The following is a 66,568-nucleotide window of genomic DNA, read 5'->3' on the forward strand; positions in this document are numbered from 1 at the left end:
ATGGGCCGGGACCCCCTCTGGGCAACGCCTGTCATGAGGGGAACAGAGGCTTTCTGCTGCGCTGAGGTGTCCAGGGCTGCGCTGGCCTCACGCCCCGAGTGGTCTTGCTCCACAGACCGCGGCCGCCTGGCTGGCATCCAGCGGGGGACAGCGGGATCTGTGTGTCCTGTTGGGTCAACATCGCAGCACAGCCACGGCGGGAAAGCGGGGCGGCCGTTCCCAAACCCTGGCTTGTGTGAATGAGGTTTCTTTTTCCCAAGTCGCCAAAATGTCGGTGCAGGCTGAAAGCGCGCTGCCGGCCAGGGTCACTGCAGTTCCCTCTAAAATAAGAATACCGCGGAACCAGAAGCCGCATACATTCTTTCTTCTCGCTCTCCTTCAACGACGCTGAATGGAATCATTGAGATCAAATCCTCCCCTTCAAAACCACGTTTGGCTCAGGACCGTCTGTGCCAAGTGTCAGCCTGAAATAATCCCTCTGCTGACACTATAAACCCCGTGAAAGCCCACGGACCACAGAGGTGCTGACGCCACCAGAAGTGCGGCAGTGCAAACGAGATGCGAGTTCTCTTTAATTTTATTCTGAAAGTGAAAGAGCTTGGCCGCGCAGCTGCATCTAAAATGAGTCTGCAAACGCTGTGAGCGGTCAAACCGCTTACAGTCCGGACCTTCCCCTCCAACGTAAAACAGAACTCGAGCTTGGAGGTTAAAATTACGAGTGTGAAAGGCCATAGTTTCATTATCGAAAGAATAAAGCTTGACGCCTAACGGGTACGTTCGTAGTTGCGTGCACACCCGTGAGTGTCTGAGCCTCACGGCCCCTCCCGGACGCAGCCGGGTCTGCTTCCCCACGCAGCGCTCAGCGGCCACAGGCAGACGCCACGGGCCCGCCCCCTGCTGTCCCCCCACCTCGGCCCTTGTCCCCGCTCTCAGCCACCTGGGGGGGTTTACCGTTGCTTCAGCTTTCAAATGATGTCTCATCACCTTCCGTTCTACTTGCTAAAATCTGCTTCAAGTCTCAGAAGGACCCCGAGTCCCCACCCGCCAAAGAAGCCCCTGGCACTCTGCGCCTCTCTTCTTTGGCCTTGGGCTGTGATTGTTTCTGTGCTTCTAAAAAAGAAAGACAGCCCCCATTCACCGTGGTTCTCAGGCTCTGCCTCGTCCCCGCCGGCCCCGGGGCTGCAGCCCGTTCTCTTTATGTCCGACTGCTCTGGGCTCTGCACGGGACGTGGCTCCACCGACCTCACTTACACCTCCCTCCTGCTGGACACTCCAGGCCTCACGAGTCCACAGGAAGGACCGTCTCAGCTGTGGGGTTCCCTGGGGTGGAGCCCTAGGAGGGCTGTTCGTGGGTCGCAGGGCGTGGGCATCTCCACTGACTGGGCGTGTGCACACGGGTTCCCCAGGGGCGTCCCGGCCGGTCCCCGCCACGCCAGGGGTCAGGGACTCTTCTCCACACTCTGAGCTGGTCCTGAGCTCCCTGTCCGCCCTGGGGTCCCAGGAGGTGGGGGCTTTGGGGCCGGGGCCTCAGCGGACGCCCCTGCAGCCTCTCCACGTGCAGCCGGCAGGGCCACAGCGCAGCCGCGGCTGCCCCAGGTGTGCCCACGGCGCGGTGCCCTTGGCACAGCCCTCGGTAACGGGTCCCGCGGCTGCAGGCGCCTAAGAAACTCGTTACGTACAACGTGAGGGCCGGACGAAGAAGAAGGGGACAGCAAGGGTGCCCCTTCCTCCTGCAGATTGTGCTGAGAGCTTCACGCCGTACGGCAGACTATGATTCTAAGGAAAGAAATCATTTCTGGGTGGACCTTTGGAAAAATGTTCGGGTGCCTCACATTCTCACTAGAGGACGCGCTGTTTCACGTGTCCCGCGGCCCCCAGGATCCCACCACTGGCGTCACCTGACGAGGCATTCCACCGCCCACCCGGTCGACTGACCGCAGGAGGCCCTCGGGGGCGGGTCTGTCCTCTGCTGTCCAAGCCCTAACCCTGAAGACTTCATGCTTAGACAGCAGGCCCCGCAAATACCTGCTCCTCGTCCTTGGAGTCCGAATCACTGGGCACACGTCCCGGGCGCCGGGAGGCCCACCCCACCTCCCAGCGCGAGGGCTGAGGATGCGCGCGGCCCGAGGATGCGCGTGGCCCGAGGATGCGCGCGGCCCGAGGATGCGCGCGGCCCATCTTCCCACTTCACACGTGTGAAGTGCGACCGCGCCTGCAGAAGCACCCGGGAGAGCAGACGCGGGGGCTGCCGGGCTCCGGGGATTCACCCGCGCGCGCGTCTCGGGGCGGGGGTGGGGGCGGTGTTGTCCCCATCATACCTGCTGGGACGCTGCAGGAATCCTCTGTGGACGTGTGTCCTTGACCCCGCGCAGCGCTGTGAACCTGCAACACCCCTCCCCCCAGACGTGCTGGAAGCAGGAATGAGGAAATGGCCCTAGACCGTCTGGCGGGGGTCACTCGGTGAATCATAATGACGGTTTAGAGCCGCAAGCCCCACCGTGAGCCCTGCACGCGTCCACCTCAGATATGCCGTGTTGCTGCACGCGGCGTGGCCCCAGGTTTCTTCTTCAAGGGGAGACAGCGGCCTTCCTGCCCACCCACGTTTGATTCAGTGGTCCCTCCGGTTGTGCCCGCGGCTCCGGGCCCACCGCCCACCCCACCCCCATCCTCACCCCCCAGCCTCTGCCCAGCTCACTTCCCCAGGGTGGGCCAGGCACGAGGCTGCACGTTTACTCAGTGATTTCCTCTGTAAACCTCCTGACGAGGATCAAAGAGGAAACGCGGTCTAGACCAGCCAGTCGCAGGGACTCCAGTGAGGAAGGCGTGGGACTAGCATCCAGACCTAGAGGCGGCCCCCTTCAGCTCCCGTCACCTTCAACTTCCCACAAAAGCACAGCATCCCCGTGACAGGCAAACGTATGAGCTAACGGTTTCGAATAAAAGTCCACATTTAGAGACAGGAAATCACCTGCAATTTAACATAATAATAATGTGAATAATATTGTAAAAAGACGGCAGGATATCAGCGCGATTTGCTCCTGAGAGGCCACAGCATGGACACAGACCCACGGTCACGAACACAGAGCAGCTCCCAAACCAAACACAGGCCACGATGTTACCCCTCGTGGAAGAAGAAGAAGAAAGCCCACGCGGTTGGCACGGCGCGTGAGAGACAGCGGACTCTCGTGTTTAGCGGAGAGGGCAGCTCACGCTTTTCTTGCCGATACCGGCAGCCACCGTTTATGAAGTCCTTCCCGTGAGATCCGCTTTTCCTTAGGTCGACGTGAAGATGCCGCTTGCAATAACCCTGGAGACCCGTCGTCTCGTTGCCCCCCTTAACTTGTCCAAGGCTCCCCTCATGGCAAAGGCCCCCCCACCCCAGCTTGCGGGTGTCCCAGGAGGCCCGGCGGGCAGCCGCCGCCTCCGTTCCAGTGCCCTTGGCCGGCAAGCATGTTCAGACACCTGTCATGTCACTGTGCACACGTGCTGGGGATGTACATCCAGAGAAGTGTGTGTGTGTGTGTGTGTGTGTGTGTGTGTTACACACTAACAAACCCAAACTGTGAAGATGGAGACTGCAGGGCACATGGTCAGAGCAGGACCCACACAACTGCACGTGAACTTGGAGGAAGTCACTCGTTCGAAGAGAAGGTGGGGGGTTGCCCACTTCAAAACAAGCCACCTCTCCTGTAAGAATCAAGAATTTCTACCAAATGCACCAAGCTGGCCATGCTTCTCCCCCAGTAATCTAATCAGTAGCAAAAATCACATCCAATTTCCCTCAAAACCGCATTGGCCATCAGGAGCCAGCTCTCAGAGAACTGGGACTGATTCCCTAGCCTTCATGAAGCACTCGACGCTTTGTGTTTTCCTGCCCCATCAAAACAAACCCTACTGAGAATTCAGGGATGTGCTCCCTTCCACCCCCAACTCCCACTTCCTTGTGAAAAGAGCACTGACTCTGGCAGAAGAGCACTGATGAGATGGCGGGGGCTTCCGAGCACCAGCTGTGCCAGGTGCCCTTCCACGCCCTTCCACACCCTTCCAGGCACCTCACCTGTGCTCACATGGGGCTTCACCGAGACCCTGCAGACAGGTCCGGCCTCATCCCTACTTTGCAGATGAGGAAGGAAAGTGAGGTGGAGAGAGGCAGTCCCTACCAAGGGCATGGCAGAACCCACGCTCGCCACGCAGCTCTGCCTTCTCTTCGTGTCACAGAATGCAACTCCCATGATTTAACAAGGCTCAGGACTTGCGTCAGCCTGTCCCAGCTGGGATCACCATCGGTTACGAGAGGGTTTCCAAGGTAATCCTTTAATTCTGAGTCCAGAAGAAAGGAGAATTGCTGAGACCACTGTCAGGAAACAACCCTGCCCGTATCAGACAAGCTTGCCTGCTCAGACAAGATTGGCACAGCTGAACAGTACGAAAGTATTTCCTTCACAGCTTGAAAGATACAACTGCAGAGGAATTGGGTTCATTTTGGGTTTTCAATGCATGTTCTAAATGGGGGTCGTTTGGGACGTCCCTGGTGGTCCAGTGCTTAAGACTCCGTGCTTCCAATGCAGGGGGCTCAGGTTCATTCCCTGGTCCAGGAACTAGATCCCACATGCCACGCGGCAAGGGCAAAAAAGAAAAACTTGGAGGTCGTTCTGAAAACACACGATGAAGTGAAATATATGCTGTTTCAATTCCGACTAAACACATTTTCCGAGAACCAAGGGCCGCAAGCCCAGTGATGTGCGCGGTCCTGACTCAGAAGTCCTTCCTCAAACACAGCAGCTACTTTCCAGCCCTTGTTTTAAGAGATACACCCTCTTTATTGAGTCTTTAAAATCAAGTGGCTTATAAAAGCCCTCTGCTCCAGTACGAGTTCCCGGCCTTATCAACTTAAGTGCTGAAAATAGGCACAGGGATCCTGTTATGACCGACACCCCGGGGCCGAGAGGCCAGGTCAGGTGCTCCTCTGCGGCCTCTGAGAGACCAAGGGCTTCCGCTCAGAAGGACACCCCTGTTTGCTGAAGCATGATCCACTCGTACAAAGTGAGCGGCGGGGTGCCGCAGCTGGGGCGCCAGTGCACTGGGGGGAGGTGAAGGGGCAGGTGTGCAGGTGTGCGGGTGTGTGCGCCGGTGCAGGTGTGCCTGCAGGTACAGGCTGTGAGCAGCAGGCCAGGGCTGCCCGTGGCTCCACCGCCCAAGCCACCCGCACCTGCCGCACCCGCTCACCTCCGGGAATGAGCGAGGGACGTGGCAGCGCCCACAAGTGTAAGAGGGCTTGCTGAGCATCCGGCGCCCACCGCTCACACCTCCAAGAGAGGAACACGGGGAGCGAGGGGCAGGCTTGCCCCGACCACCTCCACCTGGCGCCACGTGCCGTGAACCCCGCTGGGCCTGGGCTGGTGGTGTTCTCACCTCCTCACTCACCACGTTCCTCCTGGGCCTCTTTCCAGACTTTTTCAAGTGCCCTCTCTTCCTTGGGGACCTTCCTGACCTGCCAGCAGGAGTTGCTTCTCCCTTCCTCAAGCTTCTGGACTTTCTCAGCCCCTCTTCTCCCACACGCACCTGGGCCCACCTGTGACAATGCAGGTGTTATTCCCCAGCTGGGGGGCAAACTCGCAACCTCACCCTGACCTCCCCCTCCTGGCCAGCGCTTAGGGCCTACCAAGGGTTAGTTAGATCGTGAATGTGAAGATTTATGCCACTACACCCTTCTAGAAGAAAACGCTTGTTCCCCAAATGAGTCTATTCTCTCTCTCTTTTTTTTTTCAGACAGTGATATACAACCACAATGTCTCAGGAGCTCGGAGCAAGGGTGGCACCTTTGAGAAGCATCTCCTAAATCCCTACACTGTTCTAGAGCTTTGAGGCGAATAAAAAGGTTTGGGAGATGTCAGACCACCGAGGGTGGGAGGCCCTCCTGAAGGGAGAGCAGGGTGGGCTTCGGGGAGTGGAGTGGTGTGGGAAGGGGGGAAGGGGCCAGGCTGGAAGGTCCTGTAGAAACTGGGATGAGAAACAACAAGGCGGTTGAAGAGGAAGCAAGAGACAGGCATGTTCAGAGGGCTTAAAGGGGCTTCCTGAATCTATGTCAGTGCACAAAGATCAATATCTAAGTCTATTTCCACACAGAAAGATCAAAAGCACATCTCCTTGGGCTTTAGAAGCTTACTTCTTCTCACAGCCATGAAGGCCGGCAGTAGCCGCCCAAGTCTGGGAGCATCTTCCACAGGGTCTGGGACTCAGGTTCCTTCTCTCTGAATGGTCCGCTAGGATGCCTTCCTCGCCCAACGTTGTTTCATGGCCCAAGATGGATGCCGCAGCTCCAGCCATTACATTCACCTTCCAGCTAGCAGGAAGGCACCCTCTCCTTAGGGCACTTCCCAGAAGGGCCACATATCCTGTGCTTGGGTCCTATCTGCTGCCAGAACGTAGTCACATGACCACAACTAACTGGCAGGTAGGTTGGGAAATGCGGTCTTCATCTTGGGCGGCCACGCGTCCCTCTGATATGTGGGTGTCCCATCATCACGGAGGTGAGGATGGGTGTGGCCTGGCCTCTGCCCCCTCCTCCTTCGGGAACACACCCTCCTTCCGAAAAGTGAGGTCTCTCTTTGCAACTATTAAAAATAATTCGACACAGTATTTCTCAATGCCAACTGGAAAGACTTACTGTAAGCAATTTTTTCATAAAAGATCCCTTCTTTGAGAATATGTTTTCATATTTGTGCTTTTTTTGACATTTTGGAAAGCAAAATTACATGCAAACATTTGTTCTGCAAATCCAATGTGTGAAGAAGCTGTGCCTCTGAGTTTCGAAATCTGTTTAGTTTGCACAGAGGCCCACAGAAGAGAGTGTCACATCAGCTCGTGAGCCACACCGAGGATGGAGGATCGCCTGCTTAATGCCAGAGAAAATGGAACAGGTGACACCGCTAAGGGAGGGGCCGTGTGACAAGACTTCAAATCCCCGGGGCCCTTTACGCCTGCATCTCGCGACGGTGGCTTCAGACCGCCGGCTGTGTCTCAGCGTTAGCCCGCGTGGGTTGTAACTGCGTACCTGAACGTCACATGACACTCGAAAATCACACATAAAATACACGATCACGTCAAGTATCTGGATCCTCACTTGATGTCCGATGTCTGTATCTTAGAGGAAAATGGTTTCGTCTGGAATCCAAGCGTTGTAAAGACAGGACCTCTCTCTGGAAGGCCCCCTGCAGAGACGGGTGACCACAGGGCAACATCCATCCTGACGCGCGAGCTGAAGGAGAGACGTCTGGAAACACGGCCGTGGCCTTCGCTGGTGGCCACGGTCTCTTAAGCCTCCATGTCTCTACCTATAAAATGGCCCTGCTGGGCCTGAGGGAAAGGGGAAGGAAGGAGGGGAGGAAGAGAGAGGCTGGGGAAGGCCCTGCCGGGGGTGGACGAGATGGGGGAAGCCAGCGGCCAAGGGAGTGTGGACGGAGATCCCAGGAGCACCTGGGAGCCCGAAGAGGAAGGTCGAGGAGGACAGTGGTCGGCAGTGAGACGCCCTGGAGGGTCCAGACGCTGACGGGCCAGGACCTGGCAGGGTGGGCAGCGGGAGCGGCCGCGGGAGGGCAAGGAGCCCGCCGCGGCCACAGGTGCAGCCGCTCCAGCCCGCGGACGAGACGCACACCCCGGGCCCACGATCCGGAGAAGCCGCCCCCGCTGTCCAGCCGCCTCCAGCGGGTTCTGGGCCCGCCCCGGTGCCAGAGAGCAGCCTGTGGGCTGAGGGCGCCAAACCAGCACTGAAGGGACAGTGACACTGCTCAGGCCACCAGCTCCCAGCAGCCGGCTCCGGCCGCGGCTCTGGATGGACCCGGACTCCTGCCACACAGACTTCTGTGGGCACGTCCTCGCCTCTGCCAGGTCTGAGGAGGAGGAAGGGTTCTGAAACCCCCCCAATTAGAAGCCGGACCTCCCCGTCCCCAGCGGGGACACAGGAGTGAGCTCTGTCCTGACCCGGGAAACACTGGCGGCCAAGCTTTCTTTAAGGAACCAGGTGATGTAAATTCCTTTGTGTACAAAAGCAATGTTTTCTTTGTGTTTCTATGTTGGATTGTGCACCTTGAAACTAAATTGAATACAGAGAACATGACTCTTCACTGTGTACTAGACAAACCCACATATACGTGTAATAATTCTCAACTGGCTGACATTTATCAACATTATATTTTGACAGGTTGAAGTCCCAAAATAGGTAATATTTTCTTTTTTTTCCTTCAGATTGCATCAGTGTTGAGTTGACTAAGAGCTCACAACAGGGGATACTTCATGGTCTCAGAAACACACTCCCCCACACGATCCCCTTCTGCCTACGGTGGCAGCCGTCCCCTGCACGGGGGAGGGACCCGGGAGGAGGACACAGGCCGCCCCCACGGCTCACTGGGACACTGCAGCCTGGACACCTCCCCACCCCAAACCCTCCAAGGACCAGATGGGCAGCGGATGTCCAGAGCAGCTCTGGCCAGTAAGACACACGTGACTTGGGGATAAAAAACCAGTGAGAACAGAGAGGATCTGCAGCCAGCTGGGTGCCTGGGCATTTTGTGGCCAAATGTGTACAGAAAACTTCCCCAAAGGGGTCAGCAAGGAAACATAACCAGGAGAGGGGGGAGCCTGCAGTGAGATGGGCCCCAGTGTGAGCGGGGCCACCAGACCCACAGAAGCATCGCTGCAGGGCTAGTGCAGCGCGCGGTTTCCTGAGCCACCCTTCGCAGACACGGCCAAGCTGCTTCTGCACGTGGGCGTTTTGGCTGAGCTGCTTGCACCCAGGTGATAACCCCTGGCCCACAGGAAGGGGAGCCCCGAGCCCTGACCGCGATGCGGTGGTGGAGGGGCCGGGGTGACGGCCCCAGGGGCCACGTGGGGCCGACACAGGCTGTATTTTATCCTTGATGTCTATTCGTGAATTTTGCCGAAACTGCCCAAGATTAGCTGGCTGTAGGGGGCTGGACTGTGTTCACCCCAGAATGCTATGTCCAGGTCCTGACCCCTGGTACCTGTGGAAACAGTGAGACCTTATTTGGAAACTGTCTTTGCAGATGTACGTAAAGTAAGACCTCCTGGATTCAGAGTGAGGCTTACATCCAGTGACTGGTGTCCTTCTAAGAGAAAGAAGAGGGCAACTGGAGACCTACAGACATGGCCCCATAGCTACTAAAGAAAGTGAATTTCAGTTAAAAATACTCCCAGAAAGAAACCTGCACACCCAGATGGCTTCATGGGAAATTCTACCAAACATTTAAAGAAGAGATAGCACCAGCTCCACACAAACCCTTCCAGAAATTTCAAGAGAATTGAACAACTCTTTCTAAAGGCTAACATCACTCTGATTCCAAATCCAGATACGATGTTACATGTTACAGGAAAGGAAGCAACAACCACATGACTACAAATGCAAATTTCCTTTTAAAATGTTTGCAACATTTTAAACGAATCCAACAATGTAAACAAAGGGAAGCATATCACACCTAAGTGGGAAAAGACCGGGTGTCCACCACACCACTTCTATTCAAAACGAGGAAGACGTCAACCAGGAAGAAAGAAAGAAAAGGCATCCAAATTAGAAAGGAAGAAGTAAAACTGTCTTTTTTGCAGAGAACATGATTTTCTATCTAGACAATACAGAACCTATGAAAAAGATACAAGAACGTGCAAGTGAATCTAGTTAGTTCACAGCATGAAATCTGTATTAGAAATAAATCATATTCCTACATACTAGCAATGAACAATCAAAAACGGACGTTTTCCAAAAAGGATTTACTGCATAGCGCAGGGAACTATATTCAATATCTTGTAACAATCTATCATGGGAAAGAATCTGAAATATATGTGTGTAACTGAATCACTTTGCTGTGGACCTGAAACTAACACAATATTGTAAGTCAACTATACTTCAATTTAAAAAGGGGGGTGGCATTCTTAAAGTATCGGGTACAGTAGCACCAAAAATTTAAATACTTAGTGATAAATGTGACAAAAGATGTACAAGGTTATACACTGGAAACTACAAACTGCTGCTGAGAGAAATTAAAGAAAGCCTACATAAATTGAGAGAGAAACCATGTTCATGGGTCAAAACACTCACTATTGTTGAGATGTTATTTCTCCCAAAATTGATGTATAAAAGCAACATAATCCTAATCAAAACGGCAGAAGGATTCTCCCAGGGACATTCACAAACTGAATCTAAGATTCACATGGAAATGGAAGGGACCCAGAATAGCTGGAACAACTTGCAAAAAGAAGAACTGAGCTTGAGGATCAACCCTAACTGATGTCAAGACACATTATACGCCTCTAGTAACCAAGATGGCGTAGAACTGGCATCAAATGGATAAGCAGATAAACGGCAGAATAGACGGTCCAGAAATAGAAGCACAAACAGGCGGTCAGTTGACCGCTGACAAAGGTACAAAGGGAATTCCGAGGACAAAGGACAGTCTTTACAATAAATGGTCTGGAACCATGCATGCCGTGGGCAAAAAACAGAACAGCCTTATATATACATATACCTCACATCAAGTAAAAAAAACAGCTCACAATGGATTACACACCTAAATATAAAATATGAAAGTATAAAACTTCCTGAAGACAGGAGAAAGTATCTGTGACCTTGGATTAAGCAAGAATGTTTTAGATATAACCCTAAAAAGCAGGATTCACTTAAAAAATAGTAGATTGAAAAACAACCATGAAAGAACTCAAAATAAATATACATGGGCTCAAGCTGGGGCTTATCCAAAAAAAACAAGGGTGGTTTAAGGCTGGAATATCAACCAATTTAATTCAACATATTAACAGGATTAAGGAGAAAGACTATATGACAGCTCCTTGAAAATGACAGACTCTCAGCAAACTGGGAGTGGAAAGGAACTTCCTCAACTTTATTGAAGTGAAAACCCACAGCTAATGTCGTGAAGGAATGCTTCGCCCTAAGGTGGTTAACAAGGCAGCACCTCTGCTCAGCATCCTGTACGGACGTCCTAATCAGTGAAATGAGAGAAAAGAAGAACAACAGAAGGCACACGTGCTAGGGAGGAGAAAGTAAAGCTACCTTTATTCAGAGGTGGCATGACTGTGAATGCGGAAAATCCTAAGAAACGTACAAACACGCTATCCGAACGAACACACGAATGTAGCAAGGTTGAAGCATACAAAGTAAACCCACAAAACTCAGCTGTACTTCTCGATACCAGCAACATGCTTCTCGAGACTGAAGTTGAAAAACAGTTCCATTTGGGAATTCCCTGGTGGTGCAGTGGTTAGGACTCGGTGCTTTTACTGCCGGGGCCTGGGTTCAATCCTTGGTTGGGGAGCTGAGATCCCACAAGCCACATAGCATGGCCAAAAAAATAAAAACAACACAACAAACAAAAAAACAAAACAGTGCCACTTACAACAGCATCGAAACATAAAATAATTAAGGGCAAAATTAGAAAAACATAGCTAAGACGTAGAAGTGAGAAGCAAAAATTATAAAACATTGAGTGTGGGAAGACATTCAGGAGCCTTTCTGAAACCTTGAAAATGTTAAAGTATGTGGGCCGAGTGATGGGATTCAGAACGTCCTGCTTGAGCAGTGGAGGAGCTGAGGGTGCGGGGCGTGGAGACTAATATCACCCTGTTTGGCCCTGAAGGATGGCTGGTTAGCCAGAGACGGGTAAGATTCCTTAGAGGAGGAACAACCTAAGACAGGCACAGCCGCAGAGGGGCCAACAGGGGTGGGGCCTAGAGCCTTCCTTATATCACCCTGTTTGGCCCTGGAGGATGACTGGTTAGCCAGAGACGGGTAAGATTCCTCAAGGGAGGAACAACCTAAGACAGGCACAGTCGCAGAGGGGCCAACACGGGTGGGGCACAGACCCCTAATATCTGAGAGAGGTCTCCTGCCCCCAGGGCTGTTTTGCTCTCCACGCCCAGCTCAAATCCACACCTGCTCAACTCAGACCCAGGAGGCAAACAAAGATCATTGCCCCAGTCATGTGAGGCCTTTGATTGTTTATGGGTGTAACCTGAGAATGTTAGCGAAGAACTCAATAAAAGCAACGTGGGATGAGTCAGCAGGGCTCTTGATCCGAGAGGTCTTGAGCCCCCCCATCCCACTTTTCTCTTCAGTCTGTGTCTGTGTCTCCTTCAAGCTTGCGCCACCCGTCACTCACCTCGAGTCGCCGAGCTGGTCTCGGCAATTGAGAAAAAGAAAACCTAAATCAATGAGATACAGACCATGCTCAGGAGTAGATAACAATATTGGTAAGATGCTGATTTAACACAACACAATCGTATTAAAAATCCCAGCATCTATTTTTGAGATATCAGCAAATTGATTCTACGACTTATATGGGAAGCAGAAGCATCTGGAAGACTCAAAACAACCTGGACACGGAAGGACAAAGCTGGAGGACTCACACGACCCAACCTGGAGGTTTAACACAAAGGTTCCGCGATGAAGGCGGCGCGGGGGCAGCAGAGGTGTGGGTGGTGGATACATGAAACACTACCCGGGCCCAGACACCGACCCTCACGCTCCTGTCACAAAGCGGCCAAGGTGAGTCAACGGGGCGAGGATGTTCTCGTCAACAAATGGTGCTGGGTAGCCTCTCCTCCGTCCTCACCACAGGGCCTCACAGACGCTAACCTGACGTGGAATCCAGGCCTACAGTGTTAAAGCTGAAACTACATCCTTCTGAAATAAGAAAATCTTAGCGACCCTGGTGTAGAAGTATTTACTTCTAAACACCAAGATCTCAAAAGCATGATCCTTCAAAGAAACATAAAAAAGGGGCTTCATCAAAATGTAAACCCTTGTTTTTGTTTCTGTTTTTAATAAGTTTATTTATTTATTGGCTGCATTGGGTCTTCGGTGCTGCACACGAGGTTTCTCTAGCTGCAGCGAGCGGGGGCTACTCTTCGTTGTGGTGCACGGGCTCCTCATTGTGGTGGCTTCTCTTGTTGCGGAGCACGGGCTCTAGGTGCGTGGGCTTCCGTAGTTGCGGCACATGGGCTCTAGAGCACAGACTCAATAGTTGTGGCGCACACACTTAGCTGCTCCGCGGCATGTGGGATCTTCCTGGAGCAGGGCCCGAACCCGTGTCCCCTGCATTGGCAAGCGGATTCTCAACCACTGTGCCACCAGGGAAGCCTCTAAACCTCTGTCTTTGAAAAACGCTGTTGATACAACCATGCCAGCACTCAGGGACTGAAGTGCACACGATTCACTGTTTCTCGTGAATCTGTGGTTTTCCTGGGACGTTTGGTCTTTGCACATGCTGGGGGGTCCCTCCTTCAGCCGTGTCCACCGGGGGCCATGTCCACCCGGGGCTGGAACCTCCTACAGGGCCTCTCCTCCCCCGTCTAACTTCACACAGTCTTCAAGATCAACACTGTGAGTACTGTTCCTCCACGTGACTCAGGAACAATTAGAAAAGGTAATAAAAAACAGGATTCCTTCATTTTACAGCTGCAAAATTACAACATGTGCAGGAATTCATCTAATAAAATGTGGAATCTTTATGGAGAAAACATTTAAATGCTATCAAAGAATTAAAAGAAGACCAAAATAAGTGAAAGGATAATCATACTGGTGAAAAATAATGCTTAAAATTGCAAAGTATCTGCCTCTTCTGTATGGGTCGTGTTGTTTCCTTCTGTATTTTCTGATACTGTGACACCTTGGGGCCCGGCTGACCCTGAGGGATGGCCCTTAGGGCTGCTCCCCTGAGAGCTCACCCTTCAAACGCCAACCAGACGATCCAAGCCCCCCCCCCAACCCTCCCCCACAGGGCTCTGAGACTCACGGCTGCTGTCACAGCTGGGGGAGTGGCAGTCCTGATACCGCGGAGCCCACGGTAAATACTCACATCAGCCAACTCTAAGGCTGTTCGCCCGGCCCGGCCCGGCCCGATCCCTCCTGCGGGGACCACACGGACGGGTGCTGCTCACGCTTTCTCCTCGCCCTCGGCCTCTTGACCAACCTGGTGCCCCCGAGGCGCGTCACCACTCCTGTCTCTAGGCAACTGTGAGCCAAACTTCCTCCTCCGCGACCGTCTTTCTGTATTTGTGCGTCTTACCGCAAATTAAAACAAATTCCAGGTCGCCTTAGAGCACATCCTTACCAAAACAACCTATACATATCATGCAATTCAAAACAAAACTGCCAGTGGGAATTTTGAGCGACTGCACAAACTGATTCTATAATTTGGATGGAAAAATTAAGTTCTATGAACCGTTAAAGCAATTCTTGCAGCGCCATCCAGAATTCATCCTACTGGTGACTAAGGCTCATTAATCCAAAGCTAAGAGGTTAGAACGGTGTGGTACCAGCACAGGAACAAACCAGCCAAAGGAATAAAACCGAGCATCCAGAAATGGCTTTATGGGGGCTTCCCTGGTGGCACAGTGGTTGAGAATCCGCCTGCCAATGCGGGGGACACGGGTTCAAGCCCTGGTCCAGGAAAATCCCACATGCCTCAGAGCAACTAAGCTGGTGAGCCACAAATACTGAGCCCACGTGCTGCAACCTACTGAAGCCGGCGGGCCTAGAGCCCGTGCTCCGCAACAAGAGAAGCCACTGCACTGAGAAGCCCTCGCACCACAAGAAAGAGTAGCCCCCGCTCGCCACAACTGGAGAAAGCCTGGGCGCAGCCACAAAGACCCAATGCAGCCAAAATAAATTAAATTAAAACTAAAATTTTTTTAAAAATTAAAAATAAACCCCAACTATCCCATCGCCCCAGGAACAGGCGGTACCGCTTGGGCCCCGTGCATCTGGAGCCCGGAAAGTCGTTCTCTCCACACCCACCTTCTCCAAACCGAGCAGGGCAAGAGCACGACCGGCAGCTCCTGGGTCCCAGGGTCCTGGAGACCCCAAGCGACTGGCTTTAGTGCTTAAAGGACCCACCTGATGGTTTTTCCAAAACCAAGAAACTAAGGCCCAAAGTGACTGAAATCCTTCTCCTCTACCGAAAGGAACTGCTTATAACTGCTTGCCCAAGACCAGCTTCTGCCAACCAAGCTTCCAGAGCCTTCCGGGACTTCTGGAACATTCCGCACTAGAAAAACTGAAGCTTCCCAGCCCCTCTTCCAAGCCTGCACCACCCTCCCCACAGCCCCCACCTCAGCCCCCACCCAGCGTTCTCAGCCCCCGAAGCTGACTGGCCCCCACATGGAGAACCTCATCCCAGCGGGCAGCCGCCCTCCTTTCCAGCTGCAGCCGAGGGGGCCCCCCAGACCCACCCAGCCCGTCCTGCCCCTCCCCCTGATCTGGGACCCTCTAGGACTGAGACGGGGCCTCCCCTGCAGGGCTGGCTCTTTGCCTCCTGCCCCCAGCCCTTCCCCAAACAGACCGTCCTGGACCCTCCCCTCCCCCGGCCTCCAGCGCACAGCTTTCCCCTCCACGCCCTGCAGGCTGGTCTCTTCCGCTGGCTACTGCCACAGAGTGGCCACGGCAGTTCTATCCGGGCCGGTCCTCCCGAGGGGGCGACTGCAGAGACCCCCCCCCCCACCCCCGGCCCTGCTCTCCTGCGGCCTTCCGCTCTCCTCGCGGGCTTCTGCTTATCGTGGACGCGTGGGCATCCCTCCCCAGCCTCCCCAGCCCCCCGCACTGTCCCACCAGCTCTCCCAGCCGTCAGAGCAACTGGCAACGGCGTGTCCAGGACACAGGCAGAGGCCCAGGGCCTCCGAGGCAAAGGGAGCGGAGCCCACCGGTGTCCACCAGTAAACATGGGCCGGCATGTCCCCCAGGGCTCCTGTGTGGTCACGGCCCAGTGGAAAAGGCAGGCACGGCCCGAGTGCCGTTCACAGATGTGACACGGAGGTTCTGAGGGGCTGTCACTTGGCCAGGCCGAGCGTGAGGCTGTGAGGAAGCCCGGGCCCGGCCCTGCACTCTCCCTGCCCTATTACCAACGCGTGTAGGATGCCAGAGACCTCAGGCGGGACCGCCGGCCTCCCTTTTGGTCTTCCTTCCCCCAGCTTCCCTCTCTCCATCGAAACACAGAAGGGCCCTCGGCGTGGCGAGGCTTCGCCACGTCATCCGCTGCCCAGGAGAACACAGAAGCCCCAGGAGCCCAGGGCTTTGGAGAAGCTCAGCCAGGCAGCCCCAGAGCCACGCGGGAAGAGCTGGGGCTCCTTCCCCAGGTTTCCGGTGTCCTTCCTCAGCCACCACCCAGTACCTGCTCCTGCTCCATCTCCGGCCTGTCCGGACCACGAGGAGAGTGTGCAGAAATGCAACCGTTCTTGATGCTACGTTTGGCGATGACTTTTTGAAATTTACGGATTTTGAACAGGGAGCTCTTTCGCATTTGCCCTAGTTAGCACTGCGCCACAAATTAGGGATCCCCTGTGTCCCCCCTTCACCCAAGAGTAATTCCAAGAACCAGAGTTCTTAGGGAACGAGAAAGATTCACCACCCCCTTCTCAAACCGCCGGGTCCCAGGCAGCAAACGCCTGGAGCCTGTGGCCTGCGTGGACCCCGGGGCATCCGGGATGCGGCCCGCCCTCGGCCAGGGTTGGCAGGACGCAGGGCAGCGCATCCCAGGAGGGCAGGTGAGGAGGAAGACGAGCCGCGGGAGGGCTCGTCTGGGACGGCGAGCCAGGGGCACCTCTCAGGCGCGCGGCCCGGCCAGCCCCGCTCAGCGGTGTCCCCCGGGACCCGGGCGCCCCGCACCCCCGGCCCGGGCAGCGCGCGCCCGTGTCCGCGGTCCCCGCGGGGCGCCCCGGACGGCGGAAGGGACCCGCCCGCCCCCCTCGCGGCCCAGGCCCGGCGCGTGCGGCCCCCGCCCCCGGCTCTCCGCCCCCAGCGCTTCCGGCGCGCGCACCCGGGAGCCGGCGCCCCGCGCGGAAGGGGGGCGCGGCGGGGCGGGGCGGGGCGGCCTCTCCGGGCCCGCGCGGGGCGGGGCGAGCAGGCGCCCCGCCCCCTCCGCTCCCCGCCCCGCCCCCCGGCGCCCCCCGCTAGCCCCGCCCGCCCCGCCCACGTCATGCAGCCGCCCCTCCCGCGCCTGCGCGGCCGCGCGCCCGGCCCGCTCCAGCCGCCGCGCATCCTCAGCCCGCGCCCCGCGCCCAGCTCCCCGCGCCCGCTCCGCGCCCCGCTCCGCGCCCGGCCCGGCGCCCCGCTCCCCTCGCGGCGGGCGGCGCGGCCATGAGGCTGCGGGGACGCCATCCCCGGGCCGCCCCCGCCTCCAGCGCGGGGGCCGGCGACGCGCGGCGGCTGGCGCCCCCGGGGCGGAACCCCTTCGTGCACGAGCTGCGTCTCAGCGCCCTGCAGAAGGCCCAGGTGGGTGTCCGCCGCGAGCCGCGCCCGCCCCGGGCCCGGGGCCGCGCCGAGGGTCGGGGATGCGCGGCCCGCCGGGGCCGGGAAGGGGCCCTTGGGCGCGGCCCAGCCCCGCGGCCCCCCGGGGCCCCCGGCCGCCACACGCCGCCGCGACCCGCAGCCGGCATCCCGCGCCGTCCTCACCTCGTCCCCGGCTCCCATCACCCCGGCTCCCGCCGCCAGTGCGCCGAGCCTGGCTCCGCATCCCCAGGGCCCCGCGCCCGGCTCCATCCCCCTTTCCCTTCTCCCTGGACGCCGCACCCCGACCTCGGACCCGCACCCCGCTCGGTCCGCGCCGCGCGGTCTCCGGGTCCCGGCGTCCCCTCCCGCCGCGCGCAGGCCCCGCGCGGTGCCGGAGCGGCCCCCCCCGGACGTGACTTTGTCACTTGATGCGCTTCGTGTGTGGGGACCTCGTTGGTCGCTTGAGTCAGTGCCAGCGGCCATGGGGTGCGGCCTTGTGTGGGGTCCCCTGGAGGTAATGGCGGGAGGGTTCCAGCGTGGCCGGTTTCCCGCTGTTTCCGGGGGTGGGTTCCCTTGGGGGTTAGTCTGCGGCCAGATTCTGTCGCCTTCAGCCTGGTCCAGCCCGGGCCACGGCGCGGGGGCGGCCTGCTTCCAGCACGGTTTATCTGGGGGGGTCTGGTCCCGGCTGAGGGGTGGCCGCTGCAGGAAGCAAGGGGCCCCCACCCTTCCCCCTGCCTTCCCGGGGCCCTAGAGCTGGAGGGGTGCTCCTCTGACCCCGGGCTCTGTGTTTGCACTTTTGCAGCGTTGGTCACAGGACGGCCTTTCTTCTGCTCCAAAACTGTCCTTAGAAGCAGGGAAGTTCTGGGTCTTCAGGGGCTGTCCAGCCGATGGGCAGTACCCCTCCAACTGTGACAAAACTTTTTGTGGGGAGGTCGGGGTTTTTTTTAATGTGTAAAGCAATTCATCTGAAATAACATTCAAGTGAAAAGTTCTTGAAATCAGTCTAAAGTTGTCACGTCTCCAGACGCCTGCCTTTTCTCCAAGTGCCACCTGGTGGGTCTGGTGATTGTCAGTGGGACGGGACCCGGGCGGAAGACGGAGGAGGGGAGGACAGGGGCAGCCCCCTTGGTGACACAGAAGGGCAGGGCTGTCCCCAGTGGCTGCTGGGCCTGTCCCTGCCCGCCCGCCGCTCCAGGTGTGGCCCGCCCGCCTGCCTCCGCATCCCCGCTGCCTCGCAAGCTCCCTGGCTCCTTCAGGTGTGGCTCAGCCCGTGGGGCTCGGGGTCCACGGTTGGCTGCCTCTCCGGCCGCGCCGGCTTTCCTCCCACTGCTCTGCTGCTGAGAACCTTCCTGGGGGGCGGGGGCCCCCTGGGAGGAAGCCGACTCCTTCATGTGGTTTCCAAGGCCCCCCAGGCCTGCCACCCTTGGCTCCAGCTGCCGCAGGGCTGACCCCTTCCTGCTCCTCCCTCAGGCCTGGGGGGGGGGGATCTCCCCTCCAGGAGGAAGCCCCTTCCGCTCTGTGTCCTTGTCCCATCGGCAGCCCCTGTTACTGTGGGTGCACAGGGGGCAGGTCTGTCCAGCTCCCCTCAGCACCTGGCCAAGTTTAGAAGGAGGGGGGTGTTCACCTGCCCCCAGGGGGGGACTTTGTGCGCATCCTTTTGCCTGTTTCGGAGGCGGGGTCAGAGACATTTTGGTGTATTTGTATCAAAGTCCTGTTTCTGCTCCGGGGCCTGCAGCAGAGGCCCAGGTGTGAGGGGTGTCGTCCCTCTGTAAGTTCCCAGGCCCCTCTGAAGAAACAGTTTGCTTTTCACCAACAGTGTTCTGCAAAGCTTTTCCCTTTCGTCTACATCTTTATGGTAAAGTTTGCGCAGAGTGGACTGGCCTATCCAAGCGAAGAAAGCCAGCCTCGCAGTGTCTGAGACCCCCGAGGGCCGCTCACCTGGGTTCTGGGTTGAGATACATGAGTGTGCCTGTATTTACCTGTGGGCATTTGCTGCGGGGGAGGGGCTGCTGCGTGTCTGGGGATTAATGACCCGTTGGCCCATCTGTCACTTAACTGCAGATTTAGTGAGGAGCTTAAGCATCTCTTTGGACAGAAAACAACACATGAAGATCTGAAAAGCTGTGAACAGTGGAAGATCCCATGGTGAATTGTTGCTTTTGGAGTCGGCAGTGGTTTTAGGTCCCCGGGTGTTGGGGTACTTCCCTCGGCAGTGGTTTTAGGTCCCCGGGTGTTGGGGTACTTCCCACGGGAAGCCACGGGAGTGAGCACATCCCCTCCAGCTCCGCCGCGTCCCCATTTCTGAAGCCCCCGAACCAGTGTCGCTGAGAGTTTACTTCCTGGAGAGCAGCTTGGTTTGCCGAACACCTTGGGACAGAGCCCTTGGAGGCAGAGGCCCTGCGTGCACCCCTGCCCCCATGCAGTCTGCAGAGGGGGTCACCAGGAGGGGTGACTCCAGGGACAGAGCTGTGCGGCGGCCTGCGTGGGGTCTAATCACCCAGAAGCGGGCCATCTTTTCCTCCGGGTTCTGATAAAAGAGCAGCAGCAGGTGCCCGGCGCTCCATCTGGATGCCGAGATAGGGCAGCCGCTCCAGGCAGAAGCCCACGCCCTGTACATCCCGGCCCCTCACGGCAAGGCTGCCGCTGGCATCCATCGGGGCCCCGCCCGCCACGCCCCCCACGCCCCCCACGCCCCCCACGTCCCCCACGTCTGAGTGCTCTGCGCTGCAGACTCCACAGCGAGCAGCTCTTCATCCAGCCCCTCCCGGGACCCCAGCTCTCTGCCTGGTGGACGGCGGGGATGAATGGGGAGGTGGCCCAGCCGGAAGCCGGTGTTCTAGAGGGGCTGGTGGTAATAGAAGCTGGGAGCATGGGCGTGGAGGCCTTCCAGGAGCGCGTGTGTCCTGTGGGAGGAGCGGGCTGCCTCCCTGGGGGCCTGGGGGGCCAAGGCCCCGGAGTCCCCGGCCGCCTTCGGCTGACCTGGGAGCACAGCCCCGGGAGGCAGCAGGTGCAGCGTGGGGGCCGTGTCCCCGTGTCCAGGTGGGGAGGCCGAGGCCGGGTCCTGTGCTGTCCCCGGACTGCCGGCGGCGTGGGCTGGCTCCGGGCAGGTGTCTGACCCGGCTGCTTTCTCCTCTGGCTCACGGGAGCCTCCTGTAATCCGATTCGCATTTTCTGGAAGGACGCACACGTGAGTTGGTTGTGGCTCGTGCTGAGGAGTGAGGAGGGGGATTCGAGGCTGCGGGACTCGGCGCTTGCTACACTCTCCTGTCCTGAAGGGAGACACACGCGTGCACACGGGCACGCACACGCATGCACACACTTTTTTCTCTCACATCCGCTTTAATTTCTTTGCGCTGAGCAGAGCACAGTCTCTTTGCTCATTTTTAAAAAGCAGGATTCTGTCCCTGAGAGGGGGCCCGGGGACCGTCCGAGGAGGGGCCCTGGGCTCCTGTGCCCGGCGAGGCCAGCGCGGCCTCCACGAGCCCCCGTCGCAGAGCCGGGCCCCCGGGCCGTCACCCGCGTGGCCGGGACAGGGGCCGCCAGGACCAGAGCCGCTGGCCCCCGCGGCAGGTGGGCCGTGGCCGAGTTCTTGTGGGTGCCCTGCGCTGTTAGGGTTGGTGTGTCGTGTCCTGTAAAGCTTTAGGCGCGCCTCGCTGTGAGTTATTCTGAAATGAGCCCAGAGGACAGTGTGTGTTTGGAAAGAACCGTGTGGAAATGCAGCGGCGGGCTTGTCCTTCTAAAGCCCAAGTCGCCGCTCAGCCGCTGGCGCGAGGCTTGCAGTCTTTTGCTCATTTGCACACCCTTGGTGTTTGACCACGCTCCAGCCTGGTGAGCCGGCTGCTTGGGAGTGTCCGCCTGGCCAGGGGACAGGCTGCCCCGGGCTCCTCTCCTCTCCTCCTGACCAGCACTGGGACCCCGGGGCCCGACAACATGCCTGGTGGGCCAGGGACTGCCAGCTGCTGGGGGGTGGGGGGGCCGGGCGGGATGCCCTGGGGGTGTTCCCTGCTGCTGGGGAAGTACAGAATGGGCCCGTGGGTCGCCTTGCAGCTAGAGGGGGTGTCCCACAGCTGGGATGAGAGCCAGGATGTGGTGGGGGGGAACTCCTTTACCACTGGGGATGGGGCAAGGCTGTTCCCTGGGACTGCCCACAGAAGGGGGCCTGAACCCAGCATTTTGGGGGCACCTCCAGCCTTTGGGGGTGGGATTGAGCTGGGATGCCCTGAGGGTGCTCTCTCTATCTGTGGGTGGGCTGGGGTAGGAGGTGCCCAGGCCGGGGTGTTGCCTGCCACTGGGCGCCCAGGACATCCCAGGACAATCTGGGACCACTGCGGGGGCTGCCACGGCAGAGGGCCTGGGACCGCTGGGGGGACTTCCACGGCAGAGGGCCTGGGACCGCCGGGGGGTTTCCACGGCAGAAGGCTTGGGACCGCTGGGGGGGCTTCCACGGCAGAGGGCCTGGGGCCACTGGAGGGGCTGCCACGGCAGACGACCTGGGGCCGCTGGGGGGCTTCCACGGCAGAGGGCCTGGGGCCGCTGGGGGAGCTTCCACGGCAGAGGGCCTGGGACCGGCTTCCTGCAGGTATTTGCCAAGCAGGTGGAAGCAGCAGGAAATGCTGCAGGTCTTGAATTTCGAGATTCTTTTATTCCGACTCTGCAGTAGGGGCCCTAGAGATAAGAGATTTCCTTCTTCCGCACGCCAGGGTGGGTCTGGCTTCTGGGCAGCTCTGAGCTGAGTGAGCAGAGGTAGTGAGGTCTCTGCTGCAGCTGGGAGGGGCTGGGAGGGGCTGGGGAGGGCTGGGGCGGAGCCTCCTAGGCCTGTTCTGGGTGGGGGGCAGTCCCAGCATCCTCCACGCCCGCCTCAGGCACTGCCCCAGGCCCCCCACCCCCTGCTGGCCGCCCGGCAGGCGTGGTAGGACGTGCCCGGCTTCAGACCGTGAAAACGTGAGAAAGGGTGCCGGTGCCGTTGGGAGCCGGTGCAAGAGCCCGAGGGCAGGGACCCCTCCGTCCTGGGACCCGGCGGGGGCTCAGCCACCTGTGACAGACACGCCCGTCAGCAGACGTCCCCTCTGGCCGCTGGCACTCACTTGGGTGGAACCCCCGACCCCGGGTGTTGTGTGGAGGGGCCCGGCCTCCGCTGCCCTCCAGCCTCCCCTCCCGTGTTTCTCACCCGCCACCCCGGGGAGACACTCTAGGACGAGGCTGCTGGGGGTGCAGGCCCTGCCGCCGGGCCTAAGCTTCTGTGCCTTTTTGTGAGCCTTTCGGCCTCCTTTCTGCCTTCAGGGTCCATTTCTGCAGGGGAGGAGCTCAGCGCCCTGGAAGCTCCCTTTCCGCAGACTCGAAACTATGGGGTGTCCTGGCCTCGTTGGGGTTGCTGAGTTTCTGAGCCAGTGCCTGTGTTTGGATCGGAGCCCTGTCTCTGGTGGGATGCCCGGCCCAGAAAGCTCACACCTCCCAGCCTTTCTGCTCCTGCTCACCCATCCTTCTCCCGGTACCTGCTGAGAGCCAGGACCGCTGGGCCACACAGGGCTCCAGCCTGGGGTTTGCTTTACTGTGAATTTCACATCCAGGGGCTGCAGGTCGCAATCCCGGGGACCCCAGGACAGAGCCCTGGCCTCCAGCACAGGGATCCTGAAAGCCCAGAGGAGATGAGATTTTGTACAAAACTTGAGGAGGTATAAGGAGGGCCAGGGAGGGTGCTGGCAAGACCTGGGGGCCAGCCTTGGAGGGGTGCCAGCCGGGGGCCAGAAGCAGGGACAGGGCGTCGGCCGTGGACGCCCCCGCCTGGCCCCCCTGCCCGCCCACTGGCTTGCCTGCTCCTCCAGGCCCAGCCTCCCCTCCTGCACGTGGGAAGCTCCCCCCGGCTCCCCCTGCTCTTCCTTCTGTCGTTGCTTAAATCCCACCAGCTATCATTCTAGGGGCCTCTCTCAACCGCCCTGGAGACCCGGAGTCCAGGTGGCAGGCAGCTCCCGGTGTCCCGAGGGTCCCTTCCCCTGGCCTCCCGGGCAGGCTCCTCCGCCTCCTGCAGCTGACGTGTCCTGAGCCCCGCAGCCTGGCCTGAGCGTTCTGCCCGGCCCCCTCCGGGCCCTCGGCGCTGGGACCTCTGCTGCACTCTCCCCGAGGCCCCGGGCCGCCCCCCCACGCTAATCGCTCACCCTGGCGTTGGTTTCCTGCCTCCTTCACCTGTGGACCATGGTCCCCGCTGCCCCAGACTGCCCACGGGGTCCGGACACCAGGGACCCGCGCGTGCCGGCCCTGTGAAACCGTCAGTGTGAGTGCCGTGGCCAGGCACGGCCCGCGCCGGGCAGGATCAGCTGACGTGAAGGCTGCAAGCTGCCCCCTGGAGCCCTGGGACCCTGGCTGGGCGGAGGCAGGGCCGGTGCGCGGGTCACCTCTCGGCCTGGGTTGCGGGACATCACACTTAGGGTTCCCTTAGACCGAGTGGCTCTCGTCCCTCAAAGGTCTGCACGGGTGTTCCCTGCGGCCTCACAAGATCACCTGTGCTTGGTGTGTTGAAAACGGTCAGTATGGTCGTCTAGGAAAATCGCTCTGTGTTGGGCTGTGGGACAGAGTTGTAAATTCAGTGAATTACTGAAAGACACTCACTTTGCAGAAGCCTCCAAATTGGGCAATACACACTAAGATTTGGGTTGAAAGCTCTTGAATAGGGATCACTGGGATGGTGGGGAAGTTGGGCCTGCTTGAGGGATTCAAAGAAAAAAATAGCTCTTTTAGAAAAGCTATATTTAATTTTAGATTTGAGTGGGAGAGCTAAGAAGAAATAGCTTGCATACACAGTAAGCATGGGCTTTGGAAGGAGAGTTTTGCCAAGTGGAGGTGCAGATGGGTGCCTAAGAGACACACAGGTGGGTGGAGAGCCTCAGAAGAGAGGCGGTGGAGGCCCGAGGTCAAGAAGACATTCACACCTTAGTAAGAAAAAGACAGATGAGTCCAGTGTGAGTTTGGGTCCAGGATTTACACAGATGGGCAAATCCGCTGAAGAAGTCCAGGTATCCAGTTAAGATAAAGTGCTCAGTAAGCGCAGGACGGGACCTGTGCCCCCCGGACCCCACTAGCCATCCACTGTCGACCCCTGGGGTCCTTGGCCACACTTGGTGCTTCAGGAGAGCAGCTGTGTGTGTGACGAGGTGTAGGGAACAGCCATGGTTCAGAATGCCAGCCTTTTCTGTTTCACTTTTGCTTTCAAGTATTGTAACTATTCGAAGTAGTTGTGAAAAGGACTGTTTATCCCTGTCCTTTCGTAAGGCAGCACGTGATTCAGACTGGAAGGCATGTCATATTTAATAGAGGTGTTTTGCTGCTGGGGGCACGTGGAGCGGCTGCGTTCCCAGGTTGGTTTGCTGGGAAGCCCGGCGTCAGGTCCAGAGCAGGTGCCTCTCCTCTCCAGCTGTGAGCTCCAAGGGCCTGTGGCTTCCCTGTGCGGCCACACGCTGCCCAGGGCATCTGCTGTCTCCTTGGCAGTTTGAGCACCTTCTGTCTGCCCTGAATCAGGATTCTCAAAAACAGCTGGCTTTGTAGTTTGTTTTTAATACATATATAACACCAAAAAAGATTGATTTACTAGGTAAGGCTTTCCTGGGTTTGTCCCACGTCCCTTGGAGACCTTTCTGCAGAAGTTGTGAGTCTCGTTTCTAATCTGCCCCTCACAGCACAGCTTGGAGGTGGCCAAGAGCAGCCGCAGAATCCGCTGCCCCTCCCCTTCTGCCCCGAGCCATGCTGGTGTCCAGAGATAAGCTCTGTCCCCACCCGGGCTGCACGCCACCCCTCCCGGGCTGCAGCTGACCTGTCCGGGTGTTTAGAGCAGGGGAGGGGCTGGGGCGCCTGTCCGGCTCCCTGGCTCCTTGCCCCTGGGGGTCGGGCAGGGCCCTTCTCAGTGGCTGAGGGGCGATTTGGGGAAGGACCCCGCTGGGAGGTACTGGCGTGGTGAGAGGAGCGAGACCGGTGTGTCCAGCAGAGGCCGGAGTGAGGACCTGGGGTCGGGGTGACTCGCAGCCATGCAGTGCTCTGGGCCCCGAGGGCCAGGGCAGGGTCCCCCAGAGTGCCGGGGTGTCACTGTAGGCGCCTTGTCCCTGTCAGGCCCACGTCCCAGGGCGTGAGGGTGCTCACGGGACGGAAGGGGTCCCGGGCCTGGGCTCCCCATGCCCCCTCCGCCCCCAGGGCAGTCCCTTCTCGTCCCGGCTGCTCCTCAAGCCTTGGCTTTGCTGTGACCAGCGGCGGACCTTGGGACGCCGCTGTACCTCCTGGCCGGGCCTCACTTTTGCTGCCTGTCTGAGCCCATGCATGGTGGGTGTTTTCTCTCTAGGGGGTGGCCCGCGCCCTGCCTCCCCAGAGAGGTTGTCACTGACCCCTCCTCTGGCTGCAGGCACCCCTCCCCCCCCGCACTGTCTGGGGGTGAACGGATTGGGGAAACGCTGGTTGTCGTGTTCCTGTGGCCACTTCCCTGCACCCTGCAAGCTGGGGAGCGGTCCCCATGGTCCCCTCCGCCTGTGCTGGGCTTCCTGGCTGGGATGCCGGGGGTCTCCCGGCCTCTGGCTGTTCCTTGTGGCTGGTCAGCCCTGCGCCGGTGTCCTGGGGTCCTGTCCATGTGGGTGTGGGGAGACCCACAGGTCAGGACACCTTGTGTCCTCCCCACCTTGGATCTGGGCGCCCTGGATGCCGGCTCCCCAGGCCCCCATGTTGGCTGTGCTTGTGGCACCCCCATGAATCCAGGCGTCAGCTGCTCCCCCAACCCCAAGGCCCACTTTCCGTGTGCTCCCTGGGGTCCGCCATCCTGGAAAACACTTCTTTCCAGGATGCGAAGTCATCTAATTGGCTTGCAGAGGTCGGTCCTGTTTTGTTTCTTACCGTTTTTACTGACTGTCACCTCGGGGTGTGTCCTCCTCCCCTGGCTGGTCCCTGGCGTCTGTCACACAGGTGACCGTCAGCGTACCTGTCCCCCGGTGGCGCCCTGGGTGGCATCCAGCTCCGCTGCTACCGGCAACACGCGCTCGTCAGCAGCCCTGGGGAGCCGGGCCTGGGCCCGCCAGCTGGCCAGGCGCCCACGCTCAGCACAGCACCCCCACCCCCACCCCCCGCGTTCTCACCTGCACCACAGAGGCTCCAGCACCGTCCTCATGGCCTGGGGACCGACCCTGAGCTGTGGGTGCTCCCAGAACCCCAGGAGCACGTGGACTCCGGCAGAAGCAGTGGCCCCGGGCTCTGCTCTCAGCGTCCCCGTGAGCAGGGGTGCAGAGCTTTTGGCCACGTGCCATCAGGGGCCAATGCGTCCGATGGTCCACACCTGGTCTTTCAGTTCACGGATCTCACCCACCTGCCAGGGATGCTTTGTGTGACTTCGGGTAGATCGAGTGCCCAGCGTGTGGGGACAAAGCCTCTTTCTATTTCTATCAGCGTGATTTTCAGAAACTTTCTGAGACCAGAGACGATGCCCGAGGCTGTGGGCTCAGCACAGGGTGTGTGTGGCCGGCAGGCCCTGCGTGTGTTTGCGTTCTCTTTGCTCACAGGAGGGAGAGTCCCCTCCGGCCTCGTGGCGACCGTGTTTCCTTGGGAACCTGGTGGGGTTTCCTCCTGGGCCCGCTGGTCACCGTGCCGTGCCGACGGCCGTGCTGTGTGACGCCCAGTGTCGGGGGTGTCTGCTGTCCCGTGTTCTCCAGGCTGCCGGAACCAGCTCCCCTGTGCTGTCCTGGCCACACCTGGCCCCATGTGTTGTGTCATCGTCTCGCGCGGCCGGCCGGGGTCCCTCAGCGGGCACGTCCTGCGCAGCACGAGCGTTGGGCGCCCTGGGGCCCGTCCTCCCCAGGTGAGAGCATGGGTCTCTCCAGAGGTCTTGTCTCTTAAGCAGCACGTTGGCGCTTCCAAGTTGGTTGTGAAACACAAGGCGCTTGGACCACCTTGCATGTGGGCCACGCCAGCGGCCTTGGTGGCCTTGGCAGGGAGGAGGAGTGATTGCCTGGCGGGTCTGAGCCGGGCGCTGGAACCACAGGTGCCTCCTGGGGAGAATCCCAGACCCGGGGATGCGGTGAATTCACTGAGGACTGCAGAGAGTTTCACATCCAAAACGAGACTTGTCACTGTCACAGTTCTCATCACGGCAAGTTTCAAACAGACAGCAGATGTTTTCGCTTGGGCGGCCGTAACAGAGCACCCCAGAGGGGGCGGCTTGACCGTCAGGGATTTACTTCTCCCAGTTCGCGAGGCCAGAAGCTGAGGTCCGGTGTCGCAGGGCTGGTCCTCCTGAGGCCTGTGGACGCCGTCTTCCCCGTGTCCTCAAGGGTCGTCCCTCTGCGTGCCTGTGTCCTGATCGCCAGTCACGTGGGATTAGTGCCCTCGCTGGTGACCTCCTGTACCTTCACCAGCTCTTGAAAGACCCGATCTCCAAGGACCGTCGCGTTTCAAGGTGCTGGGGGTCAGCACTCCAGCACACGAGTGTGGGGGGAGACACAGTTCAGCCCCTAACGCCAGAGCAGAGAAGATGTAACGAGCCGCCCCCAGCCGTCCCTCACTTGCAGCTCCTCTGGGCCCACGGACGCCCCCGCTCCTTCCACCAGCGACGCGGAAGCAGAGCCCAGACTTCACCCTGTCACCCGTAACGATCCCGTGTGTGTCTGCATCTCAAGGACGAGGACGCCGGGCGGCCACCGAAGGCACCCGCCTGCTCCTTGGTGGGGGGGGGGCTGGCTCCCCGCCCCCCCACGCCCACCCAGCCCCCGCCCCACCACACTCCCCGCACCCCCCACGCCCCCCACACACACTCTGATCAGAGGGTCCCCTCCGAGCTCGTCATTCTGATTTTTTCCTGCAGTGTGTTGGGGGCATTTGTGTTTCCTGGTCTGCCCTTTGCTCACAGCGTCCTGGTCATCCACGTCTTCTGGAAGCTGGCGGCTTGATCTAGACTGGAGATATTCCATTGCTGTTGGGCTGTCGTTCGGCCCCTCACGCCCAGCCCCGAGCACCTGCTGGTCTGCGTCAGGGCAGGACCCCGTGTCGTGCGGGTGGGCCTGGGCGGTGGGCTCTGGACGCCTGTGCCGGCCCCTCGCGGGCGCGTCCACGGACGCACCCCCTCCACCCCTTGGCCGCCCTGAGCGACAGCCTCGCGGGACGGGCAGCACGAAGCCTGGCGCTGGCCCCCGGCCGGTGTCTCAATCAGGAGTCGGGTTCACAGGGTCGTCCAAAGGCAGCTGGCGAGGTTGGGGGGGTGTGTGCGTGTGTAAGCAGACGTGTGGGTGAGTGAGAGCGTGTGCAGATGGAGGGGGGGCGTGGACGTGGGCGTGGGCCTGTGAGGTGCCCCGTGTCCAGTTCCCATCATGCGTGGACGCTTCCTCTCTGTGTTCCGGTCACTCCATCTGCGTGGGGCCCCGGGTCCTTTTGGCGGGAGCTGGTGCCCCGGGCCTGGATGGGTCGCTGCCAGGACCCGTTCCGCTGGGGGCGTGTGGTGAAGAGTGCCGGGCAAGGGTGGCAGTGCCCCTTCAGGTCTGGGTTGAACCGGCTGCCTGATGGCACGGATGTGCTGAGGACATGCGTGTCTGAGTCTGTTCCTGTTACGCTTCACCACTCCCTCTTTTATTTTTTATTTTTTTGGCTGCTCGGCATGCAGGGTCTCCGCTCCCCGACCAGGGATCAAACTCGTGCCCCCTGCAGTGGATGTGCGGGGTCCTAACCCCTGGACTGCCAGGGACGTCCCTTAAACCCCTTTTTAACGGGACCGTTTCTCGTAGACAACTTCTAATAGGTCACAGTAGCTCAGCTGGGGACTCGGAATGTCACCCTTTTAGGGCTGTGACACAGCCCTCATGGGGCCCTCGAGAAGGGTGACCACGCAGTTGACCTGACACTTTTGAGGGTGGCGGGCCCCTGATGGTGGCCCGGGGCCGAGCCGTGGGCAGCGTCTCGGGAAGTCGGTCCCTCCTGCACCCTGCAGGCTCCCGGAGGTGCCCGTCTCCTCCGAGCAGTTTCCACGGCCCCCCGCATGCTTTGTACCTGTGCCCCCCGGCGCCAGGGCGGGTCCGTGGCTCCGGCCGAGTTCCATCTGCACTTGCCCCGTCTGCTGAGGGTCGAGACTGTGTGGTCACCCACACATCCTTTCCCTGCTGCTGCAAAACTCAGACACCAGGACCGTGTCTCCCTGATGCACGTGGTGGGGGGGGCAGGGATGCATTCCCTTGGGGGGCAAATACGGTCACCGGTCATGTCCACGGGGAGTTGGCCGTGAGCCAGCCTGCTAGACGTCAGCCGTTTATCAACCAGCAGCTTGAATGGTGGCACTTGCCCCGACCCCGGGGTCACCTCCCAGCCCTTGTCATCAGCCCCTGTGGGTCGGGACGGACTGGGGTGCCGTTTCCCCAGGGCCCAGGAGCCCCTGTTCGGCCTGGGTTCTCAGACGTGTGGAGCGGGGCACTGGAAACCGGCGCTCTTTCTGGAACCCTGAGATCCATTGTTCTCTCCCGTTACTTCTAGTAGCAGCCGCCCTGGCCACAGAGCGTGACTACACAGTCGGAGCGTGTGTGTGCACACCTGCGAGGGCTCCGCGCAGGTGGCCCCCGGCGCTCCTGTTGGTTGGTTGCTCTGCTGCCTGTTCATTTTGTCTGTGGCACGGGCACTGGCTTCAGGGTCTGTTTGTGGGGACACACAGCAAACTCCCCAGTGACTCAGCTCCTCTGCAACGTGGGGGAGCAGCAGCTGTGGGTCGTAGGACCAGGAGGTGTGCCGGCCCGCAGCACAACCCGAGAGGCGGGCCCGGCGGGAGGGGGCGGGGCGTCTCTGCCCTCTGCCCCTCTGCAACACAGTTACAAGATAACAGCAAGGGTGGGAAAGGATATAATATTTACCCTAAGATTTTACTTTTTCTTTTTTTTTTTTTTGGCGCACGGGCTCAGATGCTCTGCGGCATGTGGGATCTTCCCGGAGCAGGGATCGAACCCGTGTCCCTTAGCATTGGCAGGCGGACTCCCAACCACTGCGCCACCTAGGAAGCCCTTACCCTAAGTTTTTAAATGAAGGAAAGGCTACATGTTAAACTTGTGCTGTTGAAATAAAATACTTAGAGAAACCTGCATTTCCATGTGAGTTGGGGGAAATGAAGTATTTCTGAAAATAATGCTCCAGGCTCTTCTCTCAAGAAGTTAGAAAGAAGTTGCGCATAAACTCAGAGTAGAAGAGAGAGGTTCCTCTAAGATCCAGAATTCATGTGGCTGAATAGGTTGCGGCGGGGACGAGGTACAGACGCACGGGTGGGCCTGTGAACAGGGCCGTGAGGGAGGGGGACGTCTGTCAGCACAGGCCGGAGAGTCTCGGAAGCAGAAACGACAGGAACAGCGACGTGGTAGATCAGGGCAGCGTTGGTGTGGCTTCAGGGCAGCGGCTTTGCGCGGTTATCCTGAAAACGCGTGATGGGACATCGGGTGGGAGGAGAAGCCTGCTGAGGCCCAGAGATTTCCTCGCTGACGGAAGCCAAAATAACTCCCGGAAATAGGGGATCTAGGTCAACAAGGAAAAATCACCGGGACAGCCATCAGAAAGCTCCGTAGGAATTCCTCTGACAAGGTGGGCTGGTGTCTGGCGGGACCCGAGGACGGCGGTGCAGGGGGTTGTGGCCAGGTCACCTTCCAGACGCGTGTTGCCAAACAAACCCAGCAAAGACTTAAGGGAGAAATTGTAGCGGGTGGCTCCCCAGAGCTGAAACTGACTGAGGTTGTGACACCAGAAAAGCTGTGGCTGCCGTGCGTCACGTGGGCAGGGTGGCAGACGAGCACGCAGTTATCCTGCAGGATGCAGGGAAGACGTGTGGTGACGTTCACCCCGTTCATGTTGACCCCAAAACGAGACCCTTAGAAAAGCCGGGGTGGGAGGCACTTTCCTGCCAACATGTTCCTGCTCCGTCTGAACCCCTGGAGCAGGGCCCCCCCCCCATTTAACAGGAAGCGTTGTCGCCAGCAGTGGCCGTGGCAGATCCGGGGCCCGCGGCCCTGTTCCACCTTGTGCTGGAGGTAGAGGTTCTGCCAGGCGACGCTGGCCCCTGAAAGGTGGGCGGGGGGAGGGGGAAGAGGCCAGTCTGAGTCGCCGTCATCCCAGCACGAGGTCTGGAGCCACACTGGCCGTGGGCAGCCCAGGCCACATGTGGCTTAGAGCACCTGGAACGTGGCGCGTGTGAATGAGTCGTGCTGTGAGTGCAGAGCACGCGGACTCCCTGAGGAGGCGAGGAGCGTGTGAACCAGCTCGTCCACGCTCTGTGCTGAGTGTGTGCGGAAGTGGTGGTGTCTCAGGCACGCTGGGGTAAACTGCCCGTGGAGTGAATGCGTCACCTTCGTGTGTTCACACGTGGCCTGCGTTGTGTTCTTGTCAGGCAGCGCCGGCCTTGATGGGGACCCCAGAGAATCAGTGTGCAGGCCTGCAGGAGGCAGAGACCAGAGCGGGCGGGGGCCGGGGGTGGTGAGCAGCTCAGACAGGGCACCGCGGGCCTGGGTCTCTTCCCCCCCCCCCCCCCCCCCGTCTCCTGTGCACCAAACCTAAGTATTTCAAGTGCGTTTTCTTGCGAATAATCAAAACCTGCATCTATTGGTCGTAAGGCTCTGTGAGTTTATAAGTCTTGTCATCCTTCTGCCCCCCATGTGCTCATCAACCTCCTGAGATCAAGTTAATCACAAAACACGCTGGTCCTGAGTGTCCCCCGCCCCCGCCCGTGTGGACCCAGCATGTCACAGTGTCTGCAGAGGTGCTGGACCTCAGTCGCAGCTGCCCGTCCGCCCGGGCCCCTCCCTGCCTCGGCCGCTGAACCCCTGTGTCCATCTGCACCCCCACCGGGGTTTGCGGCTGTCCCCTCCCCGCAGGGCCCCCCCTCCCCACGGAGCCCCAACCCGCCTTCCCCGCCCCCTCCGGACCAGGCCTGTGGCTTTGGATGCCCGCTCCTTGCTGGGCCCCCTCCTGTCCCCGTGTTGCTCGTGCTCCGAGCTCAGCGCCGGCAGCTGTGCCCGTGGCCTTGTGAGAGCATCCTCGCCTGCGGGGACCGCGGGGCAGCTGGGAAGAGGGGCTCGGGGTGGGGCGCCGGGAGGGGGCGGGGCTCGGGCGGGCGCCGGGAGGGGCGGGGCTCGGGCGGGGCGCCGGGAGGGGGCGGGGATCGGGGCGGGGCGCCGCGGGCCAGCGGCCGTGGGAGGGGCGGGGCCGGGCAGCCGCGTCTGCGGGAGGCCGGGGGCGGGGCCGGCCCGGCGCGAGGAGGGGCGAGAGGAGGGGCGCGAGGAGGAGCGCGGGGCCGCCCCGAGTGCCCGCGCCCTGTCCCCGCAGGTCGCCGTCCTGACCCTGACGCTCTTCCCCGCCCGGCTGCTGGTCGCCGCCGCGATGATGCTGCTCGCCTGGCCCCTGGCGCTCGTGGCCTCGCTGGGATCGGCCGAGCGGGAACCGGAGCAGCCCCTGGCCCTGTGGCGGAGGTGAGTCCGCGTCTGCGGGGGCCCCGGGGGGCGGTCCCAGAGCCCCTCTCCGTGGGCCAGCCTGTCCTTCCACCCCGGGCACGGGGCCGGGCCGCCACCCGCCACCCGCCGCCGTCCTGCTCGGAGGCCCCTTCCCAGCTCGGTGAGCCGCGTGGCCGCTGTGTCGTGCCCCGAGCACAGGGTCCCCCGTGCGGCCCCGGCCCCGGCCCTCGAGGCTGCATGTCAGCCTGCTGCCCCCGGGCGGGTCTCTGCTTCCTGTAGACGGACGTGCGAATGCATCTGAGCTGAAGATCCAACAGGGACTTCACAGAATGACGTGAAAAGGCAGCATTTTTGTCTGTTTAAATTGGTGGGAATGTAAGTTGGTGCAGCCACTATGGAAAACGGTTTGGAGGTTCCTTAAAAAACTAAAAATAGAACTATCCTATGACCCACCAGTCCCACTCCTGAGCATATGCCCAGAGAAAACCATGATCCAAAAAGAAACACGTACCATAATGTTCGTTGCAGCACTATGTACAATAGCCAGGACATGGAAGCAACCTAAATGCCTATCAAGAGATGAATGGATAAAGAAAATGTGGCACGTATATACAATGGAATATTACTCAGCCGTAAAAAGAAACAAAATTGAGTCATTTGTAGTGAGGTGGATGGACCTGGAGTCTGTCATACAGAGCGACGTAAGCCAGAAAGAGAGAGACAAATACTGTATGCTAACTCATATATATGGAATCTAGAAAAATGGTACTGATGAACCTAGTGGCAGGATAGGAACTGAGATGCAGACATAGAGAACGGACCTGAGGGCACGGGGGGAGGGGAAGCTGAGACGTAGTGAGAGAGTAGCATCGACGTATACACCCTGCCAGGTGTGAAACGGATGGCTTGGGAGGCTGCTGCAGGGCACAGGGAGACGAGCTTGATGCTTTGTGAAGACCTAAAGGGGTGGGAGAGGGAGGGTGGGAGGGAGGCTCAAGCGGGAGGGGATGTGGGGATGTATGTACACATGTGGCTGGTTCACTTTGGTGTACAGCAGAAACTGACACAGTCCTGTAAAGCAATTACACTCCAGTAAAGATAAAAAAGTATAAATAAATACGTAAATACGTAAGTACCTGAAGCTATTCCTTAGCCCAGACCGTGTGCCGTTCGCGAGGGGATATGTTGAGCTGTGGGAATGATTTTGTTAAGTATCTTCCGTGTCTCTGAAGATGCCACTCCTGTCATAAAACCTGTGTCTGCATCTCTAATCACCCGTGAGGGTCCTTGGACGGTTTATTCAGAACAGAATGTTATGAGTTCAGTGCAGGGGTCGGCAAAAGCGGCCAGAAGCCAAACCCGGCTGCCATCTATTTCTGTGAACGAGGTTGTGCAGGGACAAAGCCCCGCCGTTCGTTTGTACACGGTCCAGGGCTGCTGTCGTGGGCGGGGCGGGGGGTGTTGTGGCTGAGGCCCCAGGCAGGCAAAGCCTAAACTGCCTGCTGCCTGGCTCCGCGAGGTTTACAGACCAGCCCGGGCCCCTCCTTCCTCCCCTAGAGTCTGAGCTGCTGCAGTGTTGGCGCCTTGAGAGGCTGCAGAAGCTGGCATCTGTCCTGGACCTTGGTTCCCTGCTGCCCGTGTGCCGTGGTCAAGACAGCGGTTACGTGCAGGGCAGACACGGCCGGTCAAGGTTCAAGGGTTTGCTGAGCCGCTGATGGGCACAGCGCCTGGGGACCCCCTTGCCCTCTTCATGGTATTTCACGTCCTCAGACTGTCCCCAGTTTCAAGTGAACCACGGTCTCCCCTCCTGCCTAGAAGGCAGAAGGCAGGTGTGGCCGTCTCCACGTTGTGTCCTCAGCACGGAGCCTGGCCTGGGGGGCAGGGACGTCTCCCCCAAAGAGTGGACGGATGAGTCAGTGAGGGAGCAAGTGAGAGAGCTGGGTTTTCGAATCTCTTTGGAGATCATGCTTTACCTTGAGGGCTTTGGGTTTGATTTTTTTCGTAATGTTTTAACTGTAAAATATGAATGTAGTATCAAATATATAACCAGGCAAAATAAACCCAGACCAAATAGGAATCAGAATTTCAGTTTCGCTGGGTTGAGAACCCATAGTTACAAAGCAGAGATTTTGTAGTTTTTACAAATTCCGAGTGACTTGATAAAAAGTGTCTTAATTCCCTGTTTCCCCCCCTCTGTTCTGGGGCTGGGTTCCCCTCCCTCCTCGCTGTCCTCTCCCACAAAGGAGGAAACGTTGCACAACCGTGGAGTCTGTGCCTCTGGTCTATTTACATTTCCCTGTTCTGACTCCCTGTGGCTTTTCTTGTCTGTGATAATGTACTTGTTCTCATCAGGTGGTAGATGGGCCACAGCAAACTTCATTTCCAACAGCCCACTTCACAGATGCATCGTGTGTGTGTGTGCATGTGAATGTGTACAAATGTGTAGTTTCATGTTATGTGTGTGTACGTGTATTAGCGTGCACTGCCGCTGTGCACACGGCCCGCATTGAACCCCCGCCCGGGGCAGCCCTCGGGGTCTCCGCACAGCAGTGTTTGTTGAGAACGTGGTGCACGGCCCTGGGCTCCAAGAGAACAAGACCCAACACCCGGCCCTGAGCTCCTCAGAGGAGACACAGAGACAGAAAAGCATCTGAGTTTGGGCCACGGGGAGTTAGGAGGAAACTAGTTTGGAAAAACAGGACTCGGGGTAAAGGACACTTTGCTGAAGCCTCATCACGTCGTCCGCTGGGGACGTGGGTTGGTCCATGCCAGGCACAGCTGTGTGGTTTTGAGCAGATTGATGTTTGATCAGGGAGGATTTTTGCTGAATGTAAGTTAGTATCAGTCAGACCTTCCTAAAATAAAATCTTAGGTTTTCAATGAAAGAAGGAATGATACAATTTCATAAAAGATGCTCTGTTTCAAATCACCAAGTGTTGTAAGAACCATAGCATCCTCTTACAGGCTGGGCGGGGGACGCTGCTGGCCGGTCCTGCGGGCGCGGCCCCTCAGCTGACTCAGGGTTCGGGGGGTCAGCTCAGACGCCACAACCGGGTACCACGGGTGGGGCGCAGGCAGCAGGATTCATTCCTCACGGTTTTAGAGGCCGAAGTGGGAGGTCAGTGTTGGCAGCCCCGGCTCCTGCAGGGACCTCTGCCAGCCTGTGTCCTCGCAGGCGCGACCTCTTCCTCTCCTGTAAGGACAGTGGTCCCTGGATCAGAGCGCCACCCTGGACGTTAGCTCTAGATACAGTCACATGAGGGGTCAGGGCTTCAGCATAGGAACATGTGGGCACACAAGTGGGTGCCCTTTCCTGAGTGCCCCGCGTGGGGACGTCCATCCTTGGGTTGCCTCCATGATGACTCTCAGGTGCCACACGTGCACCGGTGGCCACAGCCTGAATTTAAACTTCCTCTCTGCTCTCTGCTCTCCTGGACGCCCCCCACCCCCACCCCACGCCAGAGTCTCAGCCTGAGGCTGTCCCCGAGAAGTCCAGCAGCCCCCCCACACCCCTCGACATCTGCAGCCCAGCACCGGCTCCCGGCCTGCTGCCAGGGTCATCCCTGCAGTGTCTGCCCTCAGGATGCACCGGACCCCTCCTCCCAGAGGAGGAAATTATATGGGGCTTTTTTTTTTTTTTTTTTTACACGCGTAAAATAAGACATTTATTATACTAAACAACAGGTTTTATTTTTCATTTCCCCAAAACACTAAAATAGCATACGGCATAGTAACTTAGCACACAAGAGAAACTGATAGATGCGATCCATAATTCTGAAAACGGTTAAGCCTTACTTTGGGACTCCATAAAAATGTACAACTTCATGTGTCTTTTATCAAAGTTATTGACACACAACAAAATGATTTATCTCAGAAAAAAAAAAACCTTACTGTAAGAGATACCTCGACTCCTAGAAACTGGAAACCTGCTCTAAGGAAAACACTTGATTTCTTTCTATAACTGAGCCCCTGGAGCAGATAGGCTCAAGCTCATTTTTTATTCTGAGTAACACTGCTAGGGTTCCTAGTTTGAGAAAGGGTTATCTAAAGGTAAGGTTAATATTGCAACTTTCACCATAGGGCCTCCATTTAAATTGCATGTCAAGTGGAAGGAGAGGGATGTGAGAAAAGAAATTAGATTTTGCTCAAATTATTCTACATAATGCAGAAGTGGTAACAGCTTATCAACAACTCAGCCTGACTTATATGGGTCTTTTTTTAAAAAAAAAATTCATCTGCTCAGCACCCTGGCATGGTGCTGAAGATCTGTGTCTTCCTTCAACTCTGTGAAACTGTTTTCTTCATATCTTATGTAGTTCCATCCTTTTTTTTTTTCCCCCTGCATGTTCTGGGAGGTTCCCTTCTCCACATTTTCAAGCCCTTCTAGGGAACTGGTATTTCTTCAGGAGACGTTAGACTTCCAAGAGTGTTTTCTTTTTCTTGCCCGCTGGACCGTTTCAGAGCCTTCTGCTCTTCCTGGTGCTGTAATGTACGGACGCGCTTACATTTTTACGTCTCTTCTGATGCCTGCCTTGTGGGTCTCCTCGGGGTCCTGCTCCTCTCCTCCGTCTGGTGGCTGGCTATGCCCACACGTCCGAGTCTAAGGTGCCCACCTGTGTGATGAGTGGAGGGCAGAGCGGAGGTGCAGGTCCCTGCCCTGTGCACGTAGATCTGTCACCCGGCTCCCTTCCCCTGGAAGAGCTCTGGCATCTCCAGTGTCACTGGTGGCCTTGCCTGGGGGACCATGGTGCTGGCCCTGTGCCGGGCAGTGGCCAGGGCTCTGCTCTGAGGCCAGTACCCACACCCGCGGGTGCCTCTTCCCTGTGGGCAGTTGGGGAGAGAATTCCTCTGAGACCTTAGAGAACTGTCATGTTTGATTTCTCCTGTCCTAGTACATTTCTGTCACTGACCTCTGGACCCGAGAGGTGGTGGGTGTGTCTCCGATGGAGGGGCTGAGATCTGATCCCCCTTTTCCACCAGCTCTCCTTCTGGACCTGCCTTCCCAGGACTGCTTCCGCTCCCGTGACAGCCTCCCCTGCAGCTTCAGTTCTTTCTCCTTGTGCATCAATGGACATCCATTGGCTTTTATTTTTGCAAATGACTTTATTGTGAAAAATAACATGTACGCAGAGCAGTGCATTTAAAAATGTGCAGTAGAACGAGATTGGAAGTGCGTGCTCTGTAGGGGCCCAGCTCTAGCTGCAGCGCCTGGCATGACCCCTGCGTCACATGTGTGACTGCGCGGGACCTGCCCGCAGTAAGAGGAGGTCGTTTCCAGGTGGCTCTTTGCAGGCTTGGTGCAATTCCAGAGACCTGCTCAGATCTGTCGGGACTCATCTTGGGAATTCCCTGAGAGAGTTGTTAAGCCCCTTGGGAAATCAATCCAATAAGGATTTAGGCTCTTGTGTTTCTGTGCAGTGATTTTTACCCTATTTGATCACCCACGTGGCACAGCAGCCCGGCGAGACGTGGCCCCTTCTGAAGGCGGTCCTTCTCCCGAGGACTCGGGTGCGTGGCTTGTAGTCACTCGCCCACTGGGCCATTGCTTGCCGTGGTTTTCGTGACATGAACAGCGATCTGGTTTGCAGCACCAGAGGTTCCTGTGAAAGGGAATGAGCAGATTTAGATGCTAAAGTTCTCATATGATGAAAAGAGAATAAATAGGAAGTAAATTCAGTTAATCCAGCGTGGTTTTCACTTTGTTTTCCAAATCTGTCGTCCATCTACTTTCATCCAGGAAAGGCTTGTTCCTGGAAGGTGACAGCTGCGTCCCAGAGCTGGAGGCCCCCCGGGGGAGGGGAGGGTGGGGTGCACGCAGGGCGCCCCTGCTCCTGACCCCGGCTCGGCTGCGTCTCCACAGCTCAGCGTGCACGCAGGTGTTCGTGATGCTTTTTCCATTTAAAACGTATATCCTTAGAATGCTGACAGGTCATCCGCCGCGCCTGTGTCTCTAGTTTTGGCCTCTGGGCCTCGCTTCCCTCGTTCTGTGGTCCTTGAACGTGGCCCGGATGGCGTCTGCTTCTTGGGTGAACGGGTGAGACGGCAGAGGGCAGAGAGCACGGCCTCTGTGCCTTTTCTCCCGGGACGTTTCAGTGACAGTGGCGGCAGGTCTCCTGGCACGGGCGTCGCCCCTGCCGGGGTGTGGACGGTGGGGCCGCCTCCCCCGCCGGGCCTGGGTCTGACGGCTGTGCCTCTGTTGCAGGGTCGTGGACGTCCTGCTCAAGGCCATCATGCGCGCCATGTGGTTCGCCGGCGGCTTCCACCGCGTGGTTGTGAAAGGGCGGCGGGCACCGCCCACCGAGGCCACCATCCTCACCCTGGCACCACACTCCTCCTACTTCGATGCCATCCCCGTCACCATGACGATGTCCTCCATCGTGATGAAGGCGGAGAGCAGAGACATCCCGATATGGGGAAGTGAGTGAGTCCCCCCATCCTGCAGGGCGTGGAACCCCCACTGTGGCCTGTCCAGGTTGCTGTGATTGCACAGGTCACACCCACATGAAATAGGTTCTGGGCTTTGCATCCCTGTTTCCATTTCTTTGTTGTGATTCCTTGTGTGATATTACGATTTTCATTTCTTATTAGCACACAAGTGCTCTCGGCTATAAGGTGTTGAAGTGCTCCTTCAGGTTCTAACAAGAACATGTTATCCTCTTCACGCAGAAGCTCTAGAAGTTGGGGACAGCTCAGTAACTGTCCCGGTAGGCTAAACCCAGGTGTAGGAGTGTCCTGAGGCCCTGTCACCAGTCCCCAGAGCTCAGGCTTACAACCGCAGCCATCCATCCTCTCCCAGCTCTGGGGCCAGAAGCCAGAAACCCGCCGTCAAGGTGCTCCAAGGCCGCGCTCCCTCCGGGGGCTCCTGGGGGGCTCCTCCAGCCTCCCCCGTCCCTGGGCTTGTGGCCACACCTTCTCAGTCTCTGCCTCTGTCTTCACAGGGCCACCTCCGTCTGTGTCTGTGTCTCTCCTCCGTCTGTGTCTGTGTCTCTCCTCTGTTGTCTCTTATAAGGACACTCGTCATTGGGTAATCCAGGGTGATCTCGTCTCCGGATCTTAGCTCATCCCATCTGCAGAGACCCTTTCTTCCGAGTAAGGTCTCATTTACAGGTTGTGGGGTTAGGACGTGGACACATCTTTTGGGGGTCACCACCGAGCCTGCCGCACCATCGCTGTGGGAACGGGTGAAGAATCCTGGGCCGTCCACGCGGCCCGCCTGCTCGCTCCGCGGGTGAAATCGCCGCCCAAAGCCCCGCGCCCGGCTGGGGCGCCTGTCCCGCTTCCCCCACGGCTCCCCCTCCTGAGGCCCCGCCCCGGCCCTGCCCGCCCTGCCCGCCTCCCCGCCCAGTGGCGTCGCCGCCCGTTCAGCTGAGCCGTCTCGGGTCACCGTGCGTCCTGCTGAGCACGACACGGTGGGGGCGGGGCGGGGCTGTGCGGGCGGGAGGCCCCCTGCTCTGCGCTGGACACACCCCGACGGAACCCTGATGCGCGTGCGGGATGCCCCTGCCCCGGCCCCACGGTGGGCCTCGCCCGCCATCACCTCCGGTCCCTCTTGTCCGTAAAGCACGATGCTTTTGGACCCTTGGAAAGCTCACAGCTTTGGCGAAGAGACGAGTGCTGAAAATAATCAAGATACTTTATGTGTAGGTTTATTAATGCCAGTTGAGTGATCAACCCAGCGACTTTTTCCATTTTCACATCATCGAGTTTCTTTTAGAACTTTGTATAGACCACCCCCACAGCCCCATGCATTTACAAACCACTTCAAATGTCCCAACGACAGCGCCGCCAGTGGCCTTTCGGTAGAGCGGGCGCCAGGCCCTTGTGGTCCGGGCTCGGGGCTTGCGGGATGGAGGCCACGTTTCCTTTCTGTCCTCAGAAGCGTGCGGTTCTCCGGATGGGACTCGGGTGGGGTCCCCAGCGTCCCGAGTCCAGAGAGCACTCCGGTGTCCCCGCCTTGGGCCTCGGGTCCGTCTAGGAGTTGTGAAAAGCCTCCTCATCCACTTTCTTCTGTTTGCCATGTAGACAGAGTAGCTCTGGCCAGTAAAACCCACCCCCAGCCAGGTGTGCAGGCCCCCTTCTTCCACGCCTTCCAGGAGGTGGCGCTGCGCTCGGGGCAGGACGGTCCGTGGGCTCACCTGTTTCCGTCACCTCATCTTTCTGGGTGATTCCACCAAACCTTTCCTTCTCTTGGTCGTTTTTAGCAGCGTCAGAGATAATTGGTGAGGAAGGATAAAATAGTTCCGATTTGGTGAAATAGCAAAATGTTTCAAGACACAGGAAAACAGTCACCGGGATCCACTTCAATTTTATGAGTGCCAAGGACCCAACTAGATAGAATCTTATTCTTTTTTAAAATGTTTTCGGTTTGCTTTTTGGAAGACCTCCAAGAAATAAAATACTATTCTTTACAAGCAGCAAAAATGCTCAGAAAAGGGACTTCCCTGGTGGCTCAGTAATTAAGAAACCACCTGCCAATGCAAGGGACACGGGTTCGATCCCTGGGCCAGGAAGATCCCACATGCCACGGAGTAACTAAGCCCATGCACCACAACTACTGAGCCCACATGTCACAGCTATTGAAGCCCACACGCCTAGAGCCCATGCTCCGCAACAAGAGAAGCCACTGCAGTGAGGAGCCCGTGCACCGCAATGAAGAGTAGCCCCCACTCACCGCAACTAGAGAAAGCCTGTGTGTAGCAATGAAGACCCAACACAGCCCCCCAAAAATAATAATAAAAAATAAAATTTTTTTAAATGCTCAGAAAAGAAGCTCCAAGCTCATCTTGGGCCCAGTGAGAAGAGACGCTGGGGCAGAACAGGTGGGGACTGACCGCCACCATCAGTTCAAAGTTTTCTAAGATGTATCTTCCCACTTTCGAGTCCTCGTCTGAGAGGACCAGTGTGCTGGTGGTCACTGTCAGCTTTGGTCAAGGGAGCCTTGACTCCCTGCACCTGCTGGGGGGCCTTGTGTGCGGTGCTGAGAATGGGGTCTCTTTTTTTTCTTTTTTGGCTGCACCATGCAGCTTGTGGGATTTTAGTTCCCAGACCACAGATTGAAACGCACGCTTGACAGTGAAAGCACCAAGTCCTAACCACTGGGCCTCCAGGGGATTCCCGAGAATGGGGTCTTAACGTCCTGGGGGGATCGTGACAAGGTGCCACAGGCGAGGCAGCTTGAGGCAACAGAGATGCGTATTTTCTCACCATTCTAAGGGCCGAAAGCCCAAAATCAAGGTGCTGGCAGGTTGGTCCTGAGGGAGAATCCATCCCAGGCCCCTCCAGCTTCCGGCGGTCCCCGGCTCTCCTGGGCGTCCCCCGGCCGTGGCCACATCACCCTGTCCTTGCCCGCGTCATCGCCTGGTGATCTCTCTGTCCTTCTTACAAGGACCCCAGTCACTGCGACCCCATCTGAACGTGACCACCTCTGCAGAGACCCTGTTTCCAGGTGGTCACAGGCACCTGGGCCAGAGAGTCACACTGTCTCTTTGAGGGACACAGTGGGGCTGGTGGGGCCCAGGCCACACCCCCCGGGCCCCTCTGGCCCTGGGGCCTCCTCCCCTTCCCCCCTGCACCCCGGGACTCGGGCGACTGAAGGCTCCCCGCTGCTTGTCTGTCTCTGTCCCCTGACGTGGCGTCTGTGGCCCCGCAGGTTGTGGGGCTTCCAGCCATCCTCTGAGTCCAGCGAGGCTTCGCTGCTCTCCTAGGTCCCTCGCGGTCGGTGCAGCCCTTGGGGCGCCTCGAGGTGGGGGAGCTCACCCCTCACCCGGCACCTCCTGTCGGCCCGTTCTCTTCCAGCTCTGATAAAGTACATCCGGCCCGTGTTCGTGTCCCGGTCGGACCAGGACTCCCGCAGGAAGACGGTGGAGGAGATCAGGCGGCGGGCGCAGTCCGGCGGGACGTGGCCGCAGGTGCGCAGCCCTGCTTGCGTTTAGGGCGGGTGTGTTCCACTAGGGGTGGACTTAGGCGTTGGTGGGGAAGGAGGAACGTCGGGGCCAGGACTTCCTTCCCGGGAGGCTGGGTTCGTTGCGTTTCATTTTATTTTCGATGAGTGCAAATCCAAGACTGTGCTGCCTGTCAGGTATTTTTGGTTCTGGCGGTTTAAACATAAAAGAAACAGGGAAACGCAATTCTCTCATGCATCTCAAGTCCCCAGAACACCTTTATTGAAAACGGATGTTTTATGAGTGCGTGTCGGAAAGAGCTGGCCGCCCCAGCTGCGGGTCAGCCCGGTCTCGTGTGTGAGCCGTGCGTCAGGCTGCAGGGTGTATCCACTTCCTGCTGAAGGTTCCGAGCCTGCCTGGCACGTGGGTGGCTCCCTCGGGGTGTCGGGAGGGCTGACCAGGGCCGTGGGGCAGGGGCCTCGCACGCGATCGCCGTGGGTGCACTTCAGCCGTGCCGTGTGTGTGTGTTTCTTTTCCGCGGGCTGGCCTCGAGACGCGGAGAATCCCGCAGCGCTCTGTGGGTTCTGGCTACTCGGGAAGCGTCGACGGCCTCACTTGTGGCACCCGTGCCCGTGGGTGGGCAGCCCCTGGGGGGCTGTGCCTCCAGGGTCCCCGGCTGCCGCCCCCAGCAGTACGGGGCGACCCCCTCCTCCGTTCAGCTCTCCTGCCCGACCCGCAGGCGCGCCGCGGGTGGACCCGCGCTGGCTCAGCGCCGCCGGGAGCTGCCCTTTGCTCCAGGGCCCGGGGCTGGAAGCACCCTGACGGGCTGTTTTTCCAGCACACGGTGGGGGGACGTGCGCTCACGTGTGTCGCTGGACGCCCGTAGGAGGCGGGGTCCCGTGGGGAAGGCGCCGCTTCGCTGCTGGCGCCCCGGGTGTTTGCGTGGCGGGCCCGGCCCCGCCTCCCCCCGCCCCCACCCTCAGCGCGGGCTCTCCTCCGTGTGCCTTTGCCCTGCTTTGTGGGCCGCCTGCCCGGGCGGTGGTGCCCGGTCCGCCCAGCGGCCACCTGTCCGCACGTCCCACCCCCTGAGAAGGCAGGTGCTGTGTGTGCGCTTGCATTGCTTCCAGATTTTAGAGAAGCCAGTGGTCAGAGGGGAAGGTAGTGAATGCTTCCCTGTGCATCTTAACTTTTTCAGCCAAATGTCACGGACGTACCTAAGTCACATCAGGACTAGAAGAAGTAGGTGGTGAAATTGGCATCTGTGAGCGCTGAACGGTCCCTTTGATGCTGATCTTTTTTTTTTTCCCCATTTAAAGATAATGATTTTCCCAGAAGGCACGTGTACCAACAGGACCTGCCTCATTACCTTCAAGCCTGGTACGTAGTTTTCCTGTTTCTTTTTCGCCTTGAGAAGGTGGGGGAGACCCTCCCTCCCACCAAAGCGCCTCAGCCCGGAGATGCTCTGCTGTCTGTTTCCTGCGATCCTGGGGTTCTCTGTGCGTGTCCACAGCCGGCACAGATGTTGAGGAAGCCTGCCCGGCACCGACCGACCACTGACCAGGAAGGCCTGGCAGAGAAGCCCCTTTGTTCTGAGGGCCACACGAGAAGTGCGGGCAGGGGGCTCGCTGCCGTGGAAGTGAGGGGTCTCCCTTTCTCCTTCCGCAGGTGCGTTTATCCCGGGGGTCCCTGTCCAGCCGGTGGTCTTGCGGTACCCAAACAAACTGGTGAGTGTGCTTTCCTGGGCACGAATGTCCAGCGAATCTCCTGAGCCAGAGAATCGCCTGTGTCTCAGGGCCACGTCTCCTTTTTCCCCGGTGTTCCAGAACGTTCCCCGTGACTTGCTCACCAAGCCCACTTTCGTGGGTCACAAAGCCCTGGCCCTTCCTGGATCCTTACGTGTGGGTGTGCGGCCCCTGTGTTCCCAGCAGTCTCTCCACCCAGTTCACGCTCCGGGACGGTTTAAAACTGAGAACACTTCAGTCCCGATGGCTGGAGGCACCAGGAGGGAGAGGGGTTGAGTGCCCCACGGTCGCTCCGCCGGCTGCAGAAGGCGGCGGCCATGCGGGGCGCAGGCACAGCTGTCTCAGGGCTCTGCAGGCGTGCGTGCGTTCGCCAGTTTCTGAGAGTGCGAATCCGTCACCCGTGTGTAGAATGCTGGGTTTCCCCCTTTTAAGTTTGTTCCATCGGCTTATTTGAAGCACGGCACTGGGGGGGTTGTTCTGGGAGCGTCCAGCCCAGCTGTCGGGGAAGCGTGGCCTCTGCCTTGCGCGCCTGGTCTGTGTCACGTGCTTCTTGGCTGCATGAGGTGTGAGCGCAGGCCTCACGGAGGGGGCTGGGCCGGGGACTGCGTGTGGGAGGCCCCGTGGCAGGTGGGCCTCCAGGAGCCGTGAGGGTGCGGGTGGGTGTGAGGCCTGCAGGAGGAGGAGGCCCTGGCGGGTGACTGGTGTCGGGGTAGGAGCAGGATGAGTGTCACCCACCGCCCTCGCCTGGGTGGCTGAGGATGGAGAGCGTCTGAAGGGCCCCCGTGGGACCCTGGGCAGGCACGAGGTTGGGGAGAGGTGGCCCTACACACCTCGTTCTGTCCCCTGTCACCCCCCCGGCCTGGGGCTGACCCCCTGGAGCACGTTTCTGACCAAGAGTCCAGGCGAGGACCTTGGGGGCTCAGGTGGGTGTGGAGATGGAACGAGGCTGCCCACGGTGTCACCCGGCTGGGCGGTGGTGACGGGCAGGGCGGGCTGGCAGAGCACCGAGCAGATCCCGGGCGTGCACCGAAGTTGCCCCAGGCACCCGGAGATGGAGGAGGGCGGAAAGGGGGCAGGACGGGGTCTTGGGCAGTTGCTGGGGTTGGTGACCTCAGAGCCTGAGAGGAGAGGTGAGCGAGTCTGGGGCGACCTGCAGGTGGTGGGCTGTCCCTTCTCCCCTGCCCCGGAGTGGACACGGTGGCCGGGGGACAGCGTCTCTGGGGTCCGAGGTGGCCAGGGCAAGGGCCAGGGCGAGGTGGGTGGAGGAGGGGGCACGCGGCACACGCGGGGCTTCCATGGGGACTCATCGCTCCTTTCCTGCCCCCAGGACACCATCACGTGGACGTGGCAAGGCCCCGGAGCGTAAGTCGGACCCCGTGCTGTCTTGTTTGTCCTGTCCTCCCAGGAAGGCTTAGGCCCGCTCCAGTGGCTGCCGTGCGCTCACCGTAGCGAAACGGAGCGCGTGGCCGCCGCTGCCGGCCAGCCGCGTGGTCCAGCCCAGGGAGGCTGGCTGCAGGAGTCTGGCCTTCCTCACGCTCCTGGGTTCTGGGACTGAACTTAATCGTCTTCAGCCCCGGCGGGAAGGTAACCGAGAACTCCGCCCGCCCGTGTCTGTCGGCTCAGCCATCAGCCACACATTGTGGACCCCGCGAAGGGGAGGGGAGCGCGGGGCCTCCTCGTGGCTGCAGGGGGCGCACGGGGGTCCCAGCGCTGACATGCGAGCTGGTGTTCGGAGGCAGAGGGTGGACTGTGAGGCCGCCAGAGCCCTTCCAGGCCCCCGGCGCGTCCGAGCTGGAGGGTGGAGAGGGTGGTGCGGGGCGAGGGGGACGCTGGAGGAGGGGGCTTCCACGAGGTGGAAGTGGGGCCGGGGACGGCAGGACGCGGGGCCTGGGGACAGCCAGGAGGGGACAAGCGTCGGGGACGAGGTGTCCTGAGCTGGAGGACAGACGGGACAGCGGCTTCCAGGCCACAGCCAGGCGGGTGTGCGTGTATCTGATCAGCTCAGTGAGGACCGCCGTCTAATCGCAGTAGCTGGTCCCTCGGCGCTGTGTTTAAGGTCCAGCTCTAGGCTGAGGAAGGTGCGGCATTCCCTCCGGAAGCAGCATCACCTGCTCGGTGGTGCCCTCTGCAGGGGAGCCGGGTCCGCGGGCTTTGCTCCAGAACCGTAAGTCGTTCACTTACAGCAATGGAGAATCTTCTAATCAGTGCTGTAAATCCCTTCGTGTTCAAGGTTGAAGATCCTGTGGCTCACGCTGTGTCAGTTTCACAATCAAGTGGAAATTGAGGTTTGTATAGCTACAGCGTTACAGGGTCGGGTTGGAGTTTACGCAGAGGCCCTGTTGTGTTATGTTGTCTGTGTTGTTATAAATTTATGTAACCTTTATTAGGGTCTCTATAGATAGAGTGTTGCACTGATATCTGTGCAGATGTAATGTTATATGGATGTAACGTCATACAGGAGTCTCTTTGGGTATAATATGTTGCTACAATGTTGCGCTGGTGTCTGTATAGATACAAAGGTACCTGGATCTGTCTGGCTTTGAACTTTTTCCATTTCTCATGGCTCCTAAGAGGTGCTTCCCAGTGGTTTTGCATCAATCACTTTGTGTCTCTTGTGTGACTTTTTATCCTTTCAGATAGGATTTTAAAAATCATCAGGTAGCGAAGTCCAGCATTCTTTTAGTATGGTTAGCATAGCTTAAGGGCATATAAAATTGACACACATGCAATTAATGATTCTTTGGGCTTATATTTTTATCTGATGCTCACACTGCTGACATCGTGCTGCTAAACCAATCGTACTGTTATCCCGTTTAATACTTGGTCAGACCAGGTAGACGGCCTTCCAGTCTTCAGCCCATCTCCAAAGTCACAATACCTGTCCTCTCTACTCAGATAAATATGGTCACATTCCTGCAGCCTGTAAATGTAATTGAGTGGATGAGGAATAGAGTTTATTTTCTTAAAAGTGTATTTTCTTATTTCTTGCTAGCCCTGCACCCAAAAATGAGAGATGTCTTACACAGCTTAAAGCATTTCATTTGCTACCTTCTGATAAATACTGCAGAGTAATACTGAATTTACAAATGACCCAGCTTTCAGCCAGGTTTTCGTTTCAGTAGAACATAAGCTACTTAATTATAAAGCACTGAGCTGAAAGGGACATGGCCTGAGTCCACGGGTGGCTGGTCTGCAACTCTGGATGTGTTATGTGGCTCACCTGCTAGCGGCCAGGAAGCAGCAGTGACTCCGAGGAAGATGCCCTGTTTCAGACTGGTTTCTGATTTTAAGAGTTGAAAAGAAACTGTATGGCTTTGTGAAATCACTCTAAATTCTTTCCTTGTGCTACTCCTGCAAGATGACAGTGCTAATATGGGGAACTGTTGCAACTTACAGAGTTTTTAGAAAGGTAGCAGTAAGTGAAAGACTAGAATTGTATGATGAGAATTAATAGGATTTGGGGATATTCCTGTATTCCTGAATATGCATATTAAAGAAAAGGGCTCAGTAATGGTCTTTCTCCTTTTCTGCGATGGGGGCTTGGGACAGGTGTGGGACTTACTTATTTACAACACCGCGTAAGCATCAGGCATGCGGAGACGCGGGTTCCTTTGGACAAGTTATTATAGTCTCCAAATGCAGGAGTCGTCAAAAAGCTAGTGATAGTCCGTCACGTGGAAATAGCTTGTTGTGTTATCTACGACACAGACTGAGCCCTTTAGAAATGGAAGCACACGTGTGATTCTCTTGCATCTGAAGACGAAGCCCTGGGTGAAATCGTTAGACACACAGTGCCCTGGCTTCATGTCGGGGGTGGTGCTCCTGGTGAGGGAAGGTGGGTTGTGCGTTTCCACACATGTGTGTGCGGGTGTGTGCACGCCCGAGCAGGAGTGACAGCTCCAAAGACAATTCTGACGGAAGGCACTCTGGCAGATCTTGACTTGTGCGGGCGGCGTTGTCACTTGTGGTGGCGTTGGGGGGGCAGCGTCCTGTGCCAGTGCGGTAAGCGGCTTCTCTGTGTGCGCAGTTCCTTCCTGTGTACACCCCCTCGGAGGCGGAGAAGAAGGACCCCGCGCTGTATGCCAGCAACGTGCGGCGCGTGATGGCAGAGTGAGTCAGTGCCCCTCCCGCGGCGGGTGGCAGGGTCTGCGGGATGCCCGGTGCCCTTGGGCTCCCCCGAGTGCCCATTCCTCAGCGTCCTTGTTGGCCAGGGTGGCGGCCTTGCTGTCGCGCCAGCCAGCGGCATCAGGAGGTGGGCTTGCGCTGCCTGGGCTGCGCGTCGGCCAGCGTGTGCTTGGCCACACGCTTGGTCTCCTGATTCTGTTGGAGGACGTTTCTGCTTGTTCAACATTTGGAAGGTGGTTCATTGCCACTTAATTCTGCAAAGGGCAGACGTCCCCGCTAGCCAGCAGTGCCCGCGGGGCTGTGTGCGTGTGCGCTGTGGAGAGCAGCCGTGGGGCCGAGTGCACGCTGTGGGGCCGAGGTTGGTGCGTCCTCGGCGCTTGCGGTCCAGCCGGATCGTGTTCCTGAGGCTCTTCCTCCGTCTCCCGAGCAAAGGGTGGGGTTTGTGCATGGAATCCCGTGTCGCTTACGGGACGCCGTGCGTGCAGCTGGCAACATCCCCGCCTCCTATTTCCCTGCAGTTCCCAGCTGCCCGGCCTCTCCCTCTCCTTCTCGCTTCTCCCGGCAGGGCTGCCTCTGAGTTCAGCCGCCGCGGTGCTGGGAGGGATGCTAGGACGGCATCCCCCGTGGGGAGGTGCAGGGGCTGCCAGGGGTTGATGGGTGCTGGCGCGACTTAGCTTCTAAAGGAAAGTCCACCTTCTCACGCCTCCTTGTCCCTGCTTCAGTGCATTCTGGGACACACTGCGCAAAATCACGCATTTAACCCCAACACGTAAATTAAACCCAGCCAGGCGTCCAGTCCGCCCACGCGCCCTTGGAGTGTTAGGTGCTGGAAACAGACTCCAGCGGAACACGCCCCCCCCACCCCGGGCCCCTCCCTTCTCCGAAATCCCAGGCAGGGGCTCAGAGCTGCCGGGATGCGGGATGCGCTCAACTCTCCACTTTTGGGAAGTCGGGGCAGTGAGTGACACCTTTGATCATCCTCTAGATAAAGATACAATACCCGCAGAGTCACGGCCTGACGGGTTAGCGGTCATTTTTCTTTTTCATGTTCACATATATTAACTATTAAAAATCTTAACTGTGTATCCTTAGGAGACCGTTATGACGTCACATAGTCTTTGTTAATGGAGACGGCGTCAGTGCAGTGGAGGAGGACAGATAACCCGTCAGGTGCCCCCCCCCCCACAGCAGGAATCACGGGGGGAGGGGAGGTGGGCCGTCACCTCCCCGGTCCTTAGTCCCACCCCGGATGCTCCTGGGAAGGGCCCAGATCCCGCGAGCGTTGCTGGCCGCCCCTGAGCCGGCCTCGCCCCCCTTCCGGGAGCCCCTGGTGCAGTTCCGCTTCTGTCCCCACGCGACCAGACCTAAGCGCTCTTCAGGGGAATTTAGCAGCCATGGGAGGAAGCCTTCAAAGTGGCTGTTTCCTTGTTACCTGACTGCACACAGCATCGCCATGGCAACAAGGAATTAGCGCTGTGTCCTAGCACCCGACCCTCCGGGACCAAAACCCAAGGATGCTCAGGTCTCTCACGTGAGATGACCTAGTGCAGCTGCCCTCCGTGTCCTTGGATATGGAACTGCGAATCCGGAGGGCCGGCGGTCCCATCAGCATGAGTAAAACCCCATTCAGTTATGGAGGCCAGCGGGGGGGTAGTTTTCTGTATGTAGTAAATTTCCTACCATGAATGCACTTTGTTTAATAGTCAGGAGAAAGCTATTTTCCGTGGAGTCTGACGCAGCCCTGTGGAACGACTGGGTTCTGGCTCCGTCGGACTTCAGGGCGGCGCCTGCCGGAAGCAGCAGCCCCTGCTGCCTGCAGAGATGCGCTGAGCTGAGCCACGCAGCCCCGCCGGCAGCGTCGTCTTTAAGGTGCCAGGACGCGTGCTGGCTCCCTCGGGGGCGGAAGCCGCCGTGGTACCCGGCTAACCACGGAGCTGGGGCAGCCCCAGCTTCCAAGTAATGGAAATGTGGGGTCAGCTATTCAGCCTTCATGTTTAGCGCTGAATATGGTCTTTAAACACCACCCTTCCAGAGCACTCGCCGGCCAGCGGCTCCTGTGAAAGGCTCCTGTGTGAGGTGCTGTGGGCTTGCGCTGGGACACTCGTCCTGCAGGGCCGGGGGTGGGAGGGCAGGGGGAGGGTCGGGTCCAGGGCCCATCCCCCTGCTCACAGCCTCCCCTCCTCCCTCCAGGCCCTGCTCAGGCCCCCTTAGACGCCCCTTCTGGGGAGCGACGGCCAGGAGGGGCCCCACTCTGGCAGGGGTGGAAGGGGGCAGGCCTGTGCCCCACCCCGGGACGTGTGGCTTCTCCCCTCGGCCCTCACGGGTGTGAACAGTTCAGGGAAGCCAAGGCTGCCCTCCTGCCCTCGTGTTGGGAGGAAGGAGGGGCTGCCCGCGTCTTCGGCCCCAGGGGAGTTTGAAGCCGGTTTTTGCCCGTGTGCTCGGCGTGCTCCTCCGTCAGGCCCGGCCGGGCTTCCCCACCGGAGGACGCGCCCCTCTTCCAGGCCTGGTGCTGGCTCTGCGGGAGCCATGAGGAGCTGCCTGCCCTGCGGTCGGGGCGGAGGCAGCTGGGGCGGAGGGCTTTCCGGCAGCGCGGGTGGGGCGGGGAGCCCCCAGAGCTCCTCGTGCAGCCCTGCGCACCCTCCTGCGCTCCCGTCTGGTTTTCGCTGTGGGCTTCCTGCGGATGCCTGGGGGTTTGCTCCTCAAGTTCTTCCTCAAGGCCGAGTGCGGGCAGGAGACCCCCGAGCCCTGAGCACATGCCGCCCGTTTCTCCAACACCCGCCCGCAGCGTCTCACTCGGGGTGGTTCCTGTTCTTGGGAAACTGGTTCTTCTCATGACTTTCACCTCCACTCTGTATACCACCTGTATTCTTATCAATATCTCCTTCTCATGTTTAACTAAAAACAAGTTCTATTGGAGCTACAAAATTAAAACATGCAAACCCAAGCAAAGATGCCATTTGTGATGCAGACAAATGACTTGGGTCCTGCAGAGGGAGGAGCCTCCTTTCTAAAGCGCACGTGTCCTCAGGGACAAACTGCTCCACGGCGTGGATGCCCGCGGGTCCCAGAGCAGGAGGCAGCATGCGGGTCGGCAGGTGTGGCCGCTGTGTGGATTCGCACCCTCAGAGCTGGCTCTGGAGAGGCCGCGAGGGACGGGCAGGAAGCGGGGCCACCGTGCGTGACCCCGCTCTCCGGCCCCCTCGTACCCTGGCACCGTCCCCCGGCTCTGTTGCCCGAGGGCGTGGGGGAGGTGGCAGACAGTGGTGCCCTCCTCTCTCACAGGGCCCTGGGCGTCTCCGTAACTGACTACACGTTTGAGGACTGCCAGCTGGCCCTGGCGGAAGGCCAGCTTCGTCTCCCCACGGACACCTGTCTTCTGGAGTTTGCCAGGCTGGTGAGGGGCCTGGGGTGAGTTCCCTGGTCCTTTCTCTCGGGTGCTTGGTGGAGACGGTGCTCCTGTGGGCTCCTGTGCCAAAGAATTGAGATCATTCACGGAGGGGAGATGCCTCGTGCCAGCCTGGAACCCGCCAACCCCTGCAGGGTCTCTCCCGGGCACTCAGGGACCAAGCTGGAGGCCACAGGCAGCGGGGCAATCGAGATAATCAATAGTGCGTTTTCTGAGGTTTGGGGTTTTTTTTTTTTTTTTCATTTTTCAAATACCAACTTCACTCTGCACAGAAGTGAGTGCCTTAAACCCTGACTGCTTGGCCCAGCTGTCTGTATGGACACCCCCGCATCCCCGGAGACCCTGCCTGAGCGTGGGCCACGCACACCCGCGGTGGGGCCAGTGCGCGCGCAGGTGCTCCCAAGGCGCGCTCCGCTCCTAGAGGAGCCCCTCTTCTCCAGGACTGACGGCTTGGCCGATGAACCATGTTAACATCTTGTTGGGCCTTAAAACAGTGAATCTTCCACTTTCAGCATTCTGTAATTTTATTGAAAAAAATTCTTCCCCTCATTTTTTGTTTAGGCTAAAACCAGAAACACTTGAACGAGACCTGTACAGACATGCAGAACGCGCCAAGACCAAGCAGGGTGGCAGGGTGACGCTCTCTGAGTTCGCGGCGCAGCTGGGGGTCCCCGAGTCCGAGACGCTGGAGGACCTGTTTTCCTTGTTCGACGAGGTACGGCCTGGGGGTGGGTAGAGGCGAGGGCAGCTGTTTCCCAAGTGATGGAAAGGGTCTTCGGTGTTGGAAGCAGGTGGGGGAGACCAGCCCTTGCTGCCTGTCCTCCCGGCCATCCGGTCTCTTGGGGTATTTGCTCCCCGAAGAGCGCTGTCAAACGCACGCAGAAATTTGGCTTTAATCACCACGTGCTGATAAACACGCCTGTAGTTTGGGGGTTTTTTAAGCAGGTCGCTAAAAGGCCTTTGACGTCACACATGCGCTCGGGGAGGCGGCAGGGCTGTCGCCTGAAAGCCTCTCTTTCCAGAGTGGCAGCGGGGAGGTGGACCTGCGGGAGTACGTGGTCGCCCTGTCCGTCGTCTGCCAGCCGTCCCAGACCCTGGACACCATCCGGCTGGCGTTCAAGGCAAGTGTGGCGTCTGCGTGACTTGAAGCTCCGGGGTCGGTGAGACCTGTGATACGTTTTATGGTCCCGACGACGTCGGTAAACGTGGTGTCACCTGCTCTTCTCACGTGGGCTTGTACTGGCCTCCGCTTGTAAAAATGCCCGCAAACCTCCTCTACTTGATTTCTTCCTGGATTTAGTAGTTCTCACGCCTAAGAAGGGCGTGGAGAAGGGTCTTCCCGAGTCCTGGGTGCCTGAGCAGGACCGGTGGGTTCTGTCTCTCCACACGGCCCCCATCAGCCTGTCGACCAGAGGAAAGCGGGGCTTAGAGACTGAGGAGCCGTCTGCCCCCGGGTAGCCCAGAGCCGGACCGTTCACCCCAGCGCAGGGGGTCTGGGAGGCTGGGGGAGGCCCGTGACGGGGTCCCGGCCCCCCTGCAGGTCCACCTGGCTGTCCTCACGCCTGGCCGCGGCGGGTCAGTCCCCGAGGATGGAGCTGGGCGGGCTTTGCCGCCGAGAGGCGTTCTTTCTGCGTCTCACAGGTGCCTCTCAAGTTAGCCAGACTCACGAGAGCCCGATGCGTAAGTCAGGAAGCCCCTGTCCCTCACCGGGTGGGGAGCCGCTTCTCTCCCTCCTGACCCCCGCAGACCCTCGCCCCGGCACACGGGCGCGTCCCCCGCGGCGTGGGGGCTGCCGCGGGTCGGGCCACAGGAGCGGGCCGGGTGGCACCGGCCCCTGGTAGCCTCTTCCTCCAGCCTCGGCGGCTGCCTCTCAGGGCTGCCCACGGGCTTGTCAGCTGTGCCCGTGCTGCCTCGGCCGCGCCCCATCCGGTGGCCCCGTGGCAGCTTCTCTGACGTCGCCCGGTAGTAACGTCACGACAGGGGCTGGCAGGGAGGCGGCCGGCTCGTTCCTCAGGCAAAGGGCTGAGCCTGCACGTGACGCCTTCCGGGGGCCCCGCCAGGACCCCCCCCCCGAGGGCAGGTACAAGGGCTGCAGGTAGGACAGCACCGCCTGTGCCACCTCGTGCGTCCCGGCGCTTCCCCACGACGACCTCCCCTGCGCCGACCGCCCCTCACAGGCCCTGTGGGGACGCAGACGGCCCCGTGCCCGGGCGTCCCTGCGGCGGTGCCGGCGTGTCCTGCTCGTGTGGACGTCCCGCCCCGGGGAGGCCGTCTCTGGGTGGGAGGCAGCGTGAACGCTGCAGAAAGTCGGGGGCGTAGAGGAGCAGGTTGATCTGGGGGCCCCCACGTCAGAGAGCGGGGCGGAGAGCCCCCCGGCAGCGCAGGGGTGACAGCCCCCAGCTCTCCTGCAGCCCCTGGTCAGGCTCGGGGTGGGCGCCGCTGCTTCGGAGCTGGACCGGGAGGGGGAGGACGTCGGGAAGTTCCAGCCGCAGCACGGAAGGCGGTGGTGCGCTGGTCTCAGCCCACTGGCGACCAGGGTTGTGGCTGGACCGGCCCCTGTGGTTCTCACTCCGTTTGCAAGACACCCTCGGTGCCAAGCATCGGGGAACTTAGAAGAGACAGGTCTATTACTCACGGGTCCGGAGGGCACAGGGCGCGCCCGGGTACCGCGAGCTCACAGGTCACGGGGGAAGCGTGTGCGTCTGGACTCTGCCTTTGTTGGGGTTGGGGGTGGGGGCCTAGGGCTTGGGGATTCACTCTTTCTTGGAGAATTTAAAGCAAAAGACTGGGAATTAAGGCACAGGAGAGAAGAAACAGAGTCACTGATCCGGGATCTGGGCCAGCCCGAGACCTGGAAACACCACGGAGAAGCGGCCGGCCCGGACAGTCAGGGCTGGTGGGGCCGAGGGGTGACGCCCGCCCTGCCTTGCAGATGTACGGGTCACAGGAGAACGGCAGCATAGACGAGCACGCCCTGTCCAGCATCCTCAAGACCGCCCTGGGGGTGGCTGAGTTGACCGTGACAGACCTCTTCCAGGCCATCGACCAAGAGGAGAAGGGCAGGATCACGTTTGGTGAGTGGCTGGGAGCTGAGAGGGCGCCCCCCCGCGCTCCCCAGGCTCCCCAGGCTCCCCTGAAACCTGGCAGGGCTGGGGCGGGGCGGGGGCTTCCAGTCTCGTTTCCGCAGGCGGTTAACAGAAGCGCATCCCGAGCCTGCTGTGAGACAGACGCCGTCCCCGGGGCTGCGGTTGCCGAGACCAGGGTCCCTGGTGGGAGGAGGGACTCCGTGCCCAGCCCATCGGGACAGGATCACGGGGGCCTCTCCTCCCCGGGGGTTCTGGCCTCGTCACCTGTCGCCCCACGCCGTGGGACAGACGAGCTCCTGGGGGACCGGGACGAGAGCCCACCCGGGGGCCGGGGCCGGGGGTGTTGGGGCGGCAGGAGCCCCAGAAGGCGGCCCGCCCTGCCCGCCAGCCGGCGTGCACGTCTGGGGACGGGCCCGTAATCTCCCTGAGATGAGAGGAGACGTTTGCTCGGGAAAGGTCACCGTGCACGTCTCGTTTGGATGTGTTTTCAAATTGCATCCAAATGTCAGGCAGGAGCGGCAGCGCGCTGGCCGAGGGGCGCGGGCGCCTCCCAGGGAGCGGACGCTGCTGAGGCTGGAGCCTGGACCGGCCGCCGGGCCCGCGGAGGCCGCGCCCACTCCCCGAGGGGGCAGGCGTTCCCCTGCAGCCTCTGGAGCCCGCCGTGCCCGGGACCCAGGGCCACCGGGAGACAGAGCCACACAGGCCCCGCGGAGTCTTGGGGGGACCCTCTGTGCGCGGGGTGTCCCCAGGGTGTCGCCGAGGCCATCAAGGCCCCGGCCTTGGGGGCGTCAGGGCTCGGAGCACCCGGAATACACCCCCAACGCGATCCTTCAGTTCTCCCGAAGCAGGAGCAGCTGAAAGGATGTGGCGGCCGCCCTGGTTTCCACGGCGACTGGGGTGCCTCTCGTGGCCTCCCGAGCATCCCCGTAGATGCCACGATGCCCCCCCCCCCACCCCTGGGTGTGAGCGGGGCGCCCGGGAGAGACCCCGGACTCCAGAGCTTCGCCCCCGCGAGCCCTTAACCAAGGTGCCTTTGTCTTTCCAGCCGACTTCGAGAGGTTTGCCGAGGCGTCCCCCGACTTCGCAGAGGAATACCTGTACCCCGAGCAGACGCGCTCCCGGAGCTGCGCACAGACGCCCGCGGCTCCCACCCCCAACGGCTTCTGTGCCGACTTCAGCCCCGAAACCTCGGCCGTCGGGACAGAGCCTTTTCGCAAGAAGCTGGACTAGGACGGGAGGGTCTGGAGAGACAGGCCTCTCCGCAGCCGCCCCCCCGTTTGCTGTGACCACACCCAGGTTCCACGCGCCCCACGTGCTGTCCCTTCGCGGCCCGCGGGCCCCTGGAGGGAAAGCCACGTGCCCCGACGCACACGGGCTCAGGGGCAGCTCCGGGGGCCCCTTGCGGGTGGCGCGCGGGCCGGGCCAGCTCTGCTCTCACCTCGAGCCTCCTGCTCCGTTTGCATCCTCTCCGCCGCCGGCCCCTGCGGTCCGGCCCGGCCCGGGGCCTCCACGGCAGGCGCGCGGAGGCCAGGATCCAGCACAGAGCCTCTGCCGGCCTCGGGGGAGGCCGCGGGCCCCGCCGCTGTCTGATTTTTAAGCGTTTCTATATTTGCAGGAGCTCATGAGTATTTTATAAACTTCATTTAGATACTTCAGGAAACATTCAGCATTTTTTTTTACGAGAATTGTTTTTCTACTTCATTTTCCTTTGAGGGTCAGCGGACGTTTATTTATCGGCCCTTTTTTGATAGGTTCTGGGGCCGCGGGGGCGCTGAGGTGACTGGCCCTCCGGCCTCCCTCCACCCGGTACCGCCTCCCCGGGGGCGCGGCAGGCGCCCGGCCCACAGCCGCGTTTCTGCCACCTCAGCTCTTCTCAGAGCCGCCCCTTTCGCACCAGCCTGGGGTTTGTGTTTCAACGTGACAGAAGCTGTCTCACCCAAGTGTGCGCTCCCGTCAGCTCGCGTGTCGGGCAGATGCGTGGGGCTGAGGCGGAGCGGAGCGGGGGGGAGGCCCCGTCGCCCCGGGTGCCCTGAGGGATGGTGACCGCAGGAGGCCCTGCCCGAGGCGGACTGTGTCCCCGTCCCCCCACCCCCACCCCGGGGTCCTCGGACGCCTGGAGCCCGATCAGCCCCAGGGCAGGAAGGCGTGGGAGCCGCAGGAGCGGGTGGCCTGGGGGCGCGCTGCCCGCTCCGCGTCCCCGGGGTGGGGTGGCGGGCAGCGCCTCCGGGCTCAGGGAGGGGCTCCAGGTGCTGCCCTTCCTCCCGAGACCGCCTCCATCCATTCCCTTGGGACGTAATTAGAAACCTGTCCTCAAAGCACAATGACAACCACACACTGAGTTTGTTCCCTGAAGCGAAGCCTCTGGGTTTGTTCGGGAGGTTCTGTGTTGGATTTCTGAGACCTTGGGTTTTCTCTTGGGGGCACCTCCACCGAAACGGACCCCCGGGGCCAGAAGTACAGGGAAAACGTTTCCTGACTTCCTGCGGCTCGGAGGCTGCGCGTCTGCAGCCGGACGGCAGAAAAGGAAACACCCGTGACGTCCGTTCCTTCCGACGCCCCCCGCCCCGCGCGGGCCCGGGGGGACCTGACGTCCCGCCAGGGCGACCGCCCGTCGGACACGCACCTTCCAGCACGGCCGCGGCCGCGGACGGCACGGCTCTCGTGATCGCAGGGCGCGTGACGTGTCATTTTTTAACAGAGAAAAGCCCACACCCGGCGAAGAAGGAGGCGACGAGCCGAGATGTTCTGAGGAGGGGCCGCGGCCCCGCGTCTGTGGATGAAGGGTTTTTGAATGAAACGCCGCTGTGCGTTTTCAGGAAAAAATCTCTGAGAAACAGACCTCAAATGGATGTTTGTCCCTCCTGATGCCCTTGTCGCGCGTCGTGGCGTAGGGTCGCGGGCGTTCGGCGCTGTGAACGTGCAGGGCCGGGGACGGAGCCCCCGCCGTGGGACCGGGAGCCCACAGGCGCCCCCAGAACAACCTGGGGTTTTCAACAGAGCGAATAAAATCTAAAGTCTTGTATGCCTGAGGCTGTATTTTGTGATGTGTGGGTTTTTTTTATTAGAAGCACAACAGACGTGGCTCAGGCTGTGACAGGAGAGCCAGTCCCGCTGAGATGTCTTTGTGCTTTTCGAGCAACGTTGGGGCAGCCCAGTAACTGAAATTCTGTAGGAGAAGCTTTCTGGAGAGCGAGGGAGGGCCTGGGGGCTTCTCTGCCACGAGGACAGCGGCTGACCCTTCACAGAGCTCAGCCCCGTAGGCTGTTTGCCCACCTGGTGATTTGGTTTCTCTAATTTCTCTGTGAAACACGCGCCTTCCACACACGCTTTGTCACGCAGAGAGAGGCAGGGATCTTAAGTTCAGTCCGATTAAGTCAGTAAAGGATTTAGAAACCGAAGTAAAAGAGCTGATGTCCTGCGGTCCCCAAAACCAAACCGTATGGGAGAAAATCGAGGTGGTGTAGCCAGCGGCTTGCGGGTGGAGTGACGCTTAGGCTGGTGTTCACATCACGAGTCAGAGAAGCCGGGCTGGGAGGATGTGCCCGACCCCGTGGGGTGGGGGCGGGAAGGAGGACGTGCACCAGAGTGAGTGTAGGCCCCGGAGGGGTTTGGGTTTGCTTTTGCTTCTTTGTGCTGGTAGGCAGTAGCTTCCTGAAACAACAGAGGGGCGTTGCCCTTGCAATTGGTTACATTTACTCAGTTCTTTAAAGAAAAGGGCCAAAGCAAAGCCAGGGTCTGGACACTTCGCATTCAAAGCTGGGCACAGCTTCTCAGTCGAAGGAAGAGGAGACGCCGCCTCCGGGCGCTGACGGTGGGGGCGGGAGGCACGTGCCCCGGGACCTGTGCGGCCTCCGGGGGGTCCCGGCGCCCCAGGGGGCATGGGCACGAAGGAGCCCGGGCGCGCGCGGTGCTCCTGGTGGCGATTCCTACAGAAACAGAAGGTCCCCGCTGCCCCCCACCTCCGTTTGCTGATCCAACCCGATGCCTTCCCGCTGGCGGAACAGCAGCAGACTCCAGCCCGTCTCCCGGGGCAGAGCTCTGCCCGCGGCGGGTGCCAGTGACCGGCACAGTCCGTCCCTCCGGCCACGCCGTGTCCGTGCTCACCTTCTTGCCGCAGGGGGGTGACGCACGCGATGTGATGGCCACTCCTCCAGACACGCAGACCGCACCTCCCCCCAGCAGTGAGAACCCGGGACCCCCACCCCCACGGGGCAGCTTCACTCCCCACGCCGGCCGACACCCCCCGACGCGCCGGTGCACGGAAGGCTAGGGGGCAGCGTTCCCGCTCACCACCACCGTTCCCTCTGCAGGATGAGGGCACAGGCTGCTGCGCACACACAGCGCCCGCACACGCCAGGCAGGAAGGCAGCCAGGGGGTGCAGCTGTCCTCGCTTCCGGGGCCGGGGGTGCGGCTGAGGCCCAGACACACGGCTTCCTCCATCCCGTGGCTCCCGGCGCAGCTGCACAGCCAGGGCTTTACCAGTGAGGTGGTGCCCCTGGTCACCCCAGAGCGTCTGGAGCCTTCGCGGTCCCGCCCTCATGGCTCACAGGACCCCTCGTGCAAGTGCCGAGAGGCCCCCGAGGAGCCGCCCCGCCCCGCCCTGCTGCGTTAGCATCCCTAACACCCCAGGCTGCCGCGTCCCCGGCAGGAGCCCGACAGCCGTGACCTCGCAGCGCGGAGGCTCGGCCGTGTCCGCGTAGACGTGTCCCCTCCAGGGAAGCGAGACCTTCAAGACAGACGAGACCAGAGCTGCAGAGAAGACAACAGGAGTGTGCGGCTGCTTCTTGGGCCAAGGTGCTGGGCCGCAACAGGTCATCCCTCGCTCAGCGGTCCCAGGGCAGCTCCGCCCACCTCCCCGCTGCAGCCCCCTCCTGGGCCCCGCCAGGAGGACACGCTCACACGTGCCCAGCCAGAGCGCAGCATGTGGCACTTGCGTCCCACAGGCCAGGACACCCCCGTGGTCACCGGCGTGAGGGCGAGAAGAGCCTTCCCACAACCACCTGGGTGTCGTGGACGTGGGTTGTGCTGTGAGCGGCTCAACGCACACCCTACATGCCACGGGGGCCACCCCATCAGGACAGACCCCAGTCACTGAGGCGTCAGAAGTGAGCCCTCCGTCCGTCAGGCCAGCTGCTTCTGGAGGGGCCTTGCTCAGGGCTGCCAGGCTTCCCTTGGGGTAAAATAAATCCCTTCTCCTCGTAGCATGCTGTGGGCGGTGGGGACACAGCGGCTGTGAGGTCCTCAGTGGTGCCGCCAGAGACACGGAGGCAGGGAAGGAAGTCCATCCCTGGCACAAGGGTATTCGGACAAGGACGAGCATTTCCCCTCGAGGACAAGGACGGTGGCGGGGGGGTGGGGGTCCTGTGAGAACAAGCTGATGCCCAGGGAAGAGCCCCCCGGAGCTAAGTCCTGGGTCCGCGTCTGACGAGGTGGAGCTGCTCTGGGCCGCTGGGCTCTGAGCGGGGATCTGTGCTTCATCCCAACCCCTCCGTCCCCTGCCACGCGGTACTCGCTGGGTCAGCTGGGAAGAGAGGCAGGACCACAGCCACCACCCGCGTCCCACCCCGGACAGGGGCACCTGAGGTACACCCCGTGGAGAAAACACCATGAGCCCATCGTGTAGAAACACCAAGGGTCCTATCACAGGGGATGGGAATCCCAGGAAAGCGGAGGTTAGGACAGAAAAAATATTGGACAAAATAGTGGCCAGAATTTCCCCAGACCCATCAGCGCAGACAGTTAAGAAGCTTGACTCTCCACAAGCAGAAGAAATATAACTAAGATACAGCAAGCGACATTACAAAAAGTTCTTCGAGCCACTGATAAAGAGCTAATGTTAAAAGCAGCCAGAGAAGATGAAAATATAATCGTGGAACAAAGGTAAGAGTGACGTGCCCGTGGAAACCAGGCTCTGCAAAGAGGATTAGTGTTATTTGATGGGAGACCTTGAAAACTTAAAGATGTACTATAAGCCTCCAGGGAAAACAAAATAAAAACACAGAGGTCTAACTAATAAGCCTATAGCAGAAATAAAATGGGATATTTTAAAATAATTATTTCACCCAAACTAAGCAGGAAAGAAAGAAAAGAAAAAAAAAGAACAAAGGACAGATAATACAAATAGAAAACAAGCAGCAAATGGTAAACTTAAACCCAACCATACTAGTAATTACATTAAATTGGACTAAACACTCCTAAATGACAACTGCTAGACCAGATTAAAAAACAAACAAAAAACCTAACTATATGCTATTTAAACACGTCTTGAAAGTTCAAAAAAAGCTGGGTAATGTATGTAACATGCAAACATAATCAGGAGGCAAGCTGCTGAAGCTGGATTTACATCACATGAAGTGACCTTTAAGGCGAGGAGGATGACGGAGTGAAAGACAAACACTGCAGAACCATAAGGCGTTCAGTTCACCCGGAGGACACAGCCGTCGGAAAGGTGTACGTCCCCCATGACGCGGCTGGAAATATACTAAGCAAACACGGACAGAATGGAAAGAGGAAATAAATAAGTGAGCAAACAGAGTTGGCGATTTTCACACAATTCTCTCAGTAATCAACAGAACCGCCAGGGAAAGAAACGCAATTATGTAGGAAATTTGAACAACCTCATTTACCAAATTGACTTAATTGCCATTAAAAATGCACATGAAGCAGTTGACAAAATAGACTCTATGCTCGGCTCGAGAGTAAATCTCAATAAATCTCAAAACGCTTCAATCCTACAGAGTATGTTCCCTCATCCAAACGGAGCCGCCCGTGCTCCGGGGGCAGGACTGAGGCCGCGGCCACAGCCCCACGAGAGTCGGGCAGGGGCCAGGCTCTGCCACGGGAGCGTCGAGAGCTGCGCGGGCTCTGAGCAGTTCTTCTACACGTAATAAAACCTAATGAGTCCACAGTGTTGATTCTAGTCACGATGGAGAAGAGGCTGGCTTCCCCTCTGCCCTGGAAGGGTTGGTCACATGGAAACGCAGCTGGGTTTTGCCCGCGTCGTGAAGAAATCGTAACCCTTCAGCAAACCCGACTCTGGTCCCGCCACAAAAAGCTTGAAAGCAAGACCTGAAAGAATGATGAAACTCTTTGTAAGTAGCTTGCCTACAGCCCAAAGTTCCAGAATATTCAGAGGAACGTACAACTACCCAGCACCCAAAGGGTCAAATTCACAATGTCTAGCATCCCATCAGAGGCCACCTAGATGCAAAAATGCAGGAAAGATGATCTATAATCATCAAAAACAGCCCAGAAGTGACTCAGGTGATGGACTTGGTAGATGAGGGTGTGTGCAAAATCACTGGGTTCCTTGTTCACAAGCTGGCTGGACGCACGACTGACCACGTGCAGCCAAGATGCAACAGGTGTCTTTTAAAAAACACAAATCTAAATTCTACAGAGAAGAACTACGATGTTTGCAACGCAAGATACCCCGGTTGGGATTAAGGGTGGCTCTGACATCACAGAAGAGACAACAAGTGAACCTGAAGAGCTGCAGCTCGAATTATTCGAGACGAAATAGAGAATGAAGACAAAAAAGTGATCTGAACACCAGTGAGTGTGGGACTTCAAGTCACCTGATATACATGCACCTGGAGTCCGCACAGGAAAGGGGCGAACAGAAATATCTGAAGAAATACTTTCCCAAATTCAGTACAAACTGTAAACCCGTGAGTCCAAGTTGTTGGATGATGTCCGCACACAAGCGGCGTGAAGGAAACGCACCAGGGGCATCGGGATGGAATGCCTAAAAGAGACGATAAAGAGAAACTCGGTCACCAGGGTAAAAGGACACCGAACAACAAGCCAGAACCCAGAAGCCAGGGGTGCAGAGCCCATAAACCACCCAGAGCAAAAGGGCACTGTTGACCTAGAATTCCTCACTTTCGCAACAGAGAAATAAGATGTGTTTAGAGACAAATGCTGAAACACGTCATCACTGGCCAGCAGACCTCACGACACCGTGGGTGAGGTACGTCCTTCCAGCAGAAGGAAGGGAACCCCACTCTGAAAGCCGGGTCCACGCAGGGGCTGGGGGGCTCGGGAGCCGCCATCAGGTGGGCACACAGAGCACCTGCTTCTCATCACGTACATCTCTGTAAAGGATGATTGATTACCTAAAGCAAAACTGAGGATGCATCCTGGGGTTCATTTGCGTAGATGACGATGGCACAGAGGCGGGGGGGGGGACCAGAAGTGGCCCCGTCCCGTCCCAATGACATGTGCAGCGGTGTGATGCCACTTGAAGGTGACACCAAGATAACACAGCAGAGATACAGCCAAGAGTCCAGCAAAGGAGGTGGTAGAGAGGACAGAGGGCACAGCGTAGCGATGGTGGGTTTAACCCAACTGTATCAGCACCACAATAAGTGGTCAAACACCCCCGACGATCAGCAGAAATCGTCAGATTGGATGTAAAAGCAAGACCCAACCACGTGATGCCTGTAAAAAACACACTTTACGTGGACACCAACAGGCCAAAAGGAAAAGGACCAACTCCATCAAAAGAAGGTGGGGTGAACTCGATCTCAGAGCCCATGTGGTCAGCGGGTCTAAGCAAGGTAAGGATTCAGCTCCCAGGAGGACGTGGCGACCCTGAGATGCGCCCCTGACAAGAGAGCTTCCACGTAAACCATGGGAAGATGGCAGGACCACAAGGACTGAGAGACCCATCCGCACGGCTGTGCCTCAAGGTTTCGACACTTCTCCCCCAGTGACCCGTAGGACGAGGGTACAAAACTGATGTGCGCCGCACCCCGTGGTAACGTAAAATGGGTCCCGTACATGAGGGCAGAGCCGGAAATTTAAAAACTCACAGAGGAAAACTTAGGAGAAAACTTTTGTGATCGTGGGTTAAGGAAAATTTTCTCAAATATGGCACTAAAAGCAGGATTCATTTAAAAAATTGGTAAGTTGGGCTGCATCAAAAGTAATCATTTCTGTTCTCCAAAAGACTCTATTAAGAGAATGAAAAGATAATCTAAGATTGGGAAAGATATTTGCAAAGGAAATAAGGACTTATATCCAGAATATATAAAGGACTCTCAACACTCAATAATAACATAACAATATAACAAACAAACAACCCAAATGTGCAGAAGGTTTGAGCATCCGCTTGACAAGAAGCGATACTGATGGCAGCCACACACGAAGGGCTGCTACAACACTTCAATCCTCACAGAAATGCCAATTTATCCTGTAACTAGACACTACTGCACCCTTATTAGAATGGCTGAAATTTAAGACTGGACGTCCTAAGTGCTGACTAGGATGTGGGGTGACGGAAACTCTCAGACGCTGTTCCTGGAAATGTCAGATGGTAGCACCACTTTGCAAAACAATTTGGCAGTGTTTAAAAACAGTTAAACACCCACCAAATGACCCAGCCGTTCCACCACTAAGCACTCAAGAGAGATGAAAGCGCAAGTCCACACAGAGACGTGTGCACGTGCACAGGGGTTTTACTTGTGAGAGCGCAGCGGCCATCAACAGCTGAAAGCGTTACTCCTCAGCAACGAAAGGATTCACCAATTCGTGCAACAACACAGACTCAGCTCAGACGCGCTGAGTGGGAGGAGGAGACCCGAAACAGTCCTTCCCATGTGGTTCTGTTTATATACAACCCCAGGGAGCATCACGGAAGCTGGAGGGGCAGAGCAGCGGTGGCCGGGCGGGGACGGGGGACACGCAGGGGCGTGAGGACGGGCTGAGCGCGAGGACCCTTATCCCCCTGTGCACGCGCTCTGCGGCCACAGAAACAACCTCCCAAATTGTGCACTTGAGATCATGCGAGGCATGGTCCGTGGGTGACACCCCAACAAAGCCGTCTGCGCAGCAAGGACACCAACGGCAAGATAATGAGAGAAAAGAGAAGCTCTGGGTGGGTGGCGGGGCCATGCACGGCGTTCCCTTGTCCTCCAGTCTTGTTCTTTTTCAGCATCGTTTTGGCTGCTCTGCGTCGAGCTCTGCACAAAAGCCAGTTAGAATTTCAGTTGGGACTGAGTTGAACCTGCACTCTGTTTGAGAAGGATTAGCATCTTGATGACACGGAGGCTTCAGACGGTGGACGTGGTCTCTCTCCCGGCTTCCTTCAGCCTCTTTAGCTCTTCAGAAACATTTCCAGCATTCCTGCCTTGCAGGCACACTTTTTACGCCTTGGCCTTCTGTTTTGGGTACGGCTGTAAATGAAATTATTTTAATTTTTATTTTATAGCTGTTTGCTGCTGGTATATGGAAATGCAATTGATTTCTGTGTGTCCTGAGCTTGCGAGTTCACGTGTTAATTCTAGCATTTGTTCCATGGGTTCATCAGGATTGTCACCACGGGCGATCATGTCACCTGCGGATAAGGTTCTTGTCGTTAAGTTCCCAATTTTCTTTGAAGTCTCTACCACACAACAAACACTAGCCAATGTGTAAGAATCACCGAGACCCGCACCTCTGAGCACCTCCCCTTCTTGGCTAAGGAACAGCCCGGTGCCCTGCTCGGACGTCGGCCCGCCGGGAAGACGGCCGCTCCCCGAGTCTTCCGTGTCAGGGCCGCAGGCTCCCGGTGGGGTCGGTACCCTGCGGGATCCGTACGTTTCCGCAGTCAGGCGGGCGTGAGGAACGCCCATGAAGCCCAGGTACGGGTTTACGGGGGTGATACCAACGCAGCAGGGGCACCTGTTCCCGCAGCTTCCTCGTGTCTGCAGGAGCTGCTCCGCTCGAGCCTGGGTGCGAGGACCCCGCGTCTGTCTGATGACAGCAAATCGCTGTCTAGACCAGACTTCTTGGGTCGGCGGGTTACTTCACGAAGGGCCGCTCAGCTTCCACACTGCTTGGAGCGCCGCGAGCTCCTGCAGCCCAGCAGTGTGTGTGTACTAACACAAAAGGAGAGGACGGGTTTTCGGAGGAATGTTTGGTTCTTCTCCAAGTGGCTGCACGGAGTCCCTGCGGGGGCTGCCCGAGGCGCCAGGCTGCATCTCTACCTTCCAGAATCTTCCACGCCCCACGGGTCCGGCCAGGTCAGTGTTTCTCCGCGTGGGGCCCCGGGACCAGCCGCAGTGGCAGCATCCCCTGGGCGGGTGGTCAGGAATGCAGGTCCCCAGGTCCCACCTCAGACCTGCTGGGCAGAGTCTCTGGGGGTGCGGCCAGGGTTTACGCGGGCGGCGGGAAGTGCGCCGGGTCACGGCCCCGCTTGGCAGGGCTGCTTGCTCTGGGATCCCCTCAAACTGAACCCTGGGAAGAACCCGGGGAGTGGAGCAGCCCGCCCGCCTCCTGCAGCTGCGCCCGCGGACTCCCCGACCTCTGAGCTGGGCCCCACGGGGCGGTTTGGGAAGCGCGGTCCCGGGCCAGCCTTGGAGCCGCGGGGACCGCGGGGCTGCAGAGGACAAACATCCCTCTGGACAGACAGCGGCATGGGTGCCCGGGGTCTCAGTGGACCCCAGAGGGCCGCGGCTGGACGGGAGCGGCGACGTCTCACTCCCGGGCCACGGGCGGCGTTTCTCCCCGTCTGCTCAGCGCCCCTCGTCCCTGGGTGAGGAGCAACCAGGCTGGGGCGGCCGGGACCTCCGAGGACAGGAGGCCGCAGAGCAGAGAAGCCGGCGCCGCCTGAGGGTCACTGCCTGAAGTGATGGTGACGT

The 66,568-nt window shown here is 58.9% G+C and overlaps 1 protein-coding gene across 2 annotated transcripts; it reads left to right on the forward strand.

Annotated features, from left to right (window-relative positions):
* Positions 1 to 17,057: 17,057 nt before the first annotated feature.
* Positions 17,058 to 57,967, forward strand: LPCAT1 (lysophosphatidylcholine acyltransferase 1). 2 transcript variants are annotated; one of them, XM_057709114.1, is made up of 14 exons: positions 17,058 to 17,290; positions 32,579 to 32,721; positions 38,906 to 39,120; positions 42,499 to 42,611; positions 43,901 to 43,961; positions 44,250 to 44,308; positions 45,654 to 45,688; positions 46,557 to 46,611; positions 48,354 to 48,436; positions 51,734 to 51,859; positions 52,419 to 52,572; positions 52,880 to 52,978; positions 54,790 to 54,931; positions 55,989 to 57,967. In XM_057709114.1, exons 1-14 carry the CDS (start codon positions 17,156 to 17,158, stop codon positions 56,171 to 56,173), a joined length of 1,605 nt encoding a protein of 534 aa, XP_057565097.1. In that variant the 5' UTR covers positions 17,058 to 17,155; the 3' UTR covers positions 56,174 to 57,967. The 2 variants fall into 2 exon arrangements, with proteins under 2 accessions (XP_057565097.1, XP_057565098.1); XM_057709115.1 differs by lacking the exon at positions 32,579 to 32,721 and having other exon boundaries at positions 17,176 to 17,290.
* Positions 57,968 to 66,568: the final 8,601 nt, after the last annotated feature.

This window comes from Hippopotamus amphibius, chromosome 15, assembly GCF_030028045.1.
Source record: "Hippopotamus amphibius kiboko isolate mHipAmp2 chromosome 15, mHipAmp2.hap2, whole genome shotgun sequence".
Taxonomy (NCBI): Eukaryota; Metazoa; Chordata; class Mammalia; order Artiodactyla; family Hippopotamidae; genus Hippopotamus; species Hippopotamus amphibius.

Bases quoted from the DNA above. Each gene is read 5' to 3' on its own strand.
- LPCAT1 (XM_057709114.1), top strand. From the start codon at position 17,156: ATGAGGCTGCGGGGACGCCATCCCCGGGCCGCCCCCGCCTCCAGCGCG. The intron at 42,612-43,900 runs GTGCGCAGCCCT...CCCCATTTAAAG, and splicing joins CCGGCGGGACGTGGCCGCAG to ATAATGATTTTCCCAGAAGG. The intron at 54,932-55,988 runs GTGAGTGGCTGG...TTGTCTTTCCAG, and splicing joins GAAGGGCAGGATCACGTTTG to CCGACTTCGAGAGGTTTGCC.